The 70,871-nt window shown below is 40.0% G+C and overlaps 4 protein-coding genes and 1 pseudogene across 4 annotated transcripts; 3 read left to right on the forward strand and 2 right to left on the reverse strand.

Annotated features, from left to right (window-relative positions):
- Positions 1 to 1,115: 1,115 nt before the first annotated feature.
- On the forward strand, positions 1,116 to 2,005 carry LOC120876615 (annotated as a pseudogene).
- A 17,251-nt stretch (positions 2,006 to 19,256) lies between these two features.
- LOC120876616 (olfactory receptor 51I2) lies at positions 19,257 to 20,195 on the reverse strand. The gene has a single exon (XM_040258589.1). The coding sequence runs from the start codon at positions 20,193 to 20,195 to the stop codon at positions 19,257 to 19,259; it is 939 nt and encodes a 312-aa protein (XP_040114523.1).
- A 10,099-nt stretch (positions 20,196 to 30,294) lies between these two features.
- LOC120876617 (olfactory receptor 51I2-like) lies at positions 30,295 to 31,233 on the reverse strand. Its single transcript, XM_040258591.1, has one exon. The coding sequence runs from the start codon at positions 31,231 to 31,233 to the stop codon at positions 30,295 to 30,297; it is 939 nt and encodes a 312-aa protein (XP_040114525.1).
- Positions 31,234 to 52,357: 21,124 nt separating this feature from the next.
- LOC120876618 (olfactory receptor 51I1) lies at positions 52,358 to 53,302 on the forward strand. Its single transcript, XM_040258592.1, has one exon. The coding sequence runs from the start codon at positions 52,358 to 52,360 to the stop codon at positions 53,300 to 53,302; it is 945 nt and encodes a 314-aa protein (XP_040114526.1).
- Positions 53,303 to 61,579: 8,277 nt separating this feature from the next.
- On the forward strand, positions 61,580 to 62,530 carry LOC120876619 (olfactory receptor 51I2-like). The gene has a single exon (XM_040258593.1). The coding sequence runs from the start codon at positions 61,580 to 61,582 to the stop codon at positions 62,528 to 62,530; it is 951 nt and encodes a 316-aa protein (XP_040114527.1).
- Positions 62,531 to 70,871: the final 8,341 nt, after the last annotated feature.

Consider the following 70,871-nt stretch of genomic DNA (forward strand, 5'->3'; position numbering starts at 1 on the left):
TTGCATGCTGGACTCTATAGCTAGAAGAGACATCTGAGCTAGAGACATGAATTTGGGATAATTGACGTACAGAGAAGAGGTAAGAAGGACATTATGAGTAGAAAATAATTGTGAACATAGTGTGAGAGAGAGCAGAGAAGTGAATGATTAATGGAAGAATATGTGGGGGCAATAAAGCGATTTTGGTTGTTGTTATTTATTTTCTTTGACTGTATATCCTGAAACTGATCCTCAATAAGAAGGAAGCTGGTTTTGGATGGAACATAATCTAAACCTCTGATTCTCAAACTTGACTTTGCATTGGAATTTCCTGGGTAGTTTTTTTGTTTTTTTCTCCAATGTATTGATTCTTGAATCCAACTGCTACTGCTAGGGATTTGGATTAAATTGGTATTACTGGGGACCAGACAAAGGAGTTTTTTAAAAGCTCCTTGGGTAAATCTAGCATACACACAGTTTGGGAATCCTTAATCTAAACAGAGGAAAACACATAAACATGCAAGATAGAAAAACCCAAAGCGATCAGGAGTGGAGGAGCATGAGAGTCTGGATCCTTAGTGAATAAGAGAGGAGCTCACGCAACAAAGATAGGATGGGGAGCTGGAGTGAGACCCTCCAGTGCAGGCAGGAGAAAAGACACAGCTCAGCGTACAGATGAAAATGTTATCCCTGCATACATGGAGATTCATGAGTAAGTGGAGAGCACTAAGATAAGGCCCTGGGGAGGGCATACTGTACTTCACTTCTTGCAGAAGGTAGTGGCTAGAACTGGTAAAGAGAAAGAGCTAAATCATTTTCTGCTACTGGAGAAAGATTTTAATATTTCTGCAAAGAATACAGAAACAGGAAGAATAAGATATAGTGTTCAAAACAGACTCAAAGGATTTTTGTGGGGAAGGAATTGGAGCCCATGACCCAACTGTAGAAATGATCAGATGGCAGAAGGCCTGAGATGTGAGCAGTGATCCCTAGCTTGCTTCCTCCTAATTTTTTGCGATCTTTGGGATGCAATCTAAGTAGCCTTGTCCCTTCCATCCTGGATAGTGACCATTCTTTCCATTGTCTGACCTCACTTTGCTCTGATTGTGTTTCTCCAAAAGATACTCAGGGACCCCATGGGAAGTTTTGAAACTAACATCTCGAGAGTGACCAGCTTCACCCTAACAGGCTTCCCAGAGATGGAGGGATTGGAGCATTGGTTAGCAGCCCTCCTCTTGCTGCTGTATGCTGTCTCCATCCTGGGCAACAGCCTCATTCTCTTCATCATAAAGGAGGAGCAGAGCTTGCACCAGCCAATGTACTACTTCCTATCTCTGCTGTCTGTCAATGACCTAGGTGTGTCTTTTTCTACCTTGCCCACTATACTGGCTACCTTGTGCTTTCACGCACCAGAGACTGCCTTTGATGCCTGCCTGATTCAGATGTTCTTCATCCACTTTTTCTCCTGGACAGAGTCTGGAATCTTGCTTGCCATGAGTTTTGACCGCTATGTGGCCATCTGTAACCCCTTGCATTATTCTACAGTGCTCACTGATACCCGTGTGGCTCACATGGGCATATCGATCATCATCCGCAGCTTCTGCATGGTATTCCCACTGCCTTTCCTTCTGAAGAGGTTGCCTTTCTGTAAAGGCAACATACTGACCCACTCCTACTGCTTGCACCCAGACCTGATCCGCCTGCCCTGTGGAGATACCACCATCAACAGCACGTATGGCTTGTTCATTGTCATCTCTGCCTTTGGTGTAGACTCAGTGCTCATCCTCCTTTCCTATGTGCTCATATTACACTCTGTGCTGGCCATCGCCTCCCGGGAAGAGAGACTTAAGACACTCAACACATGTGTGTCACACATCTGTGCTGTGCTCATTTTCTACGTGCCCATGGTTAGTGTGTCCATGGTTCATCGATTTGGGGAGCATGCCCCTGAGTACGTGCACAAGTTCATGTCCCTAGTATATCTCTTTGTGCCTCCAATGCTCAATCCAATTATCTATTCCATTAAGACTAAGGAGATTCGTAAGAGGCTACATAAGATACTGAAATCTAAGCACTGATCAGAGAGAGACCTTCTAAAAACCCAAATACCCTAAGAGTTTGTTGTTATTGCTGATGTTTGGGTTTACAGGCTACTCAGTTGAACTGTGTTGTCTCTTTCTCTACATGGGCCTCTGGTTGGGTACCTGTTATTAGCTATAGGGCATAGCCTGGTTATAATTCATAACTTAAAATATCAAGATACTTTGTAATTAACCAAATTATAGGTTGCCAAAATGACTTCTCTCACACTCAGTAAGGAAGAGGGTCTTAAACTAGACACTTCTATTTATCCAAGTATGCTAATATCAACTAAATTTTTAAGTAAATTTCAAAAACACAAAGCCTAATCATTCATATGAAACATTATAACTGGGGGTTATGTTACTCAAGATCATAAGTATCATCCAGTGCTTTTTATAGGAATAATGGTTTTGAGCATCTTTTAGCTTTAAAAATTAAATATACACAATAACTGTGGCTAATTTTATACTTCTGAAATAAGTAAGAGTATTCATGAGGCTGATAAAATGGAACATATATGACTGTCACAGTGACACTGCAATATAAACCATGTAAGACCAGAAATTCCAAAGTTTAAAAGCAGGAGAAAAGTTTTGTGGAAAAAAAAAATCATATGTTGCGATCTGTTGGGCATTGCTGAGGGAAGGATCAGCTCTCTTCTAGGGAGCCAGTTAGCACTCTGAATGGAAGGGAAACAGATACTAGTGATTGATGGTAGGGTGAATCTACTTCAACAGCATAAATAGTTGAGCTCATCATCTGCTGCAATATGGATTTTCATGGCCTATACTCATCACCCAAGCTCAGAGACATCTGTACATGCTAGAGCAACAGGGGGATTTCCTGGTGGCTCAGAGATAAAGAATCTACATGCCAAGGCCTGCCAACGCAGGAGATGCAAATTTGTTCCCTGAGTCAGGAAGTTCCCCTGGAGAAGGAAATGGTAAACTACTCCAGTATTCTTGCCTAGGAAATCCCATGGACAGAGGAGCCTGGCGGGCTACAGTCCAAGGGATTGCAGAGTTGGATATGACTTAGCAACTAAACAACAGCAAGAGCAGAGGAGAGGTAGCTGAAGAATATTAGGAAATTCAAAGCATAATTCCTGGAGAGTAACAATCATGAAAGCAGAGGAATTCTGTGCAAATTTATGCAAAGCACGTACAAAGTCACAGCAGCTTGCAGACTCTTGGCAGAGGTATTAGTGTGAGGATTCCTTCACTGGGCGGTGGACAGGCTACAGCATAGTTCAATCTTTATAGATGATTTGAGATGCAGATAGTAATGAAAAACGTTATACATTCATACATACACACACGTGTGTGTGTGTGTGTGGGGGGTGGTGGTTAAGTTGCTTTCAGTCAGTTCAGTTTAGTAGCTCAGTCGTGTCCGACTCTTTGTGAACCCATGAACCGCAGCATGCCAGGCCTCCCTGTCCATCACCAACTCCCGGAGTCCACCCAAACCAATGTCCATCGAGTCGGTGATGCCATCCAACCACCTCATCCTCTGTTGTCCCCTTCTCCCCCTGCCCTCAATCTGTCCCAGCATCAGCGTCTTTTCCAACGAGTCAGCTCTTCGCATCAGGTGGCTAAAGTATTGGAGTTTTAGCTTCACCATCAGTCATTCCAATGAACACCCAGGACTGATCTCCTTTAGGATGGACTGGTTGGATCTCCATGTTCAACTCTTTGCACCTCCATGGACTGTAGTCCACCAGGCTCCTTTGTCCATGGGATTCTCAAGGCAAGAGTACTGAAGCAGTTGTCATTTCCTCCTCCAGGGGATCTTCCCAACCCAGGGATCCAACCCTTGCCTCTTACACCTCTTGCATTGGCAACTTCTTTACCTCTAGTGCCACCGGGTGCTAGAATGTATATGTGCTGCTGCTGCTGCTAAGTTGCTTCAGTCGTGTCTGACTCTGTGCGACCCCAGAGACTGCAGCCCACCAGGGTCCCCTATCCCTGGGATTCTCCAGGCAAGAACACTGGAGTGGGTTGCCATTTCCTTCTCCAATGCATGAAAGTGAAAACTCAAAGTGAAGTCGCTCAGTCGTGTCCAACTCTTCACGACCCCATGGACTGCAGCCTACCAGGCTCCTCCGTCCATGGGATTTTCCAGGCAAGAGTACTGGAGTGGGGATAAGCATTATTTTCCATGTTTTTTTCTCATAAGGTCATGAAATACTTTTTCTAAAATAAAACCAGAGAGGATGAGTGACATGATAATGCCCTAAAACATAGAAGCGATATAGAATTTGACCTCTCCTAAATATCTCCTGGCTGTCAAATCAAACAGACTTTAGAAAACAACAAAACAGAGTAACGTCCGAGTTAATATCTTCAACAATGTTAGGTGTCAGGGAAATCTCAAGTCTCCTCGAATAAGGTCGAATAGCCAATAAGGTCGAATATCCTCAAATAGCCAAACCACAAGATTAGAAAACGTGTGGTGAGGGTCAGTGCAGTGAATGTGACTAACAAACCCTACTCCAGTATGGAATGAAAACCCCTGTAAAACCACAAACACACCACAATAGGCTAGGACAACACTGAAACCTTGGCAGATGGCTTTGACATTGACTAGTAAAACTGGGGATAGTCCTGTCAAGGTCCAAGTACTTGCGCATGTGACAGGATCAAGCGATACCACAGTGCATACTCTAGTCACGTCTGACTCTGCGACCCCATGGACTCTAGCCCACCAGGCTTCTCTGTGTGTGGGATTCTCCAGGCAAGAATACTGGAGTGGGTTGCCATTTCCTCCTTCAGGAGATCTTCCCGACCCAGGGATTGAATCTGCATCTCATCATGTCTCCTGCACTGGCAGGCTGGTTCTTAATCCCTTAGCGCTACCTGGGAAGCCAAAATAAACCAAAACCTAACCAGCTGGAAAGTCACATTAACATGACTTCCCAGTTCCAGTGACCTTTCTCTGAAGTGCCTTATAAACAGGTTCCCTTCACAGGGAGAACACCTCAAATTGGAGCCAAAACCCCCTAGATGGGAATCAAAGCTCCCCAGATTGGACAAGGTCATAAAAGGCCCTGGTGGGACCTGATGCCAACCTGCTCTGGAGAAAAGTTTATTTGTGTGTTTAATTTATAAAGGAGAGTAGTATCTATTAGAGAGCCAATCAACTTCTTCCCTCCCCACTGTGAAAGTTACTGGAGCTCCTGTAGCACAGTGGTCTACAGCATTTAAGAATCTCAGAAATGTTCAGCAAATAAGTCTTTCCAAAATGATATTACCTTAGCATGAAGGGAACCACATACCCACAGAAAGATCATTGAGTAAGGGACAAAGAAGGTTGTGATAACAGGTGGAAAGGCTATAAAGAAAGCATATATAAGAAAGTGCTGCTACAGCTACACAAACCTTCAAAGCTGAGTTCCCCTGGGTAAGAAGGTCTGTTGAATTCTGGGGCTGGAACAGAGGGAGGGAGTCAAATGTCTTCTGGAAACAGACTTAGCTCTGAGTCACAGAAATGGCCTCAAAGAGAGAAGCTACTCTGAGCTGTTCACATAACAAGAGGAAGTCTTAGAGACATGAAGCTGGAAAAGCTACCCTGTGCTCCCCTCTCAATCCAGAGAATCCTTTTCCCAGTCATCCTGGAGAATCATCCTTCTTTGAATGGATATAGGCTAATGCTATACACAGTTCAGTTCAGTTGCTAAGTCATGTGCGACTATTTGCTACCCCAAGGACTGTAGAATGCCAGGCTTCCCTGTCCATTACCAACTCCTGAAGCTTGCTCAAACTTGTGTCCATTGAGTCGGTGATGCCGTCCAAACATCTCATCCTCTGTCATCCCCTTTTTTTCCCGCATTCCATCTTTCTCAGCATCAGGGGCTTTTCCAATGAGTCAGCTCTTCACATCAGGTGGCCAAAGTACTGGAGTTTCAGCTTCAGCCTCAGTCCTTCCAATGAAGATTCTAGACTGATTTCCCTTAGGATTGACTGGTTTGATCTCCTTGCAGTCCAAGGAACTCTCCAACACTACAGCTCAAAAGCATCAATTCTGTAGCACTCAGCTTTCTTTATATTCCAACACTTACATCCATATAGGACTACTGGAAAAACCATAGCTTTGACTATACAGACTTTTTTTGGCAACTCCATACACAGTTCTGAGCAAAACGAAAGGAAAAACAACAAGGACAAAGATTAACCCATGGCTCTCAGATTCCCATGCTTACAATGGAGATCATCCTTCTTTAAAGAAAAATATTTATAATCTAATGGGTTTTTTTTGACAACATTCAGAAAACTAAGATCGTGGCAAATGATCCCATCACTTCATGGCAAATAGACGGGGAGACAATGGAAACAGTGACAGATTTTATTTTCTTGGACTCCAAAAATACTGCTGATGGTGACTGCAGCCATGAAATTAAAAGATGCTTGCTCTTTGGAAGAAAAGCTATGATAAACCTAGACAGCATATTAAAAAGCAGAAACATTACTTTGTCAACAAAGGTCTGTATAGTTAAAGCTATGGTTTTTTCAGTAGTCATGTATGGATATGAAATTTGGACCATAAAGAAGGCTGGGTGCTGAAGAATTGATGCTTTTGAACTGTGGTGTTGGAAAAGACTCTTGAGAGTCCCTTGGACTGCAAGGAGATCCAACCAGTAAATCCTAAAGGAAATCAGGCCTGAATATTCACTGGAAGGACTGATGCTGATGCTGAAGCTGAAGCTCCAATACTTTTGGACACCTGATGGGAAGAATTGTCTCGTTGGAAAAGACCCTGATGCTGGGAAAGATTGAAGGCGGGAGGAGAAGGGGACGACAGAGGATGAGATGGTTGGATGGCATCACTGACTTGATGGACATGAGTTTGAGCAAGTTCTGGGGATGGCGAAGGATAGGGAAGCTTAGCATACTGCAGTCCATGGGGTTGCAAAGAGTTGGGCATGACGAGTGACTGAACAGCAACAACATCCTAATACTTTATATCTATTAATTCACCTGACTATTGGAAACTGCATTGACTTCAGTATTTTTGGTTTCTTTTTTAAAAACACTTCCTAATCTCAACTACAAAATTGAACAGTCAGAGAATAAAGCATGAGAATAGGAAGAGTGCATACTATGTAACTGTGAACGTTTCTCATCTTTTGTGGGGTGACTCATTTATTCATTGAACACACCCACATGGAATGACTTCTCTGGGTCTCGCTCTGGGCTAAGCAACAGGGATGTGGAGCTGGATTGTGTTTGATAACAAAAAATACTTGAGACACTGGGAGGTGTGTCCTTGCCTGTGTCGCATCAGTTGCATACTAATGGGCTAAGTTCTGAGCAAACAAGGGATCAGTGCATAAAATGTAGATAGAAATTTCTTTCTGTGTTACAGAAGCACTCAATTTCCAGTCTTGGTTGGATAAGAACCGCTGGGACACATGCATACACACTCACACATAACCTGTTTATGGTGACTATAGATTATAGAGACAATTGTTTAGGAGGCATAAAATTAAAAGTTCTTGTTTTCTTAATAGAGAAAAAATCCATAATATATATCTGTATGTATTTATGTAGTATGTATATGTGTTTATGTTTTACTGCTGTATAATAAATATTGACCAATTCCTTGAATAGCAGACTTGTGAGTAAAGGCTCTTTCTCTGAGATAAATTGTATTTGTTCAAACTGTTAAAAGAAGTGTTCAGTTCAGTTCAGTCACTCAGTCATGTCTGACTCTTTGTGACCCCATGGACTGTAGCACACCAGGCTTCCCTGTCCATCACCAACTCTCGGAGCTTGCTCAAACTCAAGTCCATCGAGTCATGATGCCATCCAACTATCTCATCCTCTTTTGTTGCCTTTTCCTTCAATCTTTCCCAGCATCAGGGTCTTTTCCAAGGAGTCAGTGCTTTGCATCAGGTGGCCAAAGTATTGGAGCTTCAGCCTCAGCATCAGTCCTTCCAATGAATATTCAGGACTGATTTCCTTTAGGATTGACTGGTTTGATCTCCTTGCAGTCTAAGGGGCTCTCAAGAGTTTGCTCCAACACCACAGTTAAAAAGCATAAATACTTCGGGGCTCAGCTTTCTTCATAGTCCAACTCTCATATCCATACATGACTACTGGAAAACCTGTGGCTTTGACTAGATGGACATTTGTTGACAAAGTAATGTTTTTGCTTTTTAATATGCTGTCTAGGCTGATCATAGCTTTTCTTCCAAGGAGCAAACGCCTTTTAATTTCATGGCTCCAGTCACCATCTGCAGTGATTTTGGAGCCCCGCAAAATGAAGCCTGCCACTGTTTCCATTATTTCCCCATCTATTTGCCATGAAGTAATGGGATCAGATGCCATGATCTTCGTTTCCTGAATGTTAAGTTTTATAACAACTTTTTCACTCTCCTCTTTCATTTTCATCATGAGGCTCTGAGTTCTTCTTCGCTTCCTGCCATATGGGTGGTGTCATCTGCATATCTGAGGTTATTGATATTTCTCCCAGAAATCTTGATTCCAGCTTGTGCTTTATCCAGCCCTGCATGATGTACTCTGCATATAAGTTAAATAAGCAAGGTGACAATGTACAAACTTGATGTACTCTTTCCCAATTTGGAACCAGTCTGTTGTTCCACGTCCAGTTCTAACTGTTGCTTCCTGACCTGCATATAGATTTCTCAAGAGGCAAGTCAGGTGGTCTGATATTCCCATCTCTTTGCTATCTAAATAAATTATAAATCCTGAACCTGTTTATAATATTTTTATGTAAACTAAATGTTAAAAGGGTTCTTTAAGAAATTATAATGAAAACCTGTTAGAATGAGTTTAAAAATAACCAGTTGTCCAGTTTATACCTAAGTTGTGTCATAAAAATCTTTTTTCCACTAATAAACAAAATCTGTTTTTTTGTACAATACTTGTAAAAATATTCTTGCAGTTATTGAGTTTCCAAACATTGAACGCTATTTCCTACTAAGTTCAGTTCAGTTCAGTTGGTCAGTCGTGTCCGACTCTTTGCGACCCCATGAATCGCAGTACTCCAGGCCTCCCTGTCCATCACCATCTCCTCGAGTTCACTCAGACTCACGTCCGTCGAGTCTGTGATGCCATCCAGCCATCTCATTGTTGGTCGTCCCCTTGTCCTCCTGCCCCCAATCCCTCCCAGCATTAGAGTCTTTTCCAATGAGTCAACTCTTCGCATGAGGTGGCCAGCTTTAGCATCATTCCTTCCATTAATCTCTATACCTACCTGGGTAATTGACATGAGCAATATTTCCAATCTACTGTCTATAACCAAGTTATATAAATGTTTGAAGATAATTGTTTAACAGGAATGTCTTTGAGTTTCAAGTTTGTTTATTTGTCTCTTCTATATTTAGTCAAATTTTGTTTATAAAATTGCTGACTCTCAAATTTTTATGTTAATATATACAATAGATTTTGTTTTCACACGATTTCATATCAAATACATAAAAAGTCACTTAGCACTCTAGCAATTCTAATCTGTTTAATATTTACAAAATAAGTTAACTCAGAGACATTGGACAGGTTTGATTGTAAAGACTAATAATTAAACTTGACTCTAATCCATTGCTGCCTAGAATCTGTCTTTCATGTAAACACACAGACTGTCACCCTGGAAGTTTGCCTCTCCCAGTTAATAATATGGGATATTTGCCTTAGTCACATACATAGCCTTGGCACAATTTTCATGAACACTGACCACATTCCCCCCAGTAACACTTCTCCTTCACACTGCAACCATTCAAACATGGTGAAGCTTTGTAAGAGGGTATTTAAAAAGGGATATGTAATTAGTAAACACATCCCAGGAGACTTTCACATCACCCATCCCTCTCTCTCTGGGTAGGTTTCTCACACAAACCGTTATGAGTAAATCATGTAATCCCTGAGCCCTCAAAACTAACACCATGCTCACCACATTGTAGGTTTCAATAATTATTGTAGATTGGATGAATAAATGAATGAGCTATTATGTTTTGTATGAGCAAAAAGGCAAAACTTGTAAGAAATATAGTTTGCCACCAGAATTACTTTCATTTCCCCCCAAATCACCACATTTTATTAGACTTGGCATTGAGCAAAGGACAGTGACTAAATATCTCTGCTAGGAGGAATGGAAGCTGAGAATCACTTTAGGGAGAAAGTCTCCTGATCAATGTGACTGACAGTAAATGCTGAAAGATCAAAATTTTTAATAAACACTTCTTTTTTTTTTGGCATTTCTATCAGTTGAGATTTGTTTGTCATCTAAATTTTTAATAGAGTCTGCTACACATCAGTGATTTGGGTGATTGATATATGACTCCAGAAATTTATAGAAAGTTTTGGCTGGCAGTCATACTTTCCACCTGAAGATGTTGCAGGCTTTTAAAATTCAGTGATTTATGAAATGTGTAGATAATTCACTTGATTCATGAGTTATTTATGTTCAAAACAAACATATTAATTAAATTAATAATTTAATGGATAATTTACTTCTATTTTATTACCTATATTTGATAAGCATGTTTTCCATGGGAAATAGAAGAGAAAAAGGAAAATATTTTATATTATAAATATGAACACAAACCACATATACCCAGTTCTAGTATGAGAAGTCCATGGAATCAAACCTTATTTTCTGACATTCAGAGTTACTACCTGTTTAGCACTCCTCCGCTTTTCCTGCAGAGGGCAATCCCTTGGCAGTGAATTCTGATTAACTGCTTGAGGTCAGGGAGATGATAATTCACAAAATAATTGCTGACTCTATAAGCTGTTTGCTGTTTCTATGAAACCAGAAAGGTTTTAGGAGCACATAGTTGACTCAGCTGTCTGGAGGACATCTGAATGCCTGTGTTTAAGTGGACAACCACCTCCAAGTAGATCCTTCCTTACTGAAAAATTAAACATAACAATAATGAATCCTGAGCCCTCATTACATCAGCATAATTAGAAAATATATTCAGTTTATAATGAAATATTAGTCTCCTGTTGGGGAAATGTCCTTGTAGAAACTTCTATTACTAGGAAGACAGACCCTCTGAACACTTAATCCTGTTTATTTGTAAAACAGCTTCTGGGAGGAGAGCATGTCTCATTTAACTGAAGTGTAATTGTGCTACACAACAGTCTCTTTCTAGCAGAGCATGGCTGGAGACGGCATTGAAGAGATTAGACAGGACCTCTCTGCGGTACCCAGGAGGTGAGACTGATGGTGAGTCATGCCCAGGGTCCCATCCATGGCTCTTTTCACCACACTCTGCTTTCTGAAAGTTCTCCTGTTCCTAGGAGAAAAGGAGCATTCTTTTGTTCTTAGGCTCACAAAGAAATTAATTCCATACAAGCTCAAGCAATGTAGATTTTTTTTTTTCAGTTCTGTATGCAGTTCTAGTCAAGCTAACTTTCTATGAGACTATATGAAGCACAGAGATCAAGGATCTTATCCTGCTATAACTCTTTTTCTTGTCTCTTCTCTCTTTTTCTCTCTATGTAAACTCCACAGCTCTGGCCCTGGAGGAAGAGATAAGTACCCATGACAAGGCAATATAAAAATATGACCTTTATTACTCAGAAAAATTTTCCACAAACTTCAAAATAGCACCTCACTGTTAGGTAAAAAGACGACCAGGACACCAAAAAAGTGTCTAACAGGCTTTTTAATGGCAAAGCGCTACTGGGCGGGGTTCCTGGACCTGATTGAGGCAAGTCGAGGAAGTCTGTGTTGGGGGTTGCTTTTATACGTTTATTGCGAGGGATGGTCAGGCTAGATGAACGGGGGTTTGGATAGGTCGCCAGGCCAAGGCGTGGTGGGCTGACACGTCCTTCTAGGTGGCTGGGGAAGGGCGGCTTTAGCTGGCTAAGTGTGCTGTCATTGGTCCCCGGGGATCTGGGAGGCTCCTTCCTTAGGGACTTCCCCGCCGCTGGCGGGAGGGAGAGGAGGGGCGGCCCATCATGGCCCCTGGGGTCTGGCTTTACACTCACCAGCTTAGCTGCATCATATTCAGTATTTAATTTTCTTAGAGGCAGACCTAACAGGCCCTAAATAGAATTCATTTTCTCTTTTCTATTTGGCTGGAATCCAAGTATTTTCAATAGGAAAAAAATAGCTGAATTAAAAGAAAATCTTGTTTTAAAAAAAAAAAGATGAAAGGGAATTTCTACATAAGGGCGAATAGCAGGGCTTATTGTGGGTCTTCTCAGGATGGAAGCCGAGGTTGTGGCCATATGCTTTCTTATGGTGACACCATCCTCAAAAGAGGAGATGAAGCCTAAAAATTCATTTTTCCTTATTCCCTGCAAACAAGAGTCTAGCTGAGCTATTTCAAATTCTAAAAGATGATCCTGGTAAAGTGCTACACTCTATATGCCAGCAAATTTAGAAAACTCAGGAGTGGCCTCAGGACTGGAAAAGGTCAGTTTGCATTCCAGTCCCAAAGAAGGGCAATGTCAAAGAATGTTCAAACTACCATACAATTGTGCTCATTTCACATGCTAGCAAGGTAACACTCAAAATCCTTCAAGCTATGCTTCAGCAGTACGTCAACCAAGAATTTCCAAATGTACAAGCTATAGTTAGAAAAGGCAGAGGAACTAGAGATCAAATTGCCGACATCTATTGGATCATAGAAAAAGCAAGAGAATTCCAGAAAAAACCATTTACTTCTGCTTCATTGACTAGCCTTTGATTGTGTGGATCACAACAAAATGTGGAATATTCTTAAAGAGATGGGAATATCAGACCACCTTACATGCCTTCTGAGAAACCTGTATGCAGGTCAAGAAGCAACAGTTAGAACCATGGACTGGTTTAAAATTGGGAAAGGAGTATATCAAGGCTGTATATTGTTATCATGCTTATTTAACTTATTTGCAGAGTACATCATGTGAAGTGCCAGGTTGGATGAAACACAAGCTGGAATCAAGATTTCCAGGAGAAACATCAACAATCTCAGATATGCAGATGATACCGCTCTAATGACAGAAAATGAAGAGGAGCTAAAGAGCTTCTTGATGAGGGTGAAAGAGGAGAGTGCAAAAGCTGGCTTAAAACTCAGCATTCAAAAAACTAAGATCATGGCAAATAGAAGGGAAAAATGGAAGCAATGACAGACTTTCTTTTCTTGGACTCCAAAATCACTGAGGACAATGACTGCAGCCATGAAAATAAAAGAAGAAAGGCTATGACAAAGCTAGACAGCATATTAAAAAGCAGAGACACCTGACTCTTTCAAACTGTGGGGTTGGAGAAGACTCTTGAGAGTCCCTTTAACTGCAAAGAGACCAAACTAGTCAATCCTAAAGGAAATCAACCTTGAATATTCATTGAAAAGACTGATGCTGAAGCTGAAGCTCCAATACTGTGGCCACTTGATGAGAAGAGCCAACTCACTGGGAAAGATCCTGATGTTGGGAAAGACTGAAGGCAGAAGGAGAAGGAGACGACAGAGAATGAGATGGTTGGATGGCATCACTGACTCAAGGGCCATGAGTCTGAGCAAATTCCAGCATATGCTGAAGGATAGGGAAGCCTGGCATGCTGCAGTCCATGGGGTAGCAAAGAGTCAGACACGACTTAGTGACTGAACAACAATAGCTGAAGAAAAGAGCATTTCTCATTGCTGATGAAGCACAGAGGAGGAAATAAAGTGGAGAGGAGCCCTAGGCTCTTTCAGGAGGTTTGCATTCCCTGTTCTTTGTAGTTTCCTTTGGTCCACCAGTGGGTTTCAAAGTTAGGTGTGTGGTCAAAGGATGTCTTCTTCTCTGCCTAGGGTGAGACTAAGGGAGTGTTTACTGCATTTTCACATCTAGCAGTTTCTCTAAACCATGTCTTTGGATCTATATATAGTTACTTAAAGGGCTTCCCTGGCAGCTCAGCTGGTAAAGAATCTGCCTGCAATGCAGGAGACCCTGGTTTGATTCCTGGGTTGGGAAGATCCTCTGAAGAAGAGATAGACTGCCCACTTCAGTGTTCTTGGGCTTCCTGTGGCTCAGATGGTAAAGAATCAGCCTGCAATGCTGGAGCCCAGTGTTTGATCCTTGGGTTGGGAAGAATTCCTGGAGGAAGGCATGGCAACCCACTCCAGTATTCTTGCCTGGAGAATCCCCATAGACAGAGGAGCTTGGTGGGCTACAGTCCATGGGGTCACAAAGAGTTGGACATGACTAAGCACAGCACATCCCAGCTATTTAAAACTAAACTCTCAAGGCATTGTGGATTACCATTATAATTATTATTTGATATTAAAATAAATAACTTCCTTTACAAATCAGAAAGGTCATAATTTAAGTTGACTGATGACCATAATCTGACTCTGAATCACTCAATACCATTTTATTTTCCAAAAAAACATTTTTCATTTTAAAACATACTATGCTATATTATTAAATCATGCCCCTAAAATAACTTATTTAGTGGAAAAGGGCACAGATATTATGAGTCTCTTGTTGTACTTATGGACATTTTTGGAGACTTGGATTTTATTATATTCTCTCAATTCAGAAATATTTTTCTCTCTCTGGAACCTCACTTCACCTCTCAAGACCGTACAGAGGAAAACAAACAAATGCTGCTTTGAGGTCTCTAGCCCAGTTTCCTTGGTGAATAGATTAGACTCTGTTTGGCATCCCCTTAAATATGGTATAGGTGTATGTCTAACTTAGTCTATAAACACTAAAATGAGGCTAACAAATTTTGTATTATATCTTATCTTCCTTGTATCAAGGAAAGAATAGGTTAAAAAAAACTGTATGAGAGAAGTTCCAAAAACATTTTCTAGTGTATAAATTATAAAAACTCTATTCTGCCTATGCTAGGAATTTTGGAGCTAGAAATTCTAGAAGAAATAATCTCTGATATGTCATTATGTGGAAGAAATAGATAATTTTTAAAAAATTGTGAATCACTATGCTGTACAACTGAAACTTAAATAATATGGTAAATCAAATATATTTCAATTAAAAAATCCAAGAAAGTAAGAGAAATAAAAATTATACACAGTAAAATTTTCTAAAAAAAATTATGGCTCAGATATTAAACATTATTTTCCTTGTTGGAGGCGGGGGGATTGAATGGTAGACATATAAAAGAAGCAGAGAGGAATCTGGGGTTTCTTTTTGAAGTCAATCTTATCATTTTTCCTGGGTCATACATATACATCTTATGGCAAGTTCTGAAAATATATCAAATCTCATTTTTTGAAGTTAAAACAACTCATGATTATTTGAAGAGGACAATGGTGATGAAAGTTGCAATGTTAATAGTGATGCCAATTAGAGAGGCAGTATTTGTATCAGTTCAGTTCACTTCAGTCACTCAGTCATGTCTGAGTCTTTGCGACCCCATGAACCTCAGTACACCAGGCCTCCCTGTCCATCACCAACTCCTGGAGTCCACCCAAACCCATGTCCATTGAGTCGGTGATGCCATCAAACCATCTCATTCTCTGTCGTCCCCTTGTTCTCCTGCCCTCAATCTTTCCCAGCATCAGGGTCTTTTCAAATGAGTCAGCTCTCTGCATCAGGTGGCCAAAGTATTGGAGTTTCAGCTTCAACATCAGTCCCTCCAATGAACACCCAGGACTGATCTCCTTTAGGATGGACTGGTTGGATCTCCTTGCAGTCCAAGGGACTCTCGAGAGTCTTCTCCAACACCACAGTTCAAAAACATCAGTTCTTCGGTGCTCAGCTTTCTTTATAATCCAACTCTCACATCCATACATGGCCACGGGAAAAACCATAGCCTTGACTAGACGGACCTTTGTTGGCAAAGTAGTGTCTTTGCTTTTGAATATGCTGTCTAGGCTGGTCATAATTTTCCTTCCAAGGAGCAAGCCTCTTTTAATTTCATGGCTGCAATCACAATCTACAGTGCTTTTGGAGTCCAGAAAAATAAAGTCAGCCACTGATTCCCCATCTATTTGCCATGAAGTGATGGGACCAGATGCCATGATCTTAGATTTCTGAATGTTGAGGTTTAAGCCAACTTTTTCACTCTCCTCTTTCACTTTCATCAAGAGGCTCTTTAGTTCCTCTTCACTTTCTGCCATAAGGATGGTGTCATCTGCATACCTGAGGTTATTGATATTTCTCCCGGCAATCTTGATTCCAGCTTGTGCTTCTTCCAGTCCAGCGTTTCTCATGATGTACTCTGTATATAAGTTTAATAAGCAGGATGGCAATATACAGCCTTGACATACTCCTTTTCCTATTTGGAACCAGTCTGTTGTTCCATGTCCAGTTCTAGCTGTTGCTTCCTGACCTGCATATAAGTTTCTCAAGAGGCAGATTAGGTGGTCTGGTATTCCCATCTCTTTCAGAATTTTCCACAGTTTATTGTGATCCACACAGTCAAAGGCTTTGGCATAGTCGATAAAGCAGATGTTTTTTCTGGAACTCTGTTGCTTTTTTGATGATCCAGTGGATACTGGCAATTTGATTTCTGTTTCCTCTGCTTTGTCTAAAACCAGCGTGAACATCTGGAAGTTCATGGTTCACGTATTGCTGAAGCCTGGCTTGGAGAATTTTGAGCATTACTTTACTAGCGTGTGAGATGAGTGCAATTGTGTGGTAGTTTGAGCATTCTTTGGCATTACCTTTCTTTGGGATTGGAATGAAAACTGACCTTTTCCAGTCCCGTGGCCACTGATGAGTTTTCCAAATTTGCTGACATATTGAGTGCAGCACTTTCACAGCATCATTTTTTAGAATTTGAAATAGCTCAGCTGGAATTTCATCCCCTCCATTAGCTTTGTTCATAGTGATGCTTCCTGAGGCCCACTTGACTTCACATTCCAGGATGTCTGGCTCTAGGTGAGTGGGAGTGATCACACCCTCGTGATTATCTGGGTCATGAAGATCATTTTTGAACAGTTCTTCTGTGTATTCTTGCCACCTCTTCTTAATATCTTCTGCTTCTGTTAGGTCCATACCATTTCTGCCCTTTATTAAGCCCATCTTTGCATGAAATGTTCCCTTGGTATCTCTAGTTTTCTTGAAGAGATCTCCAGTCTTTCCCATTCTATTGTTTTCCTTTATTTCTTTGCATTGATTGCTGAGGAAGGCTTTCTTATCTCTCCTTGCTATTCTTTGGAACTTTGAATTCAAATGGTTATCTTTCCTTTTCTCCTTTGCTTTTCACTTCTCTTCTTTCACAGCTATTTGCGGCTGTGATGGTGCATGAGCGCTGCGGCTGCGATGAAGCATGAGCACAGCTGAGAGGAGCTACCCCACGTCCAAGGTAAGTAGCGGCGGCTGCACTTTGCTGGAGCAGCGATGAAGAGATACTTCACGTCCAAGGTAAGAGAAACCCAGGTAAGACGGTAGGTGCTCAGAGAGGGCATCAGAGGGCAGACTGACTGAAACCACAATTCCAGACAACTAGCCAATCTGAAAACATGGACTACAGCCTTGTCTAACTTAATGAAACTAAGCCGTGCCATGTGGGGCAACCCATGACGGACAGGTCATGGTGGAGAGGTCTGACAGAATGTGGTCCACTCGAGAAGGGAATGGCAAGCCACTGCAGTATTCTTGCCTTGAGAACCCCATGAACAGTATGAAAAGGCAAAAAGATAGGACACTGAGAAATGAACTCCCCAGGTCAGTAGGTGCCCAATAGGCTACTGGAGATCAGTGGAGAAATAACTCCAGAAAGAATGAAAGGATGGAGCCAAAGCAAAAACAACACCCAGTTGTGAATGAGACTGGTGATAGAACCAAGATTCAATGCTGTAAAGAGCAGTATTGCATAGGAACTTGGAATGTCAGGTCCATGAATCAAGGCAAATTGGAAGTGGTCAAACAGGAGATTGGAAGAGTGAATGTCGACATTCTAGGAATCAGTGAACTAAAATGGACTGGAATGGGTGAATTTAACTCAGACGACAATTGTATCTACTACTGTGTGTAGGAATCTCTTAGAAGAAATGGAGTAGCCATCATAATCAACAAAAGAGTCCAAAATGCAGTACTTGGATGCAATCTCAAAAACGACAGAATGATCTTTGTTCATTTCCAAGGCAAACCATTCAATATCATGGTAATCCAAGTCTATGCCCCCACCAGTAATGCTGAAGAAGCTGAAGTTGAACAGTTCTATGAAGACCTACAAGACCTTTTAGAACTAACACCCCATAAAGATGTCCTTTTCATTACAGGGGACTGGAATGCGAAAGTAGAAAGTCAAGAAACACCTGGAGTAACAGGCAAATTTGGCCTTGAAGTCCAGAATGAAGCAGGGCAAAGGCTAACAGAGTTCTTCCAAGAGAACGCACTGGTCATAGCAAATATCCTCTTCCAACAGCATAGGAGAAGACTCTACACATGGACATCACCAGATGGTCAACACCAAAATCAGATTGATTATATTCTTTGCAGCCAAAGATGGAGAAGCTCTATACAGTCAGCAAAAACAAGACCGGGAGCAGACTGTGGCTCAGATCATGAACTCCTTATTGACAAATTCAGACTTAAATTGAAGAAAGTGGGGAAAACCACTAGACCATTCAGGTAAGACCTAAATCAAATCTCTTATGACTATACAGTGGAAGTGAGAAATAGATTTAAGGGACTAGATCTGATAGAGTGCCCGAAGAACTAAGGATGGAGGTTCGTGACATTGTACAGGAGACAGGGAGCAAAACCACCCCCAAGAAAAAGAAATGCAAAAAAAAAAAAAAAAGCAAAATGGCTGTCTGAGCAGGCCTTACAAATAGCTGTGAAAAGTAGTTGTATGGTTGAGTACAAATGAGTACAAATGCTGTAGACAAACGAGTATTGATGCTCATCTGGATCCCATATTATCTGTGTTACTCTGAACAATTTAATCATATTTATCTCATAAGATTGTTACAAAGATTAAATGAATTTCAACAAAAATAATTTAGAACAAAACCTGGCACTTTTTAGGACTCAGTGTATTAATTAGAATTATATTAGTAATATGTGTCATTATAGAAAATTATTTCTAGCTTAGATCAATCCCCTTTGTAAAGTTTTGTCTAATCATTCAGTTGCCTCTAATATTTATGTTTCTATGGACACCGTTAATGTTTGCTGACTGTACTATTCATTTGTTTTGTGTTATAGATTTGCTGCTTCATTCCTGATATTATACTTTCCCCCCAGTACACACATCTATCGTATTCTTGATGATAATGTTGATGACACCATGGATGACAGTCTATACGTACAATAAGCATCAGGTTTTAAAACCAAATGTGGAAGTCACATTTTGATGCGGTGAAACATGTGAACGATGGCTCGGCGGATATCCTTTGTCTTGGCGCTATAAATGAGAGGGTTGAGCACAGGAGGCACGAAGAGGTAGATGTTGGACAAAAGGACATGTATGTAGCGTGGGACATGCTTCCCAAAGCGGTGCACTGTGGAGACTCCAATCATTGGTACATAAAATGCAAGTACAGCCAAGATATGTGACACACATGTGTTGAGAGCTTTGAGGCGTTCCTCACGGGAGGCAATGGCCATGACTGAGTGCAGAATGAGCACATAGGAGAGGAAGATAAATAACAAGTCCATGCCAAACGTGGATATAAGAACAAAGAATCCATAGACGCTGTTGATAGTGATATCAGCACAAGCCAGCTTCATCATGTCTGGGTGAAGGCAGTAGGAATGGGAAAGGACATTGGATCTGCAGATAGGAAGCCTCTTGAAAAGAAAGGGAAGAGGAAAGAGGATGATAAAGCTCCGAGCAGTCACAGCTAAACCCATTCCAGTGATGACTTCATTAGTGAGCACAGTGGCATAGCGCAAGGGATCACAAATGGCCACATAGTGGTCAAAGCTCATGGCCAGCAGAATGCCTGACTCCATCATGGAGAAGGAATGGATGAGGAACATCTGGATTAGGCAGGCATCAAAATCAATGGTGCGGGCATTGAGGCAGAAGGTTCTGAGAACAGTAGGCAGTGTGGCCACGGACATGGCCACGTCGCTGAAAGACAGCATGGACAGGAAGTAGTACATGGGCTGATGCAGGCTGGGCTCCGCTCTCACAGCCTGCAGGATCACTGTGTTGCCCCCGAGAGCCACAGCATACATCACACAGAGGGGTCCTGCTAGCCAGAACTGAGAGCTCTCCAGGCCAGGGATACCAGTCAGAAGGAAAAAGGCAGGGTGAGTGATATTGAACAACCCCATGGCAGAAGGAAACCAGAGAGCTTTTCAGGGTCAGACCTTCTGATTTAGTGATTTCTGAGAACTGCACTTACTGGAAGGAAGGAACCAGGGAGTAAAAGACAGAGCAGATGGTGTCTACACAGTTTAAACTGATGCATTCATGAAATCACTTGTTTTGAGAAAATACAGGCAAACTTCTTTTCTTCATACTTTATGATCATCAAGTCATAGGCTGGGCTACTGTTTCTCTCTGTTTTATGGAATAAGGAAGATATTGACAAATGTTTAAATATATAAATTGGTTTACTATGTTTAAATCAAAACTATATAGTTTTATCCACAATTTTCATGTGCTTTAAAAGAACCATTGAATGAAATTATGGTAACCAGAATTCATAGATAGTTATTTTAAAATAACAGTGAGGGTTTGAGTTATCAGTAGCTTTTTGAAGTACTTACATTATCCCTTGAAAATTTTATTTAATTCAGACATGTCACTGAGTAATGAAAGCACCCCCCAGAGATATTTTGAACTATAATGTGTGTTTGCTGAGAGAGGGGAAGAGGCAGTGGGACCTGGATGAAAAGGATTGCCTCTTTACAGGAGGCAGAATTGCTGCAAAAGATCAACAAAGAAACTGTTTATTTGTGCAAAGGCATCATGCAGTTCTGGTTTTTGGAAAAATAATGAATTCTTCCCTAAATCTGCTACAGGTACGGTGTCATTGAGTCTTTGGGAAAGCATTGTTCTAAACAGAAATTTTCCACACCTTTAGTCATATATACTCTCAAAATATGCTTATTCTCATAGACACATTCCTGTACTTTCAAAACAGTCTCATAGTGGATCCCATTCATACTCTTTATAAAAGCATTCACACCTCTCTTTCTCTCACCAACTTATTCTTCTTATACTAATATATATTTAATACTCCCTTTTGATCTTTATAATTTTTAATGCACATACCCTCTCAGGCTCATCGCTTCAGTCCATGTTGACATAGATGCAGTATTAATACCTGAATAAACATTCAGGTGTATTTGTAGATTTGTATACTCATACAACAAATGCTTTGACCTACCTGCTCATATATTCCTCTTACCCACTGATGTTCATCCCCTAATCCACCTAGACTCTCTTTTTACTCTCATGCATTGCATTTACTCACAATTTTTCTTACAGTAGCATTTATGTATTACTTACCCAATTCCTAGAGACTAACCCACAACTACTTCTCTGTAACAGTAATTATTTTTTTATTTGTCTTTATTCTTATGTTTTCAAAACTCTTCCAGGTTCATTATTTCATGATGGATGAAGAAAGAAAGTTAGAAGCCTTTTCACCTAGCGGACATGTTTCAGGCTTCTAAGGCATCCTTCTTTGGGGGAGGAGCTCCAGAAATACCTTCTATTATTTTCCCTTTACCTTCCTCTCTAGCCTCTAACAAAACAAGGCCAGAAAGTAATGGCAGTGTCCTTTCTGATGGGAATGGAGGAAAAAGGGAGCCCTAGGTACCTGAAATTAAAAGACACTTACTCCTTGGAAGGAAAGCTATGACCAACCTAGATAGCATATTCAAAAGCAGAGACGTTACTTTGCCGACGAAGGTCCATCTAGTCAAGGCTATGGTTTTTCCTATGGTCATGTATGGATGTGAGAGTTGGACTGTGAAGAAGTTTGAGCGCCGAAGAATTGATGCTTTTGAACTGTGGTGTTGGAGAAGACTCTTGAGAGTCCCTTGGACTGCAAGGAGATCCAACCAGTCCATTCTGAAGGAGATCAGCCCTGGGATTTCTTTGGAAGGAATGATGCTAAAGCTGAAACTCCAGTACTTTGGCCACCTCATGCAAAGAGTTGACTCATTGGAAAAGACTCTGATGCTGGGAGGGATTGGGGGGCAGGAGAACAAGGGGATGACCGAGGATGAGATGGCTGGATGGCATCACGGACTCGATGGACGTGAATCTGAGTGAACTCTGGGCGATGGTGATGGACAGGGAGGCCTGGCGTGCTGCGATTCATGGGGTCGCAAAGAGTCGGACATGACTGAGCGACTGAACTGAATTGAACTGAACTGAACTGAAGGTACCTGAAAGTCACAGAGATGCTGGGATAGTTTGTAATGCAGTATTCACACCTTGGGAAAAACTCCTGAATTTTCTCTGGCAGGCTAGAACTCAGACCTTCCTGTGGTTCCCAGAAAGTTAGGGGCCACTTCTCTATGTGATTGGTTATATCTCTCTGGTCTTAGGGATCCGTCCATGCATGCTCATCTCCCCTTCAGAACTGTAATTCCTTTGGATATGGAAATGATTAAACTTCTCCATATCTTTTTTCTTTCCTATGACTAGAATCCTCATGCTTCTTACACAGCCTTATAGAAGGTAATCAGAAAAAAAGTCAAGAACTGAGCTAATGTAAAGAAAGAAAAGGAGAAGAAAACAGGCTTATTTTGTGCAGGGCAGAGACAAAGCCATTCTGGGTCTGGCTATCCTAGCTCTACTGTTTATGGGAAAAAGGCTTCCTGACTGTCCCAGGATCCCATTGTTTACTATATCCAGCAGCCACTGAATTTGTGGGTGGTGTAGATGCAGGCAAAGACAAAAAATGTAGTGAGAGAAAAACCAATATTTATGGAGCATATGCTATGTGCCAGATACTCTGCAAGGAAATTTACAACTATTTACTCATTAATTCTTGGCAGAAGTGGAAACTAAGGCTCACTGATGATGATGGACAGGGAAGCCTGATGTGCTAATCCATGGGGTCTCAAAGAATTGGACATGACTGAGTGACTGAACTGACTGAATGAAGGTTCAATGAGGTGAGCTTGCCTCACAGAGTATGCAAGTAGCTGATAAAACCTCAAGTAAAGATATGTAAGACTCCAATATTGTACTCTTCATATAAGTTAAAAAGCAAGGTGACAATATACAGCTTTGACGTACTCCTTGATGTACTTGTGTATATTGTCACCCTACTTATTTCACTTGTGTAAGAAATGCCGGGCTGGATGAAGCACAAGCTGGAATCAAGATTGCCAGGAAAAATATCAGTAACCTCAGATGTGCAGATGACACCACCCTTATGGCAGAAAGCAAAGAGAAACTAAAGAGCCTCTTGATGAAAGTAAAAGAGAAGAGTGAAAAAGCTGGCTTAAAATTCAACACTCAATAAACAAAAGATCATGGCATCTGGTCCCATCATTTCATGGTAAATAGATGGGGAAACAGTGACAGACTTTATTTTCTTGGGCTCCAAAATCACTGCTGATGGTGACTGCAGCCATGAAATTAAAAAATGCTTGCTCCTTGGAAGAAAAGCTATGACCAACCTAGATAACATGTTAAAAAGCAGAGACATTACTTTGCAGACAAAAGTCAGTCTAGTCAAAGCTGTGGTTTTCCAAGTAGTCATGTTTTGATGTGAGAAGTGACAGTGAAAGTCGCTCAGTCATGACTGACTCTTTGTGTCCCCATGTACTATACACTCCATGGAATTCTCCAGGCCAGAATACTGGAGTGGGTAGCCTTTCCCCTCTCCTGGGGATCTTCCCAAGCCAGGGACTGAACCCAGGTCTCCCACATTGCAGGCAGATTCTTTACCAGCTGAGCCACAAGGAAAGACCAAGAATACTGGAGTGGAATATAAAGACAGCAGAGCACTGGAGAATTGATGCTTTTGAACTGTAATCTTGGAGAAGACTCTTGAGAGTCCCTTTGACTGCAAGGAGATCAAATCAGTCAGTCCTAAAGGAAATCAGTCATGAATATTCATTGGAAGGACTGAGGCTGAAGCTGAAACTCCAATACTTTGGTCACCTGATGTGAAGAATTGACTCATTGGAAAAAACCCAGACCCTGATACTGGGAAAGATTGAAGGCAGGAGGAGACAAGAGTGGATGAGGTGGTTGGATGGCATCACAGACTCGATGGACATGAGTTTGAGCAAGCTCTGGGAGTTGGTGATAAACAGGAAAGCCTGGCATACTACAGTCCATGGGGTCACAAAGAGTCAGACATGATTGAATGACTGAATTGAACTGAGTATTGCACTGATGCCTTTGAGGCATTATGAAGTGTTGGGGAGGACATTGGAAAAGAAAAAGGAGGTACATATTTCTGGGTGGAGATTTCTCAGATACCCTTGAAGAGAGAGTGTTTCAAAAGGCAGATTCACGTGAGACAGTGATACAAAAAAACAAAAACAAAAACAAACACACCCTGTATTCAATGCTGACTATTTCTTCTGCTCTTGGAACCCAGAACCTTTTCTTCTACTGAAGATTTATAGGAACCAAAATGGTTTAGGGAAACGGGTCTTGGGCTGAGCATCAGGAGTCCTGTGATTTTACCATGCTCTGGCATGCCCTGGCTGTGTGAGACCTCTCTAGACCTCTGTGTTTTCTTCTTTATATCAATTTTTGTGGACATTTTATAGTATCTTTTATGGCTCTGTTGTTCTGACGGGATTGGAGAGTTATATAGAGAGTCTTGTAAAGACCATAATTTTTCATCTATGTGATGGATAATAACGAGTTAGAAATGCTTGTCTGTTCATGGCTCATCAAAAGTTTACCATTAACTGATTTTTGTTACTCTTTAATCTCCTTGGTGATTTTACATATTGTGTCTCAGAATTCATAAGATAAAAGCAAAGTTAGACCATGTGTGCTGGCTCAGCCATTATCTGAGTTGTAGATTTGATAGTGACCACTTCGCTCCTGTTTTTCTGAACCTTTCTTGTGCCCTGAATCCTGCTTTCCTTCCTCAATTGCAACAATGTTAGTGAATCATGCAAATATTAATCCCAAGGAAGCTGCCTCTGGAAAGCGACAATCTGGAGAACTACAGTGAATCACCCAGAGTTACACAATCAGTTAGAGGCAGTGCCAGGACAAGAACCTCAAGTCCGGGGGCATTTCCACCTGCTCTGCTCACCCAGCTAAGATACTACCATCTGATAACCTCCCCTCAGTCTCTCCCTCTTCTCCTCACCCTATCCCTTTCCTAGTTAACCCTTACTTGGGGCAAGGTTAAACCATTTCAGGACAGTCAGCTAGCTCACCGCTTTGTTGTGTTAGTCGCTCAGTCGTGTCTGACTCTTTGCAAACCTATGGACTTGTAGCCCACCAGGCTCCTCTGTTTATGGGATTCTTTAGGCAAGAATACTGGAGTAGGTAGCCATTCCCTTCTTCAGGGCATTTTTCTGATCCAGAGATTGAACCTGGGTCTCCCCCCTACTTGGGTTCAGAACTCACCAGAAGACAGGCAGATGAGAGACACCCACAGAACAACATATTCTTCTATCTACTATAAAGTGCATTCATGCTTGCCTCTTTTATATCTCATTCTAAGCCCCGAGAGAGAGAGCAGTGATGCTGACTTTTTGTCTGAAAACTCATCAGGAAGGTTTTATTCTCTTGAGGTCTTTAATGACTACTGAGAATAAAGCATATACTCTCTTAGCTGAAAAATAACTCAACAATCTGCGAGACTGATTCTTACCCAATCCAAGACACCATTCACTGAAGGCTGGATAGGCATGTAAGACAGGAGCTCATTACCCTCTAAAAAATTCCAGAATTATGTGATATGCTGACCAAGCCCAAGAAAGAAGGTATAATCAAAAATGATTAAGATCACTTTTCTTTTCCTCTTAAATATATTGAAAATGCTAGTTCTTCCTTTACTCCTACATGAAAAACAAGTTCCTTAATATTTCTGGTCACATTCAGATGATAAAATTTCCTCTACTGAGTATCTGGACAACCCAGAATCATGTATAGCTTCCCTATAGCTCAGATGGAAAGAATCTGCCTGCAATGTGGGAGACTGGGCTCAATGCCTGGATGGGGAAGAGCCCCTGAAGAAGAGAATGGTTACCCATTCTTGGCTGGGTATTCTTGGCTGGAAAAGTTCATGGACAGAGGAGCTTAGTGGGCTACGGTCTATGGGGTCACAAAGAGTCAGACATCATTAAGTGAATAACAGACTCATGTAATAGTCGAATCTTCCAGTGTTCAGAATTACAGTCTTTTATTTTCTGCTATGTGATGTGAGAGTTGGACTGTGAAGAAGGTTAAGCACCAAAGAATTGATGCTTTTGAATTGTGGTGTAGGAGAAGACTCTTGAGAGTCCCTTGGACTGCAAGGAGATCCAACCAGTCCATTCTGAAGGAGATCAGCCCTGGGATTTCTTTGGAAGGAATGATGCTAAAGCTGAAACTCCAGTACTTTGGCCACCTCAGACAAAGAGTTGACTCATTAGAAAAGACTCTGATGCTGGGAGGGATTGGGGGCAAGAGGAGAAGGGGACGACAGAGGATGAGATGGCTGGATGGCATCACGGACTCGATGGACATGAGTCTGAGTGAACTCCGGGAGTTGGTGATGGACAGGGAGGCCTGGTGTGCTGCGATTCATGGGGTCGCAAAGAGTTGGACACGACTGAGCGACTGAACTGAACTGATTTTCTGCTATCCTTCCCTTGCTAACAATGGTACCTGACTTCTCACCCAGAAAGGAGCCAGAAGGGAAATGGCAAGGTTCATAATTCATTATGATTCAGTTAGCTGATATCATGTTTCCTAGGTTTGTTAAATACTTAAAACAATACTTAAAGCTGATTCTTTCATTGGGTGCTTTCATTAATTATTTGAAGAAATTTCTTTCCAACTTTTACCTCTCCACTTGACTTTGATCTTGAAGAGATAGCAGTGAGCAGTCTTGCATCTTAGTTCCCTGCCTAGAAATTGGACCTGGGTGGCCTGGATGAAAACCAGGAATCCTAGCTGCTAGTCTACCAGCAACTGGAGACTAGAAACACAGTTTCCCTGGCTCTTGCTTCTTATGAGAAATGAATTTCTCAAGGAAACAAAAACTGCAAAAATAAGTACAACATTTATTATCAGAGATACAGCGTAACATGTGGGAGAGCTGCTGCTGCTGCTAAGTCACTTCAGTCGCGTCCGACCCTGTGTGACCCCATAGACGGCAGCCCACCAGGCTCCCCCATCCCTGGGATTCTCCAGGCAAGAACGCTGGAGTGGATTGCCATTTCCTTCTCCAATGTATGAAAGTGAAATGTGGGAGAGCACACAGAATCATAGTTTGCTTATTTAAGACAAGATCAAGCCAAAAATACACACCCAGAGAGAAAGGATGTGAGTGTCCTCCGTAATGGGGAAGATCACAGTAAGAGGTGATTCAAATAACTTACAGAGGGCAGTTCTCCCCAGTCTTTGTTTAAAAATGAAAGCATTAATCGCTCAGTCACGTCCAACTCTCTGCGACCCCATGAACTGTAGTCCACCAGGCTCCTCTGTCCATGGAATTCTCCAGGCAAGAATACTGAAATGGGTAGCAATTCCGTTCTCCAGGGGATCTTCCTGACCCAGGGATTGAACCTGGGTCTCCTGCACTGCAGGCAGATTTTTTTACCACCTGAGCCACCAGGGAAGTCCAGTCTTAGTCTATCTTTGCCCAATTATCTTGTTTTCTTTTTCACACCTGTCCTGCCCTAGGACCCTCCCCAATATGCTTGTGCAACTTTTTCCTAAGATGGACTCTACCACACAGACCTGTGGGAGTCTTGGCATCACATATCATGGGGCATCAACCCCTCCTTTCTGTACCTGTGTTTGCTGTCAGGGAAGTTTCCTTGATCTCAGAAGACTTCTGCATGTTATCTCTTTACTCCAGCAAAGCTCAGCTTTTGCCACTAGCTTCATCCTTGGAATCTCTGAGGGAAAACAAAGCTTCAGTTGTACTCCAATTGACAAACACCAGTTGTCCAGGCCAGGGGTCCATCTATATCCTACATCAATTTTAACTAATATATTTTTATGTGATTGCTTTTGACTCCGTCCACAACCCAGATCCCCTTTACGTTCTTCTGGTCAGGATCTACAACCACACCATGCCTGCTCTCTCTAACATGTAGGCCACCCAGGAAATGGGCAGCCTTCCTGTGTGAAGCAAATGTCCTACCTCAAAACAGCAATAGTCCCCTACTCAATCCTGCTATCAGAGCAGCAGGGTAACTTCCATTGCTCCATTTAAATTTCCAGGGGTAATAAGGAACTGGTCTGCTGTGTCTCCTCCCCACAGCTCAGGGGACCTATAATTTCTGAGTAGAAACCTTGTGGAAACTCTCCTTTCATTCAGGGACAGTGGGATGCACCTCCGTATTCCTTTCTCTTGTATGGGGGTGGGGGCTGGGAGACTTAGCTCTTTCCAGTGGGTCTCTTCAGAAACCTTTATTTAAATCCTCTAATTCATAATTCTTTTAAATCTTTGATTAGAGCAGAGTTTCTTAACCTCAGTAGTGCTAACAGCTGAATACAAATGTGCTGAGCTGAGTTCTGAATAAGTAAGGCATTGCTGAACAAAATAGTGATAGTAATTTCTTTCGGTGTTTGAAAGTTTTCCAAACTTTCCAGCTCTTGCTTGGTTAGGGACCTATGGGGCATGTGCAGGTGTGTACACACACAGCCTGTTTATAGGGACCATAGATTAAAGAGACATGTGTTGAGGAGGTTGGAAATGATAAGCCCTTGTATTCTTAATAGAGAAAAAAATAATCCATTATATATGCATATATATGTAAACTTTTGCTGTTGTTTAGTCACTCGGTCGTGTCTGACTCTTATGACCTCATGGACTATAGCCCACCAGGCTTCTCTGTCCATGGGATTTCCCAGGCAAGAGTACTGGAGCGGGTTGCCATTTCATTCACTAATGTATATGTGTTATTTCTGACTAATAAATGTTGACTAACTTCCTAATTAACAGACTCGTGGGGAGAAAGAAGTGTTTTTTTCTGAGATAAGTTGTATTTGTTTAAGCTATTAAAATAAGTTTTTATGTAAGCTATTGATATCTAAGTAAATTATAAACTATAAACTTGTTTATGATATTTATTGGAAATTAAAAGACACTTATTCCTTGGAAGAAAAGCTATGACAAACCTAAATAGCCTATTAAAAAGCAGAGACATGACTTTGCTGACAAAGGTCCATGTAGTCAGAGCTATGTTTTTTCCACTGGTTATGTACAGATGGGAGAGTTGGACCATAAAGAAGGCTGTGTGCTGAAGAATTGATACTTTTGAACTGTAATGCTGGAGAATACTCTTGAGAGTGCCTTGGACAGCAAGGAGATCAAACCAGTCAATCCTAAAAGAAATCAACCCTGAATATCCATTGGAAGGACTGATGCTGAAGCAGAAGCTCTGATAGTCTGGCCACCTGACACGAAGAACCGACTCACTGGAAAAGACCCTGATGCTGTGAGAGACAGAGGGCAGGAGGAGAAGGGGATGACAAAAGATGAGACGGTTGGATGGCGTAACCCACTGAAAGGACACAAGTTTGAGCAAACTCTAGCAGCATGCCAGGGAAGCCTGGCGTGCTGCAGTCCATGGGGTCACAAAGAGCAGGACACGCTTAGCAACTGAACAATGATGAACAATGAACAGCAAATCTTTTTCTAGAGTTCACATTTAAGCAATGTCATATGATATTTATCTTTCCCAGTTTGGCATACTTCAAGAAGTTGTAATGTTAATAGTGATGTCAGTTAGAGAGGCAGTATTTGCAGTGGTTGAGTACAAACATTGGAGACAGACTGGTATTGAATCTCACTTGGATCATTATGTGAGTTGCTTTGAACAATTTATTTCATTCTCTATACTTCATAAGATTGTTAGAAAGATTAAATGAATTAATGCAAAAATAATTTAGAACCGAATCTGGCACTTTTAGGAAACAGATATTACAATTATTATTATATTAGTAATATTTATTATTATAGAAAATGATTCCTAGCTTAATCTTCCTCTGCAAAGTTTTGTCTAATCACTCAATTGACTCTAATAGTTATCTTTCTATGAATGAAATTGATTTTTGTTAGATGTATTGTTACACATTTGTTCTGTCCTATAAGTTTTGAATCTCCTTTCCTGATCTTTTACTCCTCCCCACCCCCCAGTAAATCTACCTTTGTGATGATAATTATGATGTTTAGGATAACATCAACAATGATGATAATAACGACACTGTGGCCAATAGTCTAGGACTACAGTGATCATTATATTTTAAAGCCAAATGTGGAAGTCACATTTTGATGTGGTGGAACATGTGAACAATGGCTCGGCGGATCTCCTTTGTCTTGGCAGTATAAATGAGAGGGTTGAGCACAGGAGGCACGAAGAGGTAGATGTTGGACAAAAGGACATGTATGTAGCGTGGGACATTTTTCCCAAAGCGGTGCACCATGGAGACCCCAATCATTGGTACATAAAATGCAAGTACAGCCAAGATATGTGACACACATGTGTTGAGAGCTTTGAGGCGTTCCTCACGGGAGGCAATGGCCATGACTGAGTGCAGAATGAGCACATAGGAGAGGAAGATAAATAACAAGTCCATGCCAAACGTGGATATAAGAACAAAGAGTCCATAGATGATATTGATTGTGATGTCAGCACAAGCCAGCTTCATCATGTCTGGGTGAAGGCAGTAGGAATGGGAAAGGACATTGGACTTGCAGATAGGCAGCCTCTGGATGAGGAAGGGAAGAGGAAAAAGGGTGATGAAGCTCCGAGCAGTCACAGCTAAACCCATTCCAGTGATGACTTCATTAGTGAGAACAGTGGCATAGCGCAAGGGATCACAAATGGCCACATAGCGGTCAAAGCTCATGGCCAGCAGAATGCCTGACTCCATCATGGAGAAGGAATGGATGAGGAACATCTGGATTAGGCAGGCATCAAAATCAATGGTGCGGGCATTGAGGCAGAAGGTTCTGAGAACAGTAGGCAGTGTGGCCACGGACATGGCCACGTCACTGAAAGACAGCATGGACAGGAAGTAGTACATGGGCTGATGCAGGCTGGGCTCCGCTCTCACAGCCTGCAGGATCACTGTGTTGCCCCCGAGAGCCACAGCATACATCACACAGAGGGGTCCTGCTAGCCAGAATTGAGAGCTCTCCAGGCCAGTGATACCAGTCAGAAGGAAAAAGGCAGGGTGAGTGATATTGAACAACCCCATGGCAGAAGGAAACCAGAGAGCTTTTCAGGGTCAGACCTTCTGATTTAGTGATTTCTGAGAGCTGCACTTACTGGAAGGGAAGGAACCAGGAGTAAAAGAGCAGATGGTGTCTACACAGTTTAAACTGATGCATTCATGAAATCACTTGTTTTGAGAAAATACAGGCAAACTTCTTTTCTTCATACTTTATGATCATCAAGTCATAGGCTGGGCTACATATTCCCTCTGTTTTATGAAAGAAGGACAATATTGACAAATGGTTAGGTATGTCAATTAATTACAAAGAAAATGTTCACACTATGGTATCTACAATTTTAATCACATCTTTGAATGGGAATAGGTTAATTAAACTTCATAGAGAACTATTACAAAGGACATTGGGAGTATGATTCATCAGTAATTATACAAGTATTTAAATTTTTCCTTCACAGTGTTGTTTGATTCAGACATGTCACTAATTAATGATAGCGTTCCCCAGAGCTAGTCTGAATTATGATATATGTTTGGTTAGGGAGGAGAAGGGCCAGTGAGACTTTGATGAAATTGACTGCCAGTGGATATCAGTTTTTTGCTAGCAAAGTTGCTGCGAAAAAGCAACAAAGAAACCTTTTATTTGTGCAAAGGTGTGAAGTTGTTCCTGTCTGGGGAAAATTTGTGAATTCTCCTCTAAATCTGGTATAGGTATACTAACATTCAGATTGTCTAAAGACCATAGTTTTTTCTTTATTTTTTAATTGAAATATAGCTGATGTCAGGACCATGGTTTTAAATCTATGTCATAGTCATCCATGTTTAGATATGTTCATCTATTTATGGCTACAGCTTATGATTAACTGATGTCTTTTTCTCTGGGGGACTTTTATATACTTTTTTATATATCCTGAGAACTTTTATACATCTTTTTTCTCAGAATTAATAAAATGAGAACAAAGTTAGATCATGTGTGCTGGCTCAGCTCTTAGTCTGAGCCGTGGAATTGGCAATGATCACTTCGCTCCTATTTTTCTGAACCTTTCTTGTGCCCAAGTCCTGCTTTATTTCCTCGACTTGCAGCAATGTTAGTGAATCATAGAAACATTGATCTCAAGGAATCTGACTCTGGAAAGTGACAATCTAGAGAAGTACGGTGAATCACTCAGAATTACATAAGCAGTTAGTGGCTGTTTCAGGATTAGGACCCCAAGGCAAAGGACAGTCCCACTTATTCTGTTCACTCAGCTAAGATATTGCCTGCACACAGTGTCTCTCTCTTCACCCTACCCTTTTCCCAATGTAACCCTTTCTTGGGGCAGGGTTAAACCCTTTCAGGACAGTCAGCTGGTTCACCCCTACTGGGTTTCAGAACTCACCAGAGAACAGAATGACGAGAGACATCCATGGAACAACACATTCTTCTCTCTCTCTGCTCAAGTGCATTCATGCCTGCCTGTTTTATATCTCACTCTAAGCCCTAGGAGGAGAGCTGTGGTGCTGACTTTGTGCCTGAAAACTCATTAGGAAGATTTTATTCTCTTGAGGACTTTCATGACTACTGACAATAAGCACTTTTAGCTGAAAAAGAACTCTGCAATCTGCCACACCAGTTCTCTCCCCAGTGCAAGACATTGCTTGATGAAGGCCAGGCAGGCATGTAAGACAGGAGCTCATTATCTTTAAAGAAATCCCAGAATTACATGATATATTGATTTAGCCCAACAAATAAGGTATAATCAGAAAATAACTAAGTTTTCTTATCCTGTTGAATTTATTGATAATGCTTAGTTCTTTTTTAAAATTAATTTTATTGGACTATAATTGATTTACAATGTTGTGTTAGTTTCTACTGCACAGGAAAGTGAATTAGTTATATATGTATATATATATATATGTGTGTATATGTATATATATATATATATATAGCCTCTTCTTTGGATTCCGTTCCCATTTAGGTCACCACAGAGCACTGAATAGGGGTCCCTGAGCTATATAGTAGGTTCTCATTAGTTATCTGTTTTATACCTTCACCTTTGTAGAACTAGATATTCTTCTGATCAGAAGTGACAACACCATGACAACTCTCTCTAACATGTAGCCACCCAGTAAATGGTTAAACTTCTTGTGCATAACTAATGCTCTACCTCAAAATGGCAATAGTCTTCTATTTAATCCTGCTATCTGAAGAGTGAGATGGCTACTTAAATTTTCAAGTGTAATAAGAAACCAGTCTGCTATGTCTCTTTGCTCCTACAACTCAGATGACACATGCTCCTGAGTAGAATCCTTGAGGAAACTCTTTTTATTCAATAACAGTGGGATGTACCTCCATATCCCTTTCTCTTGCATGTACGATGTGGCATGGGAGACAGCTCTTTCCAATGATTCTCTTCAGAAATCTTTATTTAGATCCTCTAATTCATAACTCTTTTACACCTTTGATTAGGGCAGAGTTTCTCAACCTCAGCAGTGTTAACAATTTGTTCTGAATAATTCTTTGTTGTGATGTGATGTCTTGTGCATTGTAAGAATTCTAGCAGTGTCACTGGCCTTTACCTAACAGATTCTCTACCCCCATTATGACGATAAAAAATGCCACCAGGCATTGGCAAGTGTGCCATGCAGTACAAAAGAACCTTTGGTTGAGAACCACTGAATTTTGCAAGTTCAGTTCAGTTCAGTTGCTCAGTCGTGTCCGACTCTTTGTGACCCCATGAATCGCAGCTCACCAGGCTTCCTGTCCATCACCAGCTCCTGGAGTTCACTCAGACTCACATCCATCGAGTCAGTGATGCCATCCAGAAAGAAGTGTATAAGTCAGCTAACTGGTTCTATGAAAATCAAAATTTCCCATGATTGGTCATTAAAATACAATAGCCATTATCTTCACATATGAACCAGTCTAAGATACACAGGATCCACTTTAAAATTCTGTTTCATGTACAAAGCATCTCAAACTCTTAGCACATTAGAATTTCTCATCTCAAAAGTGTGGTTTGTGCATGAATTAGGAAAGAATTTCCAGACACAAGGCAGAATCAGAGGTGAATAGAGCTTATTACAGAGAGAGATGCTGTTAGAATAGTGGGCTAGCTCAAAGGAAAGCAGAGCCCTTTCAAGGACTACTAGGCTTGGTAATAGTTGCTATGGGGCTTGGTCAGTTCTGGAGAATTTTGTCCTGTGACTTTGGTAAAGGGTTCCACATCTGTGGCCTTAGTACAAGGTTCCCCACCTGTGACCTTGGTGTAGGGCTCAATAATAATCTCTCAGCTCAAAGCTTTATTACATTCCTTTCTTTCTTTCTTTTGTAACTGAACCTCTTGCAGATTCTCAAACAAATATGCCATTTCATGACCTTGTGCTTCTGTATTTGTTCTTTATCATGTCCTCTGCTGGGAATTTTTGCCACCTACAACATTTCCTAGTGAATCCTACAGCTGTAAGAACCTTACCTGCTTATTTTTTTCTTAATTTCTTGTGCTTTTTTGTGATTGTGAACTTGACATTTCCCTATTTCTGGTTTTATCAAATGCTACTGAAACTTTACATAAATCACACATTTTGTGTCTTCAGTTCAGTTCAATTCAGTCACTCAGTCATGTCCGACTCTTTGCGACCCCAAGAATCGCAGCTCGCTGGGCCTCCCTGTCCATCACCAACTCCCGGAGTTCACTCAGACTCATGTCCATCAAGTCGGTGATGCCATACAGTCATCTCATCCTCTATCGTCCCCTTTTCCTCCTGCCCCCAATCCCTTCCAGTATCAGGGTCTTTTCCAATGAGTCAACTCTTCACATGACTTGTCTTCCTCATTACATTATTCTCAATACCTAGCTCAGTGCCTGGGGCTTTTTTGACCCTTAGAAAGAAGGAATAGAGAAAGTTATTTTCAGCTTCATAGTCACAGAAACCATGTCTTATCCAGAGTCTGGCTTGACTTCACATAATGTAGGCATTTAGTAATTGATTTTGGAATGGAGTCAGTCCATGACAGTGTACATAATCACAGAAATAGCTAAAGGTTTCCTCACAAATAAGCAGTTTTAACATGTAACCTAAGATAGAGTCATCCACATTCAGTGCCACTCATGAGTTTTCAAAATTTCTCTAAAAAGAAGTTGAGGGAAATTTCTAAGGTGAAGAAATAATATGGAATGCACAACTAATCATTTTAAGGATATTAAGTGGTATTTGGCATCTTTTAACCCAGAGTTTGACTCTTCTTCTGGTACCAGTTATTTTCTCCCAAATACTGCCTACCTCTTAACATTACCAGGAATGTTTTAGGTACTGTCAATGAATTTATTCACAATTTCCTCAGACTATCATCACAAAACTCAATATGGGACTATAAAAAAGGAAGGAGTCTGGTTCCTCTTGTTTCCCCACAGTATATATTGGATACTCAATTTATTTGTTAAATTATAAAATTAATTAATAAATAAATTAGCCAAATACCATTTTTAAGTAGCAACTATATGCTTAGACTTGATTAAATTTTTAGATTATGATGTATGAATCCTGTATCTATATTAGTTATCAATTGATATGTAACAAATTAACAAAAAAACAACCCTCAGTAGCTTAATACTTATTAACTCATTAAGTTATGAACTTTGTGTCTTATTTATGAAGGGCCAGTGATTGACTCGGTTGAGTGGTTCCGGCTAAGATTCTCTCATGACGTTGCAGTCAAACTGCTGGTTAGGGCTCCAGTTCATGAAGAATTGACTAGGTCTGGAGGACCCTCCCCCAAGCTAACATGGGTGTTGGCAGGGGGCTTCAGTACCTGGTTGCTTAACCCTCTCCACAGGACTGTCTGTGATACACCTTCCTCCAGAATGAGACAAGATGGATGGTGCAATCTTTATCTCTAATCTGAAAGATGGATGATGCGATGTTATACCTCCTCATTAAAAAAAAAAAAAATCTAGTCTTTGTTTCACACACGATCATTTACTTCTTATTTTATTACTTATAAGTGTCCCTAAGTCCACCCATACCCAATGGAACAATATTGCACAGGGCCATGTCTACCTATATACTGCTTCCCAGGTGGCTCAGCGGGTAAAGAATCTGCCTGCAATGGCAGAGCCGCAGGCAACATGGATTCGATCCCTGCCTGAATTGGAAAAATCTCCTGGAGGAGGAAATGACAACCCACTTCAATATTCTTGCCTGGATAATCCCATGGACAAAGGAGCTTGGTGGGCTACAGTTCATGGGGTCACAAAGAGTTGGACATGACTGAACACGCACTCACATATATGCATATCTGTAGCTGGGGATCTTTGGGGGCAGGAGAAAATTAATGTTAAAGCATGCGTTGATGATTATAAGAATAATTTCTAGGATTTAAAATATTTACCTCAAAGCAAAAAAGAAAAGAATACAGGAAAGTTCCATGGATTAACTGGTTGTAAATAAGTTGGTGTTCAAATCACTATCATCTTCCCATAATTTTTCTCTTTTTGTTTCTCATTCTTTTTCTCTTCTTTCTGCTTCTACTTTTGATTCTACTCCCCTTTCTTCTAGATATTTCTCTTATCAATTAACTTTTTTTCTAACTGCTCAGCTCTTGTGGGATCTTAATTCCCTCACAAGGGATGGAAACTCAGTTGCAGTGGAAGTGCAGAGTCCTAACCATTGGACATGTAGGGAATTCCCTTCTTATTTCTTCTTATTTTCTCATATTTTCTTCTTTCCCAGCTCTCTTCTTTTTTCTTCTTTGTCCTATGTTATGGTCCATTTACCCTTCTTTATCTTCTTCCACAGCAAGAGCTGTGGTAGCATTGGTGCCTTCAGCTTGACATCATCAAACCCTAGGCTTCAGCTCATGCTGTTCTGTATCTCCTTCACACTGCAGAAAACAAAGCAAAACAAACCAAAATAAACAAAAGAAAACAAAACTCTAGTTCTACATTGCCCAAGTCATTTGAAACCATCTCTATTTATTCAGTCAATATATAGAGAGCTTTTGCTAAGTGCCAAAGGTCTTCTCAGGTGGAGCTAGTGGTAAAGAATCCACTTGCCAAAACAGGAGACACAAGAGATGTGGGTTCTATCCCTTGGTCAGGAAGATCCCCTGGAGGAGGGAATGGCAACCCACTCCAGTATTCTTGCCTGGAGAATCTCATGGACAGAAGAGACCAGGGGGCTATAGTCCATAGGGTTGCAAAGAGTTGGACATGACTGAAGCAACTTAGCATGCACACACGAATGTATAGCTTAACATGTCAGCATTAGCAAGCCTTAGAATATGACAATATATTTTTAGTTTTAATTTTATTTTCTTCAACCCTCTCTTCCTTCTCTGAAATTCCTTGTTATTGTCTATCATCTCTATAAACACCATCCAAATTAGCTTTGGCTGTTTTGTTCACAGTTGTGTCTACATTATTTTAAATATTGTAGGACACCTGTTGGGTTTTTAATAAGCATCTGTTGACTAAATAAACTTATACTCCCTGTTCTTTTAGATGAAAAGAGCAGTGAAAGACACATTATATATGTGTCTCTTGCTTAAACATCTTTGAAATTTTAGGGTCTTTTCTGTTCAAATGTTTCTAATTACTTGCATAATGTATGCTCAGGTACTCCCATAATATTCCTTACTTTCTTGGTAACTGTCCTTTCACATGGATTGTGATGAACTCACTTGTTACATTTCCAACTGGACAATAAGCTCACTTAGAGAAGGATCCCACCTGTTTTGATATTGCTGCATCTCCAGGTCCTAGGAATGCAGGAAAGTGCCTGGAAGGTAGTATATAGTGATGTCTATTGAATTCATGTGTTAGTTGTGATCTAACCCAGGAAACAAAAACTTGGTATAGTTATGGTCCAGTTAGAATATAAGGATCATGTCAGTTCCTTTAATTAAGAAAAATTAATATAAAACTTTATAACCAATTATTAAGTAATGCATAAGACCAAAAGAGATTATGATGGTTGTCACTGGAGGTGATAATTTCAGGAAGTAGCTTCTAACCATAGGACTTGAAGAACAAGGTCAGGGTTTTGAAATTATTAGTTCTTACAATTTTGAGGGAATAGTGGTGAAGAGCTGAAACTCAGACTCCTGAGAAGATACTGTTTAGGTGATGCTGGGATCTTGAGTTCAGACAAGAGGGCTTACATAAATAAGATTTACTCCTCTGAGGTGAGAGGGACAGGGAACTTCTCTGGCTTGTTCAGAGGTCTTGCAAAGGTCACATAAGACCCCTTCTGGAGTTTTGTTGTTGTTTAGTCACTAAGTCATGTCTGATTCTTTGTGACTCCATGGACTATAGCTTACCAGGCTCCTCTGTCTTTGGGATTTTCCAGACAAGAATACTGGAGTGGGTTGCCATTTCTTTCTTCAAGGGATCTTCTCAACTAAGGGATTGAATCCAGTTATCCTGCATTGGCAGGCAGGTTCTTTACTACTGAGCCATCAGGGAAGCTCTTGGAAAGCTATAAAATGGAACCAGCTAATGCATTGGAAAGAATCATTGTCGCTCGAGTGCAAAAGTGTTGCTGGGGTAACACTGAAAGCAACAAAAAACAATCCTCCGTCTTTCTCGAGTTTCCTAGCACATACTATTTGCAGATCTGGGGAACTGATTGGAAAATGAGAAATGGAGTTTACAGAGATCCAGTACCACAAAGAATAATGTAAATGTGTAATTGAGACTGAGAGACAATAATAAAATAACTAGTACAATAAAACAGAGTGAACTTAATCTTGGAAATTGTTTATACATATTTCAAAAGATCCAGGAAATAGACCTGCTGTTGCTAATACAACTTAGAGATTTTCCACTATGATCCACAGGCTGAAGACTTGAGGTGGGATCACCAGAACTGAAGCCAGAGTGATTCCAACTGGCAAAAGCTGGAGCTGTGGAAGAAACGTAACACTTTCCAGAGACTTCTTTAGGCAGGAGAATGGAGGGAGTGACATAATCTCTGTGTGTCAGTGTTTCCTAACCACTGAATGTATCTGGAAGCTAGCTGATATTCATTTCAGTTCAGTTCAGTCACTCAGTCATGTTCGACTCTATTCGATCTCATGGATTGCAGCATGCCAGGCTTCCCTGTCCATCACCAACTCCCAGAACTTGCTGAAACTCATGTCCATTGAGTCAGTGATGCCATCCAACCATCTCATCCTCTGTCATCCCCTTCTTCTCCTGCCTTCAATCTTTCCCAGCTTCAGGGTTTTCCCCAATGAGACAGTTCTTTGCATCAGGTAGCCAAAGTATTGGAGCTTCAGCTTCAGCATCAGTCCTTCCAATGAATATTCAGGACTGGTTCCCTATAGGATTGATGATTTGATCTCCTTGCAAAGGACTCTCCTTGTGAAGGGACTCTCAGGTGTCTTCAACACCACAGTTCAAAAGCACCAATTCTTTGGCACTCAGCTTTCTTTATAGTCTGACTATTACATCACATCACATCACTACTGGAAAAACCATAGCTTTGACTAGATGGACCTTTGTCAGCAAAGTAATACCTCTGCTTTAAAAAAAAATTAATTTATTTTTTTGAAAGATAATTGCTTTACAAGGTTCTGTTTGTGCCCTCCAGGAGTCTATTTCCCAGTCCTGTGTAATTTCTGGCAGCTCTATGGTGGGGTTAATGGCGACCTCCTCCAAGAGGGCTTATGCCATACCCAAGTCTGCTGCACCCAGCCATACCCAAGTCTGCTCTACCCAGAGCCCCTGCCCCTGATCAGTCCACTGCTGACCCGTACCTCCACAGGAGATACTCAAACACAGTTTTGTCTCAATCTCTGTGGGGTCTCTGAGTCCTGGTGCACACAAAGTTTGCTTGAGCTCTCTGAGCATCTCTGACGGGTATGGGGTTTGATTCTAAATGTGATTTCACCCCTCCTACCATCTTGCTGGGGCTTCTCCTTTGCCCTTGGACGTGGGGTATCTCCTCACAGTTGCTCCAGCACCTACTGTCTGGGGTTTCTCTGACCTTGGATGTGGGGTATCTCTTCATGGCCGCTGCTCCTGACCTTGGGCATGCAGCCACCTCTCCAGCTGCCATCCCATCACTTCATAGCAAATAGATGGGGAAGCAGTGGAAACACTGGCAGACTTTATTTTGGGGGCTCCTAAATTGCTGCAGATGGTGATTACAGCCATGAAATTAAAAGATGCTTGCTCCCTGGGAGAAAAGTTATGACAAACCTAGACAGCATATTAAAAAGCAGAGGCATTACTTTGTCAACAAAGGTCCATCTAGTCAAAGCTATGGTTTTCCCAGTAGTCATGAATGGATGTGAGAGTTGGATTATAAAGAAAGCTGAGTACCGAAGAATTGATGCTTTTGAACTGTGGTGTTGGAGAAGACACTTGAGAGTCCCTTGGACTGCAAGGAGATCCAACCAGTAAATTCTAAAGGAAATCAGGCCTGAATATTCATTGGAAGGACTGATGCTGATGCTGAAGCTGGAGCTCCAATACTTTGGCTACTTGATATGAGGAACTGACTCATTTGAAAAGCCCCTGATGCTGGGAAAGACTGAAGGCAGGAGGAGAAGGGGATGAAAGAGGGTGAGATGGTTGGATGGTATCACCGACTCAATGGACATGAGTCTGAGTAAACTCTGAGAGTTTGTGATGGACAGGGAGGCCTGGCATACTGCAGTCCATGGGTCTGTAAAGAGTCAGACATGACTAAACTGAACTGAATTTCTTTACAGAATTTTGCTGTTTTTTGTCAACCTCAACATGAATCAGCCATAGGTATACATATACCCCCTCGCTTTTGAACCTCCCTCCCATCTCCTTCCCCATCCCACCCCTCCAGGTTGATACAGAGCCCCTGTTTGATTTTCCTGAGCCATACAGCAAATTCCCATTGGCTATCTATTTTACATATGGAAATGTAAGCTTCTATGTTACTCTTTCCATACATTTAACCCTCTCCTCCCCTCTCCCTATGTCCATAAGTCCATTCTCTTTGTCTGTGTCTCCTTTGCTGCTCTGTAAATAAATTCTTCAGTAACATTTTTCTAGACTCTGTATATACGCATTAGAGTACGGTATTTATCTTTTTCTTTCTGACTTACTTCACTTTATATAATAGGTTCTGGGTTCATCCTCTTCATTAGAACTGACTCAGATGCATTCTTTTTTATGGCTGAGTAATATGGCTGAGTATGTACAACTACTTCTTTATCCATTCATCTGTTGATGGACATCTAGGTTACGTCCATGTTCTAGCTATTGTAAATAGTGTTGCAATGAACAATGGGATATATGTGTCTCTTTCAATTTTGGTTTCCTCAGGGTATATGACTAGGAGTGGGATTGCTGGGTCATATGGTGGTTTTTCTCCTGGGTTCCCTTACCCTACTCTTCTCCACCCAGGTGCCCTTTCCCAATAAAATCTCTTGCTTCGTCAGCACATGTGTCTCCTCGGACAATTCATTTCCGAGTGTTAGACAACAGCCCAGTTTCAGGCCCTGGAAGGGGTCCCTCTTCCTACAACAAATGGCGACTCTGGTGGGGACTCTTCTTCGCTGAGACTGACATCCTGACCACTCAGGGTACTCAGGGACCAGCTTGCCTGCCAATGGACCAGATCCAGCGGCCACAACTGGGACCTCCTCCTGACGTGGACAACTGGCCAGAATACCCCGACTGGTAAAGAACAAGAGACTTTATTGACCTTTCTCCCCTTCCCTCTCTCTTTCCTCTCCTTAACCCTTCCTATCCTTCCCTGTTTTTCTAGTCCCCTGGTCCTGGACGCGGGAATCTGGTCAAAGGGCCCCCAGCTTGAGCTGAGGATTGGAGACTGATCACCTCCTCTTGGCAGAGAACTCGAATTCTGCTTCTGGTCTTGTCTGATTTCTGGTAGGGCCGAGTTCCAGTCCTCCCTTCTCTGGAGGCCCAGGGAAAAGTCCCATAATGCCTGGGCATCTGTAGGTGACAGGAGACGTCTGTAAGGCCACCCCGTTCGTTCCCCCTCTCCCACCTCCTCCCCCTCCTTCTTTCCACCTGGCTTCCTTTCCTCCCTTGAAATCTTTGATGTTAGTACTTGGATTCTTGTATTTAAGGGCTTCCTTGGTGGTGCAGAGGTTAAAGCATCTGGCTGCAATGTGGGAGACCTGGGTTCAATCCCTGGGTGGAGAAGATTCCCCTGGAGAAGGAAATGGCAACCCACTCCAGTATTCTTGCCTGGAGAATCCCATGGACAGAGGAGATTGGTGGGCTACAGTCCACGGGTCGCAAAGAGTTGGACACGACTGAACGACTTCACTTTCACTTTCTCTGCGGTGGTTTTATTCCTAGTTTTTTAAGGAATCTCCATACTGTCTTCCATAGTGGCTGTATCAATTTACATTCCCACCAACAGTGCAAGAGCATTCCCTTTCCTCCGCATCCTCTCCAGCATTTATTGTTGTAGACTTTTTGATGTTGGCCATTCTGACTGGTGTGAGGTGATGTCTCATTCTAGTTTTGACTTGCATTTCTTTAGTAATCAGCAATGTGGACCATATTTTCATGTGTTTCTTAGCCATCTACATGTCTTCTTTGGAGAAATGTCTTTTTAGTTTTTTTCCCCACTTTTTGATTGGGTTGTTTGATTTCTGGTATTGAATTATATGAACAGCTTGCATATTTTAGAGATTAATCTTTTGTAAGTTGTTTCATTTCTTTTCACCTTGCTTATAGTTTCCTTTGTTGTGCAAAGGAGTTTAGGTTTAATCAGGTCCCACTTGTTTACTTTTGTTTTTATTTCCATTATTCTGGGAGATGGGTCACAGAGGATCTTGCTTTCATTTACATCAAGTGTTCTGTCTATATTTTCCTCTAAGAGTTTTATAGAGTCTGGTTTTACATTTAATTCTTTAATCCATTTTGAGTTTATCTTTCTGTATCGTGTTAGGAAGTGTTCTAATTTCATTCTTTTACATGTAGCTGTCCAGTTTTCCCAGCATCATTTATTGAAGAGGCTGTCTTTACTGGGAAAAGGAGACCTCAAACACAATAAGTTAAAAAAAAATAATAAAAAGGCAGATTTGCATTTCTCTGATAATGAGTGATGTTGAGCATCTTTTCATGTGTTTGTTAGCCATCAGTATGTTTTCTTTGGAGAAATGTCTATTTAGTTCTTTGGCCCATTTTTTTGATTGGGTCATTTATTTTTCTGGACTTGAGCTGCATAAGTTGCTTGTATGTTTTTGAGATTAGTTGTTTGTCAGTTGCTTCTGGGGCTGGTGCATGTGGATGATCCAGAGAGATGATATGGGGTGGGAGGTGGGAGGGGGGTTCAGGATTGGGAACTCATCTACACCCATGGCTGATTCATGTCAATGAATGGCAAAACCAATACAGAATTGTAAAGCAAAATAAAGTAAAAATAAAAAAAAAATTTAAAGGCAGAGAAATACTCTACAAATGAAGGAACAAACTAGAAACACAGAAGTCCAAATAAATGAAGAGCAAATAGGCAAACTATTTGAGAAAGAATTTAGAATAATGATAGCAAAGATGATAAAAAATCTTGAAAACAGAATGGAGGAAATGCAAGAATCAATTAAAAAAGACCTAGAAGAATTAAAGAATAAACATACAGAGAAAAAAAACACAATTACTGAAATTAAAAATACTTTAGAAGGAATCAACAGCAGGATATCTGAAGCAGAAGAATGAATCAGTGAGCTGGAAGATAAAATGATAGAAATAACTTCTAAGAGCAGAATAAACTAAAAAGATTGAAAAGAACTGAGGACAGTCTTAGAGACCTCTGGAAAATATCAAATGCACCAATATTTGAGTAACAGTGGTCCCAGAAGAAGAAGAGAAAAAGAAAGCATATAAGAAAAATTTTGAAGAGATTATAGTTGAAAATTTCTGCAACATGGAAAAGGAAATAGTCAACCAAGTCCAAGAGGCACAAAGAGTCCCATATATGATAAACCCAAGGAGAAACACACCAAGACACATACTAATCAAACTAATACAGACTAAACACAAAGAAAGAATATTAAAAGCAGCAAGGGAAAAGCAACAAGTAACATACACTTAAAACTGATTTTTCAGCAGAAACTCTGCAGGCCATAAGGGAATTGCAGGATATATTTAAAGTACTGAAAGGGAAAATCTACAACCAAGATTACTGTACCTGGCAAGGATCTCATCATTCAAAATTGATGGAAAAATAAAAAGCTTTTCAGACAAGTAAAAGTTAAGAGAATTCATTACCATCAAACTAGCTTTACAACAAATGTTAAAGGGACTTATATAGTCAAGAAATACAAGAGAAGAAAAAAGATCTACAAAAACAACCCCAAACAATGAAGAAAATGGCAATAGGAATATATATATCAATAATTAGTTTAAATGCAAATGGATTAAATGCTCCAACCAAAAGACACAGACTGGCTGAATGGACAGAAAAAGAAAATCCATATATATGCTGTCTACAAGAAACACACTTGAGACCTAAAGACAAATATACACTGAATGTGAGAGCATGGAAAAATATATTCCATGCAAATGGAAAGCAAAAGTAAGCTGGAGTAGCAATCCTCATGTAAGACAAAATAAACCTTAAAGTAAAGATTACAAGAGATAAGGAAGGACACTACATAATGATCAAGGGATCAATCCAAGAGGAAGACATAACAATTGTAAATATCTACGCACCCAACATAGGTGCACCTCAATACATAAGACAAACACTAACAGACATAAAAGGAGAAATTGACAGTAACACAATAATAGTAGCAGACTTTAACACCCGACTCACAGCAATGGACATATCATCAAAACAGAAAACTTATAAGGAAACACAAGACTTAAATGATAAATTAGATGAGATGGATCCTATTGATATCTTAAGGACGTTTCATCCAAATGCAGAATACACTTTCTTCTCAAGTGCAGGTGGAATATTCTCCAAGATAGACCACATCTTGGCTCACAAATCAAACTTTGGTAAATTTAAGAAAATTGAAATCATATCAAGCATCTTCTCTGACCACAATGCTATGAGACTAGATATCAATTACAAGAAAAAAAGCTGTAAGAAACACAATCACATGGAGATAAAACAACATGTTTCTAAATAACCAACAGGTTACTGAAGAAATCAAAATGGAAATTTAAAAAATTTCTAGAAACAAATGACAATGAGAACACGAGAACTCAAAACCTATGGGATGCAGCAAAAGCATTTCTAAGAAGGAAGAAACAAGAAAAACATCAAATAGACAGCCTAACTTTACACCTAAAACAACTGGAAAAAGAAGAACAAAAACTCCCCAAAATTATTAGGAGGAAAGAAATCATAAAGATCCAAGCAGAAATAAATGAAAAAGAAAGAAACAATAATAAAGATTAATAAAAACTGGTTCTTTGAGAAGATAAACAAAATCAACCAACCTTTAGCCAGACTCATCAAGAAAAAAGAAGAATCAAATTGGCAAAATTAGAAATAAAAAAGAGGTTACAACAGACAATGCAGAAATACAAAGGATTATAAGAGATTATTATGAAGAGCTATATGGCAATGAAATAGATAACCGGGAAGAAATGGACAGATTCTTAGAAAAGTTCAATCTTCTAAGACTGAACCAGGAAGAAATAGAAATTATAAAGAATCCAATTACAAGCACTGAAGTTGAAGCTGTGATCAAAAATCTCCCATAAAAGAAAAGCCCAGGATCATATGGCTTCACAGGAGAATTCTATCAAACATTTAGAGAAGAGCTAATGCCTATCCTTCTAAAACTCTTTCAAACAACTGAGAGGAAGAAACACTTCCAAACTCATTCTACGAGGACACCATCACCCTGATGTCAAAACCAGACAAAGACAGCACAAAAAAAGAAAACTACAAGCCAATATTACTGATAAACATAGATGCAAAAATCCTCAACAAAATTTTAGCAAACAGAATTCAGCAACACATCAAAAAACTCATACACCATGATCAAGCTGGGTTTATTCCAGGGATGCAAGGATTCTTCAATACATGCAAATCAATCAGTGTGATACACCATATTAACAAATTGAAAGATAAACCTCATATGATAATCTCAATAGATATAGAAAAAGCCTTTGACAAAATTCAGCAGCCATTTATGATTAAAACTATTCAAAAAATAGGCATAGAAGGAAGCTACCACAACATAGTAAAGGCCATGTATGATAAGCCTATAACAAGCATTATTCTCAATGGTGAAAAACTGAAAGCATTCCCCCTAAGATCAGAAACAATACAAGGGTGTCCACTTTTGCCACTATTATTCGAAATACTTCTGGAAGACCTAATTACAGCAATCAGAAAAAGAAGAAAGGAAGAAAAGGAAATAAAAGGAATCCAGAGCAGAAAAGAAGAAGTAAATCTCTCACTGTTTGGAGATGACATGATACTGTACATAGAAAACCCTAAAAATAGTATCAGAAAATTATTAGAGCTAATCAGTGAATTTTGCAAAGTTTCAGGATACAAAATCAATACACAAAAATCACTTGCATTTCTATATATTAACAATGAAAAATCAGAAAGAGAAATTAAGGAATCAATCCCATTCACCATTACAACAAAAAGAATTAAATATCTAGGAATAAACTTACCTAAGGAGAAAAAAAAAAAAAACTGTATACAGAAAAGTATAAGACACTAATGAAAGAAATCAAAGACAATATAAATAGATGGAGAGATATTCCATATTCCTAGGTATGAAGAATCAATATTGTGAAAATGACTATACTACCAAACACAATCTACAGATTCAATGTTATCCTTATCAAATTACCAATGGCATTTTTTCACAGAACTAGAATAAAAATTTTCACAATTCATATGGGAACACAAAAGACCTAGAATAGCCAAAGCAGTCTCAAGAAATAATAATGGAGCTGGAGGAATCAACCTTCCTGACTTCAGATTATACTACAAAGCTACAGTCATCAAAACCATATGGTACTGGCACAAAAACAGAAATGTAGACCAAGAAGATAGAAAGCCCAGAAATAAACCCATGCACCTATGGGTACTTTATTTCTCCTTTTTAATATGCTGTCTAGTTTGGTCATAGCTTTCCTTCCAAGGAGCAAGTGTCTTTTAATTTCATGGCTGCAGTCACCATCTGCAGTGATTTTGGAACCCAAGAAAATAAAATCTGTCACTGTTTCCATTGTTTACCCATGCATTTGCCATGAAGTGATGATACTGGATGTCATTATTTGCTGACATTAGAGTCTGGGAAATCCTTCAAGTAATAAATGGAGCCCTGTGATATGGAGAAGAATCACAGAGAGTGAGAAGTGAATCTTTGGTATAGCATAGAGGCAGGATTCATCCACTCACCTCAGTCTTGTTGTATCACTAGAACTGTAAAATACATGATCTCCTATGGACTTTTACCTTTATAGTGAGAACGATGTAAGGTATCAAGTCACTGTAGTCTGTGAAAAATCACAGTTGGACTTAGTTTTCAGAACTAGAGTTTCTATTGTATGTAATAATCTTCTCTCTCAAAGCCAGATAGCCAGATTATCTTGGAGTTATTTCAAAATTGGCACACATTCAAAACATATCCTATAACTTGACTCAAGTAGAATTGATGATTCTTTACTCATAACATTGTTCATTTCTGCCATGAAAGCAACAATCATAGTGTTATAGCTATTCCTGTGTGGTTCTGTAGCCTTGATTTCAGAGAAAGCAGTGTAGGGGAAGAACCAGATACCCCTAGGATGGAGCAAAGGTATGACCCGGAGTGCTGATTTGTTCACCATAAGTGGCTGACCTTGGGATAAAACGAGCTGTAGCTGAGAAATTTGATTCTTGTCTTTAATCATATCAAAAGGTATCAATTATGTTAAATACATAAAATTGATCTCATAGTTATATAGAAGATGTTCAGGGTTGATTTAAAATAGGTCTTGAGATCATTTATATCAGATTGAATTTTCATTGCAGTTGAATGGGGTTTGTGCTTGCTGAAGAATGGTCTATGTCCAGCAAAATCTTGTGTGTGTGTGTGCTCACAGATGTGTGATCAGTGACTAGAGCATTGGAGAATTGTAGGAATATATTTGTTTCTATCTGTTTGTATATATATGGACCTAAAAGAGGTAATGTAAATGTTAGTAAATAAAGGGCTGAATGTGCCTAAGGGTGTATCTGTGGGGAGGAAGGGTCTATGATGCATCTTTGTATGCATAAGTAGGTGTGCATTCCTTGGCCAAGGAAGGATCAACATAGTAAAGGATAACATAGTAATGGATATAGATGGAGACATTAGCACTGTTGAGGCTGAGAAGCTTCTCCTGGGAGCAGTCCTCCTATGGGCGGTCCATTACTCATTGACACCACCCTCCCCATTATTTTCACTCTCCCTCCTCCCATCACAAACAAACAAGCTTGGTGGTTTGATATATTTATGAGTCACAGAAGACGGCTGATGCTGCTCAGCCTGGGGGATCCACAGACCACTGCCTCCAGTTACAGGGAAGAGTTGTCTGCTATCCAGTGAGTGCCACCTCCTTCAGATTGCTCATCAGGGCTCCTTATCAAGAACTTATCCCAAACTTTAACACTCTTACTGTGACTCCAGGCAGACTCAGACCCTCATACTCTCTAGACATTAGATAACTAGCTTCTCTTCCAAAGCCCATAATTACAAACCCTGAAGCCAGGTTGCCGTCTAAATGAAAATCCTAGTACCAAACCACACATGTTTAGATTAAGAGACTGATTCATCAAATCTAGATTTTGTGTTGATGGTATCTATATTTTTTTCCCCTGCAATTTGAATTATTGAATCCTATACCTAACTTTTGGGTGTACAGCTGGTGAAAATCAAGGACCAAACGAACTGAAGTCATTGAACAATGAAGTCTTCAGTTTTAGCTGGATTTTCGTTATTGAGTATGCCATGGGAACATAATTAATTAGGCTATTACTGTGAGTCTGTTGAATTTATGGCACTGTGTGTGTGCACGTGTGTACTTAGATGTATACCTTCAGGTAGGTATAAACATGGGAAGATATCTGCAACATACCATATAATACCAATGAGGAACTATTAGTCTTATTAAATTCTGTGACTGTGCTAGTGTTATTTGAGCAAGGGACTCTGCATTAGTTTCTTTCTATCTGTGTGATGTGAGGTAGTGCCTATGACTACCTGGGTGTATAAGTGTGCACAGGAATGTATTCATTGGTACCTTTATGTGACTGTGTATAAGTATACATGCTCATATACATGCTGTGCAAAAGAAGTACATTGCTTGTATCTATGTTTTATATATATATATATTTATGCCTAGATTAGTTATATTTAGCAAGACTTGGTCAAAACAAAGAAAAATTTGTTGCTGGGTGGTGACAGATCATGTTTTCCTTGGGGGAGACACTTTCAAAGTTACCTTCCCTAGTGAGGAAAATCTGAAACATTGGTGAAATATGCCCTTCTGGACTACATAAATTTGCATACCAGGGATTAAGAACAGTGGGGTAAACCTATTTGTGAAGAGTCCTTCATGTTTGTTGATCCCCTAAGAGTTTTTCCATTTCTCCAACATCTAGAAATAATCTTGGAATGAAGATGATAAAAAAGTAGATACAAGAGAGGTTGTACCTAAGATGATTTTTTAGAGACATCAACTTTTAAACCTAGGTGAGGAGGAAGAGAAAAGTTTACAGGGGAATAAGAAAAAGAACTCCTATTTATTAAAGGTTTCCTTTGAATTCTCAGTTGAAAAGGAGGGAAACCAAATGAATATAATTCCTTCTTATGGTCCATGTACTTTCATGACTATTACTGATATCAGGGCATCTCCAGCCTCTAGTCACCATCTACTTTTACTGATTTTCCTAAGAGTGCTAGAAAGATGACAGAAACTAGAAAAGTCAAAGAAACATGGGGCTTAACTATTTTTAAATTTCAAAGCAGTTTTATCTTATTTTTAAATTTTAAATATAGATTTTCTAGCTTTATTGAACTATTACTGACATATAACATATGTAACCTTAACTTACACAATGTGAGGATTTGGTAAGCGAATGTATTGCAAAATGATCACCATAATGAAGTTAGCTAGCACCTCTATTTCCTTACATAATTATCATTTTTTAATGTGGTGATAATATTTAAGATCTACTTTCTTAAAGGCTTTAGTATGTATATTGGTAGTAGTGGTTTTGTCACTAAGTCATGTCTGACTCTTGTGACCCCATGGACTGTAGCCCACCAGGCTCTTCTGTCCATGGGATTTCCCAATCAAGAATACTGAAGTGGGGGATCTTCCAGACCCAGGGATCAAACTCCTGTCTCTTGCATTGCAGAAGTATCCTTTTATGCCTGAGCTACCAGGGAATCCTAAGTATGCATATTACAGAATTATTAATTATAGTCAACATGCATTTTATAGCTGGAAGTCTGCGCCTTTTTATCAGCATCTCCCCATCTTTCCTCCAACCCTGCTGCAGACCCCTGGAAACCACTGTTCTACTCTTTACAGAGTGAAGCTTTAATTTTGAGCTATCTGTTCCAGAGAAATATAATTACAGAGATATTTTGGATAAAAACTGGAAAGAAGTCCTTTATGACATGGTTTCTTAATTTTTACTATTCTGACTATTGATTTCTTTTCCAGGAGTTAGGCTGGAAAAGGACAAAGACAGAGAAAGAGGAATCAATAAAGAAGGTAGAGATGAAAATGCCAAGGAAGGAGGAAAATTAGAGAGATGCTTCTGAAGTAAGAAGGCAGTTCTAAAAGGATGAGTTACCAACAATGTTAAGTCTCATAGGAAAGTCAAATAGATTAAGAAAGAGAATGTTTTCATTAGATTTGGTGACAAAGAGGTCACTAATGACCACACAAAAATTAGTTTCAATTGGGAGGGTGCAGTGTGGAAGCCACAGTACAGTAAATTAAGCACTGATAAGGCAAATTCTTGAATCTGGGGATCTCAGAATGGATTGGAAAAACAGACATGCAAACAAGCTCCCCTTCCTTGGCATCTAGAGAGACAGAGTTTCAAGAAGTTTGACTAAGAATTGAGAAAGAATAACAGCATGGAAGCTAGAGGAGGAAAGTTATGTTTCTATGATGGGATAATCTTGTATGTGCTTATTGCTTGATGGGAAAGAGAAAGTGAGAGGTTGAAGATACAATACAACAGACTAATGGAAGAGGTCTCTGAGTGAAATGGCAAGAAACACAGTCCTAAAGGTGGAGGGCCTGGGCTTGAGGAGAAGACATCTTTTTCTCAGAAACCAAGGGCTAGCTGAGAGCAAGTTAAAGGTTTTGGTTGTGGTAAATAATCTCACTCTGTCTCCTCTTTCTTCCCCAATAAAGCACTTGCTTCTTTGGCTTTATCCAGCTGCACACCCAATTTGGTTATAGAATTTATCAGTGGTTATGGTGTATTTTATGAACATGAAAGAGAGGCAAAGGGAAGATAAAGATACCAGTCCTAGAGGGAGGGTAGGTCAGGAAAGCGGTGAGGAAGGAAGAGCTAATAGATAAATAGAAGAAGATGAAAGAATGGTTAAAACTTTCAAAGCAAGATCATGGGGTGAGAAGGTAAGATTATTGGTAGGTGGAAGGCCATAGTCAGAAGCTAAAAAAAAAAAAAAAATAGAATTTAAGACTTCAAAGTGATAAGGAGGTTGATGTAAAGTCTGAGTAAAGTTATTGAAGCTGTAATTTTCTAGCTGTAGAGGTTTCATCTTTGCCACCTACAAAAGGTTTCCCAGAGACAAGGACAGTGTTTCCTTTTCCCTGTACATCTTAATTTCTAATTTTTTCTCAAAATTTCCAGAATATGTTTTCTAGGGTGAGATGGTGAAGTGAAGAAATACTGGAGTTTTAAGTGAGAATTAGGAAACTATCTCATATAATCTGTCCTGTCACTTTGCTCTTGCTCACTTGTTCGTCATACCTTCATGGAGTTTATAACATGGTCGTGAGAGGGAACTGGGCTCTGGTGAGTCAGAGATGAGTAGAACTCAGTTGTTATCCTCAAAGAGCTCATAGTCAAATGGAGGAAGTAGGACCAGAAGCCAATACTTTCAATCTCTGACCTTTTCTGTTGGAGATAGAATGTCTGAAAAAGAGTGAAGAACATTCCCACACACCCTCCTGGGCACATTCCCCCATCTGTGTTCTTACATCTGCCTGCCATGTTGGGCCTCAATGGCACCCTCTTCCAGCCAGCCACACTCCAGCTAACAGGCATCCCTGGGATGCAGACAGGTCAAGCCTGGATTGCTCTGGTTTTCTGTATCCTCTACCTGGTTTCCATCATAGGCAACCTCACCATCCTTGTTTTGGTGATTCGAGAGCCTACTCTACACCAGCCCATGTACTACCTCCTCTCTATGCTCTCTCTCAATGATCTGGGAGTGTCCTTTTCTACACTCCCCACCGTGCTTGCTACCTTCTGCTTCAACTATCGTCATGTTGACTTTGATGCCTGCTTGGTTCAGATGTTCTTCATTCATACTTTCTCTTTCATGGAATCAGGCATACTGCTGGCCATGAGCTTTGATCGTTTTGTGGCTATTTGTGACCCACTACGCTATGCAACTGTGCTCACCAACAACCGCATCTTGGCTATGGGCCTGGGCATCGTTGCCAAAAGTTTCACCACTCTCTTCCCTTTCCCCTTTCTGGTGAAACGACTGCCCTTCTGCAAAGGCAATGTTTTACATCACTCGTACTGCCTCCATCCAGATCTCATGAAAGTGGCATGTGGAGATATCCATGTTAATAACATCTATGGGCTCTTTGTGGTTATTTTTACCTATGGCATAGACTCAACTTTTATCCTGCTTTCGTATACATTGATCCTGAGAGCCGTGCTGGCAATTGCATCCCGGGAGCAGCGGTTCAAAGCTCTCAACACCTGCATGTCCCACATCTGTGCAGTACTGGCTTTTTATGTGCCTATAATCGCTGTCTCCATGATCCACCGCTTCTGGAAAAGTGCCCCACTTGTTGTTCATGTCATGATGTCCAATGTCTACCTGTTTATACCCCCCATGCTCAACCCCATCATCTACAGTGTGAAGACAAAGGAAATACGCAGAGGGATCCGTCAAGTCTTCTGTAAGTCTTGGGGCTGAGGAATGCTGCAGACCCTGAGAGAACCATTTTGGAGGAAGGACTGGGACTTTTTCTGATTTTAGGAATGTTAAAACAAGGAAAAGGACCAGGATCTTGATAGCTGTGAATATGGAACTAATAAAAGAACACCGGACTCAGTAAAATGACATATGTATTGAACACTTACTCTATGAAAAACTTTGTGCTAGTTGCTAGCAATGTTATAATGATGAATAAGACATATTCTTAAGAGATAGATTTATCAAGGGAAAACCGTAAAAATAAAGATGCCCTGAAATATATTTGACATATGTGAAAATATTGGAAGCTCTACAGTGCACTTAACCTTGAACACAATTCTACTACTACCAAGAGTGAGGAAATGATACACTGAAGACAAAATTCAGTGGAAGTTTGGTGATTCTTTGGGTGGAAAAGGCACTTTCCATGTGGCCCTAGTAATAAAGAACCTACCCACCAATGAAGGAGATGTGGGTTTGATCTCTAGGTTAGGAAGATCTCCTGGAGGAGGGCATGACAATCCACTCCGATATTCTTGTCTGGAGAACCCCATGGACAGAGAAGCCTGGTGGGCTACAGTGCATAGGTCACACATATTTGAACACGACTGAAACAACTTAGCATGCATGGGGAGAAAGGGCCCATTGGTTTGTGGAAATAAAATTTTTTTTTTCTATGTTTGTGAGGTAGACTATGAAGGAAGAGAAGGGCTATGGTAGTTGGACAGGGTGGCAGAAAGACAGGAAAGTAATGATCTTGGCATAACAAATTGCTTGAGAAAAAAATATTTAGGCAAGCGTATTTAGACCTTGTACTCCAAGTGTGGTCCAGTGAACAACAGAATTGTTATATCTGGTGGTTTGTTAATGAAACAGAATCTTAGACCCTGAGCAAGACCTACTGAATTCAAATTGCTTTTAATAAGACCTTGGAGTGATTAAAGGTTGAGAGGCATAGTGTTTCTCTTTTTTAACCCCTCTAAGGTTATGGGTATCTAGTGTGCAACAAAAATAACAAAGATCATGAATAATAAAGGTCTGAAAAACTAGTTCTCAGAGTGTGATTCCCAGACTAGTGTCATCAGCATTGTTTGGGAAATTGTTAGGCATACGAATTCTCAGGCCTTTCCTCAGATATCCTGATCAGAAACTTTTAGGTGGTGAGGTCCAGCGATATGTATTTTTAATAAGTCCTCCAAGCAAATCTGATATATATTACAGGTTGAAAACCTTTAAACTAGACTATTGGTCTAGACTATTTGGGAAAATTGCAAACAGCTTTGTTTAGACAAAGGGGAGGTTTCACACTAAGAAGCTCTGGAAACAAGATCGATCCTGAGAGACTGCCTAAGATTGTGTGTGTGCGCTCAGTTGAACTGGACTCTTTGTGACCCCATGGGCGGTAGTCTTTCCGGGCAAGAATAATGAAGTGTGTGACCATTTCCTGCTCCAGGGATCTTCCAGACCCAGGGATCGAGCCTGTGTCTCTTGCATTTCCTGCATCAGCAGGTGGATTCTTTGTCAATGCGCCACCTGGGAAGCCTAAGCTTGCAGGTGATTTTTAAAGCTGGAAGAAATTGAGCGCCTGACAACTAGGTGTCAGGTGTTGGTGGTAAAGGGATACAGCAAGTTACAGCCTCTTATCTCCACAAAGTGGTACACGTGGAACACAGAAATGACTTAAATAGGATGAACAATCTCCAGCCTCTTCACTAGCACTCAGGCTCCTGCCTCATCACTAGATTCCTTTCTTTTCTCCCAGTTTCCACCTGCTAAGATCTCAACTAACCTGAAATCCTAAATTCAGGTAAAATCCAACTAGAAGGCTACCCTCTAAGCAAATACAATATAGAAGGGAAAATAATTAGTTGGGTGTTATACTGAGATACAGAATCTTGCAAGAGTTCTTGGGGTGAGTGTTCCATGCATGCAAGTCTCCTGATCAAGACCTCTTCTGAGACTTTTTTTTCTACAAACTCCATTAATTTCCTTCTGAAGTGTGTATTCCTTTTCTAAAATGAGAAATTCTTAATGTGATTGTATTTTTCTGCACCAAACATGTATCTGCATTGTGCCTATCATCTTTTCTTTGGTCCATTGAAAAAAAAATTTGATTTAAACACCACAAGACAAATTTATTTCCCTATTTAAGCTCTGTGGGGCAAAATGTTTCATAATTTTTCCATAAATGAAAGTGAAAGTGATAGTCACTCAGTCAAGTCCAACTCTATGGGACCCCATGGACTGTAGCCCACCAAGCTTCTCTGTCCATGGGATTCTAAAGGCAAGAATACTGGAGTGGATTGCTATGCCCTCCTGCAGGGGATTTTCCCAACCCAGGGGTCAGACCTGTGTTTCCTGCATTGCAGGTAGACTCTTTACCATCTGAGCCACCAGGGAAGCCCTAACTTGTACTAGATCCCTGTTGTTGGGATTTGCACAAACATTATGTTTGGCATTATCACTCTTGGAATGAATAAATACTATTTTCCCTGACATCTATTCTCATAAAATAGTGGCAGACACTAAGTCTTGAAAGAAGACTTTTCAAAAGTTGAAAAAGAGATAATGAAATGATAGTCAAACCTAAAATCTTACACCTAGCACAGTGTTTGATATGCCCAATGCATGTGAATTAAATCAACAACCAAATGACTAAATAAATGAAAGACTGTATCAAAGATGATGCTTAGTTCCAATTATGCTGCCTCTAATTACATAGTTAAGAGACATTTCCCTCTGGGTCTTCTCAAAGCCTAGATTCTCCTCACGAGGAACTTATTATGCTCAACCTGAGGCACCATTGTAGGTCTCTCTATTCTCCATAATTCTATGACCTTATTCACAAGACTGTTTCCTGCATTCTCTTTAATTATATCTTCTCATTCCTAACCCATTAATTATTACTTAGTGGATTCTACAGTGATGGAAAGCAGAAAGAGTTTTCAAACTGCCTCTCTAAGATACATCAAAGTTCCACATGGAGAAGGAAAAATTTCTTCTATGTCCATATTTTGTTTCTATCCCCTAACCATCCCACAACTTGATAGAAAAAATAGAGAGATCTCCCACCATTCCTTCCCTCAGTACACCTTTACTATGTCTGAAACTGAAACAAGGAGGAGGTAAAATGAAATACTTAATGGGAAGATCAGTAATTTGGAAAAATAAACTATTTGGAGTATCTGAAATTAGAACCTTTAGCAGAACTTCTAATGAGTATAATTACCACATGTAGTACAATCACATTTTTAAAGATCACTTTCTTCTTTTTATTTGAATCCCTTATAGACAGGGTCTATTTTTTTTTTTTAATTTTACAGATCAGGTACCAGTTTGAAGGAATACTAGTTTCATGAAATTATGGAGCTAGTAGATAGCAAAGTTAGGGCTCAAACTCACATCTATGTGACTTTGAACTCAGTGGTCTTTCAGTGGGGATGTCTCTCCTGGAGGAGATCTCAGTCTAGTAGAACTTGGTAGAGGGTTGGATTGGAGGTGACGGGAGTGGGAATTGAGCAGGAAACACAAGTTATACGTAGATGGAGGTAGCCATGGTCATATGATCTGCTGGTTAAATCTTGGGAATAGCTCTGCACTTCAAGGTCTATTTTCTTGGCTCTGAGTTCTGGAGTTTGCCCATCGGGTCTATGCTTTAAATAGGTGTTCTCAGTCCTGTCCGGTTCTTTGTGGCCTCATGAACTGGGTTTCTCTGTCCATGGAATTTTCCAGGCAAGAATAGTGTAGCAGGTTTCTGTTTCCTTCTTCAGGGGATCTTTCTAACCCAGGGATTGAACCCATGTCTCTTACGTCTCCTGAATTTTCAGGCAGGTTCTTTAGCACTAGTGCCACTTGGGAAGCCCCCAAAGTGAAAGTGTTACATGCTCAGTCCATGGGGACTCTTTGAGGCCCCATAGACTGCAGTCCACCAGGCTCCTCTGTCTATGGAATTCTCCAAGGCAAGCATGCTGGAGTGGATTGCCATTCCCTTCTCCAGGGAGTCTTTACAACCCAGGGATTGAACCCAAGTCTCGCACATTGCAGGCAGATTCTTTACTCTCTGAGATACCATGTAGCTTCCCAGAAGGCTCAACAGTAAAGAATCTACCTGCAGTGCAGGAGACATCACTTCGACCCCTTGTTTGGGAAGATCACCTGGAGAAGGTAATGGCAACCCACTCCAGTGTTCTAGTCTAAAAAATCCCATGAACAGAGGAGTCTGGGTGCACTACAGTCCAAAGGGTCACAAAACAGTCAGGCATGACTGAACACACACACAACAATTGTATACTATTTAGGGCTTCCCTGGTGGTTTAGAGGGTAAAGCTTTAGGTTCTGCCTAAAATGTGGATTTTTAAGCCCCCAATCAGGGGATTTTAACTCTGAGTTCTGTGCTGAGAATTCTGATTTTGAGACTGGATAATTGGGATAGGAAGAATGTTGCTATGGAGCTTGGAGGAAAATTCTCCTCTTCATAGCAAGGACGCAGTTGGAATTTTATTTTCTCTTTGGAGAGAGGGCAGCGTCTCCAGGGATAGTTTTTGTTTTTCCTCCTTCTGTTCTCAAGTGACATCTAATCCTCCTTTTCTTCCCCCTTTACCAACACAGTATCATACTCAGGCAAACCAGGATCCCAGAGGGTTTGCTGCCTAGGAACTCATATTCAGAGACATAAAGTCTACCTGTCTGAGGCTAGTACCTGCTTGAGGTTCATTCTGGAAACACTGTGAGCTCAGGTTCTTTGTCTTTCAAGCCAACTCTCCCTTCACTGAGCTCTTTCAGGTGAGTCTGAAATCTATTTGTATGAGCACAAGAGGTGTATTTCAGTCTATAATTCTCTCTCTGTGCCCCTGTGTGATTCCCTCAGCCTCTCTCAAGTCTCTGTGTCTTTGAGTGAATTTCTGTCCATGCAAGTGTGTGCTTGTGTATTTGCTATCATTTGTTTGGCTTATGATAGAAGGGTTTAAAACAAATAAAAATAAAATTCCCCTTTGTCGGATTCTTTTGTTGGATCAGTTGAGATGATCTTGGTTGCTTTCCTTCATTCTATTACGATGACATATCAGATTGATTGAGTTTTGTCTGTTGACCCATTCTCAAATTCCAGGAGTGGATCCCACTTGCTCATAATGTATAACCCTTTCAATGGAAAAAAAATTTTTTTTAATTCCAAAATCTTAGTTTCACGTATATTTTCTTAAAAAAGAAAAAAAAAAAAGAGTAATATACTTTCCAGCACCAGGTGTCCTCCAGGACACCACTTTTAGATAAGGCTACGGAGACGGCTCTATCAGTGAAGGACACATGGCAATCCCATGACAGGGGCTGAGAGCTTGCCTCTGTTCTATTTCACATAGAACCGAAATCATGATATTGTCAGCATCACAGACCAGGAGAGATTTTGACCTCCTGGAACATCAGGCCCAAAGGCAGGAGACTTGAAAGTGCCTTAATTCCAGTTCAGCAGCTGCTGGAATTCTACCCCCAGCATTTCCATCAATGGTTACACAATTGTGGCAATTGTTGCTTGAACATGTTCACTGACAAAAACTTATTGTCTCATCTTGTAGCTTTGACTCAGAAAAATCTTCCGTACCTGGACCCTAAATTGTCATCTCCATCTCCATCTGTCACTCACTACCTCTTATATCCATCCCCGTCCATCTCTGCTGCAGTTTCTTCTTCTCAGAAAAAAAAGCATCACTGGTTCCTTCAGTGCTCTTTATATGACTTGGTCCCCTCTATCTCTGTGTGTGCCCCATTGGTTTAACTTTGACCTAGAGAATGGAACCCAGAACTGAATGTACTTCAGTTATGACCCTGAACAATGTGCTCATGCTTTTATTAATTCATGAATTATTGAGCATGTCTTTGTGTTAGAAACATGAAGCAGTGGGAGGCAAGAATAAACCAAACACAAGTTTACCTAAGATTCCAAAGGAGAACAGAGGTGTAAAGGCACTTCTCATAAAATAAAAAGTATGTATAAAATATTTTAAAGTCATAGATGAGGCTATTATTTCCACTTAAGTAGTAATAGGAAAAGCTGCAGAAAAAATAAAGGTGTTGACTATGAATGGCAGTGGGAGTTCAAAAACAAGGAAGAGGAAGATAAAGCAAGTAAATCTCCTCGTCTGTTTAGGAGGCAGGAAAAATAAATCTGTCTGCCATTCTCTGCTTTGCTCTGCCTGTGAAGGTGAAGATGACCAACTTCCCAGTATCTCTACCTTCTTCTTACTTCAGTTCAGTTCAGTTCAGTTCAGTTCAGTTCAGTTTCTCAGTCGTGTCTGACTCTTTGCGACCCCATAAATTACAGCACGCCAGGCCTCCCTGTGCATCACCAACTCCTGGAGTTCACTCAGACTCGCTTCCATCAAGTCGGTGATACCATCCAGCCATCTCATCCTCTGTCATCCCCTTCTCTTCCTGCCCTCTATCCCTCCCAGCATCAGAGTCTTTTCCAATGAGTCAACTCTTCGCATGAGGAGGCCAAAGTACTGGAGTGTCAGCTTCAGCATCATTCCTTCCAAATAAATCCCAGGGCTGATCTCCTTTAGAATGGACTGGTTGGATCTCCTTGCAGTCCAAGGGGCTCTCAAGAGTCTTCTCCAACGCCACAGTTCAAAAGCATCAATTCTTCATTGCTCAGCCTTCTTCACATTCCAACTCTCACATCCATACATGACCACTGGAAAAACCATAGCCTTGACTAGACAGAACTTGTTGGCAAAGTAATGTCTCTGCTTTTCAATATGCTATCTAGGTTGCTCATAACTTTCCTTCCAAGGAGTAAGTGTCTTTTAATTTCATGGCTGCAATTACCATCTGCAGTGGTTTTGGAGCCCCCAAAAATAAAGTCTGACACTATTTCCACTGTTTCTCCATCTATTTCCCATGAAGTGATGGGACCAGGTGCCATGATCTTCATTTTCTGAATGCTGAGCTTTAAGCCAACTTTTTCACTCTCCTCTTTCACTTTTATCAAGAGGCTTTTTAGCTCCTCTTCACTTTCTGCCCGAAGGGTGGTGTCATCTGCATATCTGAGGTTATTGATATTTCTCCCGGAAATCTTGATTCCAGCTTGTGCTTCTTCCAGGCAAGCGTTTCTCATGATGTACTCTGCATAGAAGTTAAATAAGCAAGGCAGCAATACACAGCCTTGAGGTACTCCTTTTCCTATTTGGAACCAGTCTGTTGTTCCATATCCAGGTCTAACTGTTGCTTCCTGACCTGCATACAGATTTCTCAAGAGGCAGGTCAGGTGGTCTGGTATTTCCACCTCTTTCAGAATTTTCCACAGTTTATTGTGATCCTCACAGTCTTCTTACTTAGGTGGCTGCAATTTCAGAAGGCTGGCAGCTGGGTTTCATAGGAAGGACCACAGGACTTACAGCTGAAAGAATTAGATTCTAGTCCCAATTTAGCCACTTAATGCCTTAAGCACAGTCACTTAACATGGTTGTTCTAGGACTGAAATGAGGCAGCTTGGTAGAGAAACAGTTGCCCATCTGGTTATCCTTTCTAGCACACAAAGACTGAATTATTTCCCTGAAGCTGCGTGCTCCTGGGTGCTGTTCTTACTCTTCGCCATCCTCCTCCATGCCATGGGTCAGGGAGTAGTGTTTATAAGCCTTCATTTTTACTCTTTGTGACAAATGAGGTTTGTCCATACATACCATATGATATCATGTTTACTTTTACAATGGCCATATGCAATTGATGTATTTTAGTTTTCTATTTTAGATATAGAAACACAGAGGCCTCGAAAAGTTAAGTTACCTGTTCAAGGTCACACTGTGCGTAAACTGTAAATTGGGCTCCAAACTGAGGTCTGTGAGAATCCATTTGCAGAGCTCTGAAACACTGAACATATGAAGCTATTTTTTTCATTTATTTCTTATATCCAAGTAAGAGAATATTATTATGTTCACAAGTTAAATCATGTATTAACTAATTGAGTATTGATTTTGACCCATTTCTGATTTATTCCTATGCTTCTCAATTTTTAAATGATGCTATCTTTCATAAGATTGGATAGTCTCAAATATCTCTTTTATGCATAAAATTTTAGGGCTCTCACTGTCAGGGGAATAGCAGGTAAGAATATTTTGGCAAGGAATAATGTAGATGACTCCAATTTCCTCCATGTCTTTCCATCTCTCTCTTCTTCACACTTTGAGGTTGGCTGCTAAGGCAGAAGGCTTCAAGGGTGGGAGTTAACTGATTTTTTTTTTTTTTTCAAGTGGCAGGTAAAGACTGATCACTGCTATTGGTGGCATGAAAGCTGAGAGTAATGAAAGTCTTGACCTCCTATCTGTCTTCCTGACTGGCATTCCAGGACTGGAGGCCCAACATGGCTGGCTGTCCATCCCCTTCTTCACCATGTACACTGTAGCTATTGTGGGCAACAGCCTAATCATCGCAGCAGTGAAAGCAGATCCTGCCTTACATGAGCCGATGTACCTGTTTCTCTCCATGTTGGCTGTCACTGAGGTGGGTGTCTCTGTGTCCACACTGCCTACTGTCATGGGCATTCTTTGGTTTGATGCCTGCCGGATTGACTTTGATGGCTGCCTTGCCCAGATGTTCTTCATCCACACTTTCTCCTGCATGGAGTCAGGGGTCCTGCTGGCTATGAGTTATGATCGCTTTGTAGCCATCTACAATCCACTGCGCTACACAGCCATCCTCACCCTGCCCCGTATTGTCTCCAGTGTTCTGGTCATTACACTAAAGAGTGTGATACTCATGGCTCCCCTTCCAGTCCTCTTGAGGTTACTGCCCTATTGCCACACTAACATCCTCTCCCACTCTTACTGCCTCCACTCAGACTTGATCCAGCTGCCTTGTGCTGACACTAAGCTCAATAGCATCCTGGGTTTGGCCATTGTCTTGGCCACTTTTGGACTGGACTCACTGCTGATTGTGGTCTCCTATATGTTGATTCTTTACACAGTGCTGGGCATTGCTTCTGGGGAGGGACGGTGGAAGGCCCTCAATACATGTGTGTCACACATCTGTGCGGTACTTGTATACTATGTGCCTATGATTGGTGTGTCTGTGATGCATCGTACTGCCAAGCATGCCTCACCTCTGGCCCACACACTCATGTCCAGCATCTACCTCTTTGTCCCTCCTGTGCTCAATCCCATCATCTACAGTGTCAAGACCAAACCAATCCAACGGGGAATTGTCACCTTGTTTTTCTGCAAGAGAGAATTACTTTGAGTCATTCCTAGGTGGGAGGGACTTTGAATCAGTCCATAAACTCTGGTGGTGTTTCTTCTGTGGGCTAAGCTCCACACCAGGATTTCTGGGGAAGAATAGGAGTGAGAAATTCAAAACATTGCCTCGGGCTTGAATCTGGATCACAGGAGTTACCTTGACTCCTTGCCATCTCTCACGTTATCAACATAGGTGTGTCTGTATGTGCCCACACACACGCCCTCTCTGACAGTTACGATCAACTTGAGATCTTGAATGCCCTTTGCCTGTTTTCCTCAAGGCTCACGCTAAACAGTCTGATAAATAGGAATTTACCCATAGAGGCTTGAGACTTAATGATATTTGAATTGAAATATAACAAGTTCTTGCTTTGATGGGTCAGACAGATATTAAAAATCTACTCCTAATAAAAGACCATCCTAGTAACATGACTTTGAGCAAGATAAGTGTACTTTTTGGATTGTCCCAGATAGTCGTGATTTACACTTATTTTTCTCAGCATCTTTATTAACAGCAATCCTTCCTCTCAAAAGTATCCTTGTTTAAACAGTAAATTTATGGTAAAACTATGTATAAAACAACTTCCTTCGTGTTATATATGGAATCAGACTCTTCCCCCAGCTTACTATCCAGTGGTGTCTACTCTCAGACTATTCAGTCTGTTTAGAATAGTGGCTACCAAAATTTTATATGCCAGGAGATTCTGAGGACAAAGAACAGCTGAGTAAATGGCCTCAACTTAGGTATCAAGTAAAATACGGACAACTTTACCCACCAGGTTTCAGATCTGAAAAATCCCAACAGAAACACCAACAGAATTCTGTTTTGGTAGAGCTTTGGGTCCTTTTTTCTGGTGTCTGGATATTCCCTACTCCTATCCTCACCATGCCCTGAAGCAGGTATGCTTGTATCTTTCCTTCTGCTCCACCTCTTCTCTTATACTGTCAGCAGAGTTCTAGTTGGCACTTCTTGCTTCTGCCTGTGGTTGTCTATGGTTTCCTGGAAATCTTTGGTCAAATGACAGAGTATGTCTTCACACCTCCTAAATAATAGAGGTCTGTGTATGGTGGATTGATAGGCTTGTGCTGCTTGATCAGTAACTGGCCTCGGATCTCAGCCTCTTACACTTCAGGGCTTACAAATGCAAGGGAAATGTTTGTTTTTTTTTTTTCACCGTATGCTATTCTTCCTGAGCTCATTCACGTCATCAGGGTTACCTTTAATCACTGAACTTTTTGAAATGCTTGGTCTGTTTAAAATAGTGGTTACCAAATTTTTACATTGTCTATATAAAATAATTAATAGGAAAAAACTAGGTATCCTTTTAGGCATTTTCAGGTTAAAACCTAAAATTTTATCATAGATTTACATAGTTGTTGAGCACACATTTTGGATATATTGTAAATATACTGAGGCTTCCCTGGTGACTCAGATGATAAAGAATCTGCCTGCATCCCAGAGACCCAGGTTTGATCCCTGGGTTGGGAAGATCCCCTGGAGAAGGGAATGGCAACTCACTCCAGGATGCTTGACTGAAGAATTCCATGAACAGAGGAGCCTGGCAGGCTGCTATAGTCCATGGGTTCACAAAGAGTTGGGCATGACTGAGAGACTAATGCTTCACTTTCATAAATATATCAAGTTAAAATAAATTGTTATATCACAGTTTAAAATAACTAATGTAAACTAAATGCATATTTTGATACCAGACATTATGAAGTTAAATATGCATGAACATATTCTTTAACATTCCATTCACATATTTTTATGTTAGTCCATTTTCTCCTCAAACTCAAATTTGTATTTTACCTCCACCAAAGAGTTTGTAATACATATAATATATTTTTCTGTTTGGAAAAATGTTAGTGGTTTATCTTTCACAATATTTTCCAAGAAATATGTATATATATATTTAAATTTTATGTTTAAAATTTGGTCACACATAGAGTATTGTTCTAAAAATGTATTGAGTTATTTTTCTGATATTAATACATAATTGATAAAAACAACATGAGCATAATACAAATTTTTATATATTAAAAGTAAAATTTGATTTCAATCCATCTCTTAATGAGCTGCATGATTTTATTTTTCTTGTATCTGGAAAATATTTATTATTTATTAATAGAATGAGACATAGGTCAATAACAATTCTGTTCCTACTTACCTTTTTCTTTTTCTGTAAATGTGAAAGCTGTTAAGTTTGGTAACATAAATGAGAAAATGACATTGGTACCATTTATCATTGCACAATATCATTTTTAATGCCTTTGGAATCATAAAAATCATATGATAATCTCATGAAAAATTATCTTAATGATATAATAAATGATATTTCCATTGGATCACTTTTTATTTTTGTTGATAACAGTAAAATTGATACCATTTGTCTTACACTAGAATATGCTATCATTGGTGTGATTCACTTCCTCAAAATCCATGTCAATATTTCCAGTAGTCCTTTTGATTGATATCTCAGAAATGTTTACTATTTGGGATATACGATGGAAATATTAAATGGCTTTAAGAACTATGTCTATTCATATTTTTTCCTTTTTTAAAATTAAAATTTATTATTATTACTATTTCATTTTTGTAAAGTGAGAAAATAAGCTTGTAGAAAGGAAAAAAATAGTGTAACAGAGGCACAGTCAAACCTCCTACATTCCCAGACAAAGCAATTTCAGTAAAGAAACTATATGGGTGTTTAACATCTAAAAATTTATTCTTACAAAAATATTTGTGTTCAGGCATTCCCAAAAATATCTTCTTATTTCTCTAGAGGAACAGGTAATCAATTTGAAGGCCACTAGGTTAGATATGCACATGAGTTTGGGTGAACTCCAGAAGTCGGTGATGGACAGGGAGACCTGGCTTGCTGCAATTCATGGGGTTGCAAAGAGTCAGACACGACTGAGCAAATGAACTGAACTGAACTGAATTGAGGTTAGATATCCACCAATGACAGTGTCTATAAACTGTCTAAGAAGGTGAAATTCAAGGTGAATTTCTTAGATATTGATCAAATTTCCCAGTCAATCATCAAGGAAAATTACTGCTTCTGGAGAGGTACCCAAAGACTTGGGATTATAAATAATATGTATATCTTTCATTAATAAATGACTAGTCATTTTCTTCATTTATCCAAATATATTTTTGAGTACCTACTATGTATAAAGGGTAGAAATGTAATAATATTTTATTTTTGGATGCAGCATAGAAAATAAAATCTAAAAATTTAGCATGTTGCAATAATTCTTGGGGCAAGTCAGATATTCCCTTCTAGGTTTTAGATGTCATCAGCTGATGAATCTACCAGGAAGCTGCAAGTCTAAAGGATGAATACGCTTCAACACACTTTAGATATGTAATCAAATCTCATTTTTAGTCACAGTTACTTTCAGAGTCACTTCTTTTGTCATAGAAACTATCACTTCAGAGGGCATGATTGACTAGCAGCAACACTCCAAATGATGTTCAGATTATTCTTTTTAACTAATTAATTTATTTTTGTTGGAGGATAATTACTTTACAATATTGTGATGGTTTTTGCCATACATCAGTGCAAATCAGCCATAGGCATACGTGTGTACCCTACATCCTGAACACTGCCCTCCCAATTACCTCCCCAACCCATCCCTCCAGGTAGTCACAGAGCACCGGCTTTGGGTGCCCTACGTCATTCATCCAACTCGCACTGGTTAGCTAGTTACTTATGGTAATGTATATGTTTCAGTGTTATTCTCCCAAATCATCCCACCTTCTCCTTCTCCCACTGAGTCCAAAACTCTGTTCTTTATGTCTGTTGTCTCCTTTGCTGCCCTGCACATAGGATGGTCGGTACCATCTTTCTAGATTCCTTATAGATGCAGATTATTCTTTTTCATTATTTTATTATTTATTATTGATTTTTTTCACAGTTGTTCAGGAATCCAAATCTTAGAAAAATCCAAAGTGATAGTTGTACAATTTATTTAAAGCATTATTTTATAACATTATCTAGTATATCTTGTTGTGTCTGACTCTCTCAATGGTAGTAACTTTAAATAACAACCTCCAAATTGCAAAAGCAGAGATGCTTTGCAGTCTTGGTTATTGAGCTCTTGAAAAATGGCTAATTTGAATTGATATTTGTTGTAATGACATGTGGCCAGACTTTGGAGACTTAACATTAAAAAAAAACGAGGGTAAACTATCTTATTATTTTTTAAACATAGGTTACATGTTTAAATGATTACATTTTAGATATATTGGGTTAAATGATGTATACTTTGAAAATACTTTAACTTATTTATGTTTACTTTTTTAATATAGCTACTAGAAAATTGTAACTAACATATGCTTGTCTTATGGATCTACTGGGCAGAACTAGGTTTGAAGCTAAATTGTGTAAATTAATAAATTAAGTAGAGCGATACATTTCAATCAGCAGTCAGAATTTCTTTGTTTAATGAATCACATAGGTTCAGGTTCATGAAATTTCCAACATGAATGGTAGAGAAAATGTCTTATGTTTAGATAACTTTACATACATTTATATGTATATAATACATTATACATATTTTTCTAATATTTATTTCTTTAACCTACAAATTGTGAAACATGATCAGCTTTATTATGGAGACAGGTATTCCTCTATATTTTAAACAATTTAAGCATGTATAAAGGAAGAGCATATTAGAAAGGGAAAATACATGCTTAAATTGTATTTAATTGAAGTAGGTTGCCATTTTCTTCTCTTGGGGAATCTTCTCAAACCAGGAGTAGAACCATCATCTCCTGCACTGGCAGGTGGACTCATTACTACTGAACTACCAGGGAAGCCCGTGCAATAACTTAGCCGGTTTTTAATACCCATGATGATGCTACCTTTTTCTGCCAATTTACAGGGTAAAAGTTCTTACTGGAGCTTTTAGTTTTGCAAATATTACCTGGTACTTGATACACAATGTAGATACTATATTCACTTAAAATATTTATATACATATATTTATATATTTACTGAAAATAGTCAAGCCATGACAAAAACCTAGCTTCTAAGATGAGAGGCAAAAGAAATACAAATAGATAATAAGTTTTAAAAATCCATAGTCATAATAACACAATGACAGAATATGCTCATATTGACATAAATGTTATGTAAAATGTTTTAATATTTTATAAATAAATTCAGAAGGGTTGTACAAGTATTCAAATTTGCTTAGTATTGTTTGTAAGACAAGTTAGTTTGGCATTTTTACACAAAAGTTTAAATCTCTTATTTTTCTGATATTATTTCAGCATGGAAAATAGTGCTAGAATAACTTTAACTTATACAAGTTTTCAGTTAATTTTCTCACCGGAAATCTAACAAATTTTAGCTTCAATATTTCCTGTACAGATTTTTCCAGATAAATTAAAATTATTTCCAAAAATATTGAATTGTATGTGATATATGCAATTGTTGCTACTAGCTTGTCATTTCTTCTTGGTCCTCCCAGTTAAGAGAGCAAGAAAATATATGTTTGTATACTGACCTGTTTTTATACAAATATCTATAAATATGTTTTACTTAATCATCTGTATCTACATTAAGTGAAACACGACTTCATACTGATGTCTCCAACTCCAGTCCATGGATCATTCATGTTGCTCCCCTTGCTTTTCCATAACATCCCAGCCAAGTAGGGAGAAACTTGGTTCCCAGGTGGCATGAGTGGTAAAGAATCCAAATGCAGGAGACATAAAATATGCAGGTTTGATCCCTGGGTGAAGCATTTGCTATATTTCATTTTACCTTTAGTACAGATCCCAGCCAATTCCAAAGGTCAGCATCATTTCCCTCCATCTTTTCCAATGCAGTTGCTTCATATATTCATAATAGAACTACATTTTAGCATATTGTGTCTTCCATCCTGAGTAATTTTAAATATATATACATAATAAATATATATAAATTATATACATTAATGATCACTCTGTGCTGCTGCAAATTTCTATGAATTTTAGCAAATGCCTAATGTCATCTGTGTACCATCACAGTATTACAGAGTGATTCTACAGCCTACAAAACCCTCTGTGCTTCACTAATTTAATACTCCACTCCCTTAAATTCTTAGTTACCACCAGTAAGTTTACTCTCTATGAAGTTTTTCCTTTTTCAGAGTTTTGTCTGTATGAAATCATAAATTTTTTTAAAGACCTGTTAGACTACCTTCCTTCATTTAGCAATGAACATTTAGGATTCATCCATGTCTTTATGTATCTTGATAATTCTCAGCAGCTGCTGTAAAGACGTAATGCAGAGGCTTGACTGATGCTTTCTGTCAAACATTCTTTGTCTTTAATTGCTTAGCTTGTATTTTGCAATCATTCATTGGTCTTTGACCCCTGGAGAAGGAAATGGCAACCCAATCCAGTTTGCTTGTCTGGGGAATCCCATGGAGAAAGAAGTCTGGCAGGCCACAGCCTATGGGGTCACAAGAGTAGGGCACTACTTAGTGACTAAACTACCACCGCTGGTCATTGAGCAACTTATTTTGCCCCCAACGCCCCCTTCATGTTTCTAAGCTCTAGTCCCTTTATAACCTAAATATTAGTATTTTTCTCCTATAGCTGACCTTTATTTCACGGTTTCAGAAATATAGTCTATAGGTCTTTGGTTGTATTAGTTTGCTAGGATGGCCACAAAATGGGTGGCTTAAACAATAGAAATTTACTTTCTTCAAATTATGGAGGCCTCTAACAATTTCTCACATTCCTGGTTTCTTTGGGGGCCTCTTCCCTGGCTTCCAGGTGGTTGTCTTCTCCCTATGTCATCATTCTGATCTTCCTTCTGTGCTTGTGTCCAAATAGTCTCTTCATATAGGGCCATGAGTCACACGGGATTAGAGTCCACCCTAAGGACCTCATTTTAACTCAATTATGTCTCTAAAGTCCCTACCTCCAAATGCAGTCACATGCTAAGATACTGGGGTTAGAATTTCAAAATAGGAATGTGTGGGGAATTCAGCCCAAGTCACTGGTAGATCGAATTGTCCTGAAGCTAATTTTGTTCTGTCTCCTCTACATTCAGAAACCCCTTTTTGTCCTGGGATGTGTTTAGAGGGCAATTGGGAGCATCTGTGTATGTGGATGATTACCACTCGGCCACCCTAATTCCTGTTCCCACAATGGCTGCAAACATAAATGTCCTCATAGATGTTCTTATCCATAATCTGGAGTGTAAATTGTGGAGTGAAGGAGAAAATAATTCACATAAGCTGAGCACCTATGAAGGCTATTAGTAATGCAAGACTGTATCTTTTACATGGACTTCCCAGGTGGTGCTAGTAGTAAAGAACCCACCTGCTAATGCAGGAGACAGAAGAGATGTGGGTTTGATCCCTCGGTCAGGAAGACACCCTGAAGGAGGGCACGGCAACCCATTCCAGTATTGTTGCTTGGAGAATCACATAAACAGAGGAGTCTGGCTGGACCACCAAAAAAATTCCATGGCTGCCCTTCAAACTGATATTTCTGAGAGAGGCTACCTGGTTTCCATAAAATAATATTTTTTGATCATTAAAGCCACATCTATTTTGTTTGTTTGTTTTGGCTGCACAGGGTCTTCACTGCATCATACAGGCTTCTCTAGTTGTGGTGCAAGGGCTTAGCTGCCCTGCAGCTGGTGGTATCTTTGTTCCCTGACCAGGGATTGAATCTGTGTCCCCTGCATTAGAAGGCAGATTCTTTACCAGGGACCACCAGGGAAGTCCAAAAGCCACATCCTTTCTATCATAACATTTTCTAGTACAAAGTCCAGAATGCCAAAGGGAAACTACCTCTAAGAATTTAAACCACTTTAAAAACATTAAGGTTAAAAAAAAAAGCCTATCATAGTGAGAAAGATAAATTTATATCCCCACAAATATTACCTGCAGACATACTTGAAGTTTTGATCCTAAATACTAAGACCCTCTAGCAATGCAGGAGAGTTAGTCCAATGCTGGGGGCTCTAACTATACCCACCTCCATCTTTAGGCTCTTTGCTCATTGTGTGTGTGCTTAAATCATGCTGAGTATAGATTAGGTAATCTCAGTTGAATAGCTGAGAAATATCTTGATCAATATCCATACAGCCTGGATCAATATCCAAACAACTTGATCAATATCTGTCTTTCCTCAAATATTTACTATTCTTTTTCAAGAGAAACTCAGAGCACACCTATCCATTATATGAATCAGAAAAGTGGAGTTTACCTGGAGTAAGTGGAGCTGCCTAGGAGAATATGTGGTGGGGGCAACAACAAAGGTTTTCATTCACATTTACTTAACCAAGCCCACTGGAGAGAACAATATTCAGAAAGGAAGAAAAAATTTAAAC

The sequence above is a fragment of the Oryx dammah genome, unplaced genomic scaffold (assembly GCF_014754425.2).
Source record: "Oryx dammah isolate SB20612 unplaced genomic scaffold, SCBI_Odam_1.1 HiC_scaffold_17, whole genome shotgun sequence".
Lineage (NCBI taxonomy): Eukaryota > Metazoa > Chordata > Mammalia > Artiodactyla > Bovidae > Oryx > Oryx dammah.

Bases quoted from the DNA above. Each gene is read 5' to 3' on its own strand.
- LOC120876619 (XM_040258593.1), top strand. From the start codon at position 61,580: ATGAAAGCTGAGAGTAATGAAAGTCTTGACCTCCTATCTGTCTTCCTG.
- LOC120876617 (XM_040258591.1), bottom strand. From the start codon at position 31,233: ATGGGGTTGTTCAATATCACTCACCCTGCCTTTTTCCTTCTGACTGGT.
- LOC120876616 (XM_040258589.1), bottom strand. From the start codon at position 20,195: ATGGGGTTGTTCAATATCACTCACCCTGCCTTTTTCCTTCTGACTGGT.
- LOC120876618 (XM_040258592.1), top strand. From the start codon at position 52,358: ATGTTGGGCCTCAATGGCACCCTCTTCCAGCCAGCCACACTCCAGCTA.